Source organism: Liolophura sinensis, chromosome 4, assembly GCF_032854445.1.
Source record: "Liolophura sinensis isolate JHLJ2023 chromosome 4, CUHK_Ljap_v2, whole genome shotgun sequence".
NCBI lineage: Eukaryota > Metazoa > Mollusca > Polyplacophora > Chitonida > Chitonidae > Liolophura > Liolophura sinensis.
The window spans coordinates 19,542,616-19,614,704 of record NC_088298.1 but is presented as its reverse complement, the minus strand read 5'-3'; the positions used below and the strand labels follow the sequence as shown (position 1 = coordinate 19,614,704).

At 41.1% G+C, this 72,089-nt stretch overlaps 7 protein-coding genes across 8 annotated transcripts; 2 read left to right on the top strand and 5 right to left on the bottom strand.

The window, feature by feature from the left end:
* Positions 1–13,796: 13,796 nt before the first annotated feature.
* On the top strand, positions 13,797–14,852 carry LOC135464502 (zinc finger protein 862-like). Its single transcript, XM_064741927.1, has one exon. The coding sequence runs from the start codon at positions 13,797–13,799 to the stop codon at positions 14,850–14,852; it is 1,056 nt and encodes a 351-aa protein (XP_064597997.1).
* Positions 14,853–20,333: 5,481 nt separating this feature from the next.
* On the bottom strand, positions 20,334–22,324 carry LOC135464788 (histone H2A-like). The gene is made up of 2 exons (XM_064742334.1): positions 22,164–22,324; positions 20,334–20,715 (listed from the first exon to the last, which is right to left on the bottom strand). Exons 1-2 carry the CDS (start codon positions 22,322–22,324, stop codon positions 20,334–20,336), a joined length of 543 nt encoding a protein of 180 aa, XP_064598404.1.
* A 1,516-nt stretch (positions 22,325–23,840) lies between these two features.
* On the bottom strand, positions 23,841–24,152 carry LOC135464828 (histone H4). The gene has a single exon (XM_064742395.1). It carries the CDS (start codon positions 24,150–24,152, stop codon positions 23,841–23,843), a length of 312 nt encoding a protein of 103 aa, XP_064598465.1.
* Positions 24,153–28,483: 4,331 nt separating this feature from the next.
* LOC135464825 (histone H2A-like) lies at positions 28,484–30,466 on the bottom strand. Its single transcript, XM_064742392.1, has 2 exons — positions 30,306–30,466; positions 28,484–28,865 (listed from the first exon to the last, which is right to left on the bottom strand). Exons 1-2 carry the CDS (start codon positions 30,464–30,466, stop codon positions 28,484–28,486), a joined length of 543 nt encoding a protein of 180 aa, XP_064598462.1.
* Positions 30,467–31,982: 1,516 nt separating this feature from the next.
* Positions 31,983–32,294, bottom strand: LOC135464827 (histone H4). The gene has a single exon (XM_064742394.1). It carries the CDS (start codon positions 32,292–32,294, stop codon positions 31,983–31,985), a length of 312 nt encoding a protein of 103 aa, XP_064598464.1.
* A 13,920-nt stretch (positions 32,295–46,214) lies between these two features.
* Positions 46,215–50,545, top strand: LOC135464751 (toll-like receptor 2 type-2). 2 transcript variants are annotated; one of them, XM_064742289.1, is made up of 2 exons: positions 46,215–46,287; positions 47,643–50,545. In XM_064742289.1, the coding sequence occupies exon 2, from the start codon at positions 47,686–47,688 to the stop codon at positions 50,032–50,034; it is 2,349 nt and encodes a 782-aa protein (XP_064598359.1). In that variant the 5' UTR covers positions 46,215–46,287; positions 47,643–47,685; the 3' UTR covers positions 50,035–50,545. The 2 variants fall into 2 exon arrangements, with proteins under 2 accessions (XP_064598359.1, XP_064598358.1); XM_064742288.1 differs by having other exon boundaries at positions 46,219–46,287; positions 47,502–50,545.
* Positions 50,546–52,354: 1,809 nt separating this feature from the next.
* Positions 52,355–71,888, bottom strand: LOC135464800 (DBH-like monooxygenase protein 1). The gene is made up of 12 exons (XM_064742355.1): positions 71,027–71,888; positions 63,665–63,811; positions 62,660–62,839; positions 62,008–62,091; positions 61,365–61,544; positions 60,299–60,401; positions 58,958–59,124; positions 58,390–58,575; positions 57,583–57,642; positions 57,161–57,288; positions 56,017–56,182; positions 52,355–53,095 (listed from the first exon to the last, which is right to left on the bottom strand). Exons 1-12 carry the CDS (start codon positions 71,303–71,305, stop codon positions 52,955–52,957), a joined length of 1,821 nt encoding a protein of 606 aa, XP_064598425.1. The 5' UTR covers positions 71,306–71,888; the 3' UTR covers positions 52,355–52,954.
* Between the last annotated feature and the right edge of the window lie 201 nt (positions 71,889–72,089).

Sequence of the window (72,089 nt, the reverse complement as noted above, 5' to 3'; positions counted from 1 at the left end):
ACTGGTTTCTTGCCAAGGCGTTTAAGTACAAATGTTATATTCTGGGATTTATAATACCCTCTATAAAGGTTTATAATACCCTCTCTACTGGTTTCCTGCCAAGGCGTTTATGTACAAATGTTATATTCTGGGATTTATAATACCCTCTATACATGTTTATAATACCCTCTCTACTGGTTTCCTGCCAAGGCGTTTATGTACAAATGTTATATTCTGGGATTTATAATACCCTCTATAAAGGTTTATAATACCCTCTCTACTGGTTTCCTGCCAAGACGTTTATGTAGAAATGTTATATTCTGGGATTTATAATACCCTCTATACAGGTTTATAATACCCTCTCTACTGGTTTCCTGCCAAGGCGTTTATGTACAAATGTTATATTCTGGGATTTATAATACCTTCTATACAGGTTTCCTGCCAAGGCGTTTATGTACAAATGTTATATTCTGGGATTTATAATACCCTCTATACATGTTTATAATACCCTCTCTACTGGTTTCCTGCCAAGGCGTTTATGTACAAATGTTATATTCTGGGATTTATAATACCCTCTATAAAGGTTTATAATATCCTCTCTACTGGTTTCTTGCCAAGGCGTTTAAGTACAAATGTTATATTCTGGGATTTATAATACCCTCTATAAAGGTTTATAATACCCTCTCTACTGGTTTCCTGTCAAGGCGTTTATGTACAAATGTTATATTCTGGGATTTATAATACCTTCTATAAAGGTTTATAATACCCTCTCTACTGGTTTCCTGCCAAGGCGTTTATGTACAAATGTTATATTCTGGGATTTATAATACCTTCTATAAAAGTTTATAATATCCTCTCTACTGGTTTCCTGCCAAGGCGTTTATGTACAAATGTTATATTCTGGGATTTATAATACCCTCTATAAAGGTTTATAATATCCTCTCTACTGGTTTCCTGCCAAGGCGTTTATGTACAAATGTTATATTCTGGGATTTATAATACCCTCTATAAAGGTTTATAATATCCTCTCTACTGGTTTCCTGCCAAGGCGTTTATGTACAAATGTTATATTCTGGGATTTATAATACCCTCTATAAAGGTTTATAATACCCTCTCTACTGGTTTCCTGCCAAGGCGTTTATGTACAAATGTTATATTCTGGGATTTATAATACCCTCTATAAAGGTTTATAATACCCTCTCTACTGGTTTCTTGCCAAGGCGTTTATGTACAAATGTTATATTCTGGGATTTATAATACCCTCTATACAGGTTTATAATACCCTCTCTACTGGTTTCCTGCCAAGGCGTTTATGTACAAATGTTATATTCTGGGATTTATAATACCCTCTATAAAGGTTTATAATACCCTCTCTGCTGGTTTCCTGCCAAGGCGTTTATGTACAAATGTTATATTCTGGGATTTATAATACCTTCTATAAAGGTTTATAATATCGTCTCTACTGGTTTCCTGCCAAGGCGTTTATGTACAAATGTTATATTCTGGGATTTATAATACCTTCTATAAAGGTTTATAATATCCTCTCTACTGGTTTCCTGCCAAGGCGTTTATGTACAAATGTTATATTCTGGGATTTATAATACCTTCTATAAAGGTTTATAATATCCTCTCTACTGGTTTCCTGCCAAGGCGTTTATGTACAAATGTTATATTCTGGGATTTATAATACCTTCTATAAAGGTTTATAATACCCTCTCTACTGGTTTCCTGCCAAGGCGTTTATGTACAAATGTTATATTCTGGGATTTATAATACCCTCTACACAGGTTTATAATACCCTCTATACTGGTTTCCTGCCAAGACGTTTATGTACAAATGTTATATTCTGGGATTTATAATACCCTCTATAAAGGTTTATAATACCCTCTCTACTGGTTTCCTGCCAAGACGTTTATGTAGAAATGTTATATTCTGGGATTTATAATACCCTCTCTACTGGTTTCCTGCCAAGACGTTTATGTAGAAATGTTATATTCTGGGATTTATAATACCCTCTCTACTGGTTTCCTGCCGAGGAGTTTATGTACAAATGTTATGTTTTCGGTTCTGTAATACCCTCTATATTGGTTTCTTGTTTAGCTGTCACTTTTTTTGTAATCGTTTTCCCCAAAACCTCGGACTGACTTTTTTCAATAGATGACGTCTCCTTTTTTGATAACAGAGCATAAACAACAAATTTATTGATGTCTTCATTAGCGTACAGATGATGGCTTTTCTTTCCAAATTTTATTCCGTCATAAGTCTTTTCTATGGTTGCGACACCCTTTGTGATTTACAGGTGCAGTTTGAATATCAAACTATCTGACATAGATAAGATATTCAGTTCATATTTTATTCCGAGAATTATTTACTCATCACAAGTAAAAATTTGAGGCAAAACACGAGACGTGGGAAACTGTAAATCCTAATGAATAAGAAGCTTTTGCAAATTTCTCTTACGAGAAAAATTTCTAAAACCTGAAAAGATGTCGTATTCACGGTTCATAGGCTTACTGCAGTGCCATTTCAGATATAGTTTTAACAAATGTTATCTTTTCTTTTAATTTTGTTTCATTGCGAAATTTTTCACATTCTGACCCACTGTTTCCCTCAGCAACTTAAAAATCGTCGGTCGCTGTGAGTTCAAGTCCAGCTCATGCTGGCTTCCTCTCCGGTCGTACGTGGGAAGGTCTGCCAGCAACCTGCGGATGGCCGTGGGTTTCCCCCGGGCTTTACCCGGTTTCCACCTACCCCAATTCTGGCCGTCATCGTATTAGTGAAATATTCTTGAGTACGGCGTAAAACACCAATCAAATAAATAAAAAAAATATTCTGTAAAATATAACACACGTATTCTATTAATTCAACACCATTCTGTTCGACTAACATGATATTGTGCTGAACGTACGTGGGAAGGTCTGCCAACAACTTGCAGATGGTCGTGGGTTTTCCCCGGGCTCTGCCCGATTTTCTCCCACCATAGTACTGACCTCCGTCGTATAAGTGAAATATTCTTGAGTACGGCGTAAAACACCAATCAAATAAATAAATAAACAAATAAATAAAAATCGTAATTCACAACCAATCGTGAAACCCGGTTGAAACAGATGGTTGTTTAGGAAACCAATAGCTGCACGACCTGAATATTGTTTTTGTGTTTAATCAAAGGTTTCCGAATTGAAATATCAGAAAACAGAGCTCTTCTGTGATTGGAGGAAAGTGTTTGTAAAGAAAAGGGTTTATTATATGTACATGTACCATGGAAGGCAAACATCACCAAAAAGACGACATCCCCAAAACCAAGTAACTATCACCGTAAACAAATAATCATATTCCGAACTAAACAAGAAAGTCACAAACCATATGATCTTCTTCCCAATTAAACAAGCTTGTCGAAAATGGAATAATCCTCTTTCAAACCAAATAAGTATATCCAAAACCGAACAACCCTCTCTCAAACTAAATAAACATCCCCAAACCCAATGACCCTCTCTCGAAGCCAACAAACATTTCCAAGACCAAATAATCCTCTTCCAAACTAAACAATCATCTCAATTCCTGTCAGTCTATTGTCTATTTCTACCACTTCTGTTGTTTTTCCTGCCAGTCTGGTGTCTATTCCTGCCAGTCTATTGTCCATTCCTGCCAGTCTGGTGTCTATTCCTGCCAGTCTATTGTCCATTCCTGCCAGTCTTTTGTCCATTCCTGCCAGTCTATTGTCCATTCCTGCTAGTCTGTTGTACATTCCTGCCAGTCTATTGACTTAAGTCTAATATCCCTTGGTGATTGTAATTATCTGATAACGGATATAATAGGATACATGTATGCAAATGCAGATATTAGTGGAATACTTTTCATCCATACAGAATCCGTAACGGAGACAAATTAATTGTGAAACAAATCAGTTTTCATGAATTTAGTTATTCGGTTATTTTATTCTGAAATACATTTTACGTATGTGTTGATGTTGTTTACGTTTCTGGTTATACTAGGGACTAAGATCACATCCCATTGACTTTTTCCCCCTGCTCTGCCCGGTTTTCTCCCACTATATAGTTGACAATATAAGTGAAGTACTCTTGAGTACGGCGTAAAACACCAATCAAATAAATAAATAACCAAATAAATAAATATGACCTGCAATCTAACCTGTGTCTTACACGCACGTGTCCATAACTTTCTACTTTTTTAAATTTCTTGTATTGAGAAAACACAATTTCCTTCAGTCGAAATCAAATCGAAATTAAACTTACGTAATATATAGTCAATAAAATGCCAAAAATAGCTTTTCCTACAGATTATAACACCGTAAACGGGTTTAATTTTTGTAAATTTCAAGACATTAAACAAATTTTTGATATGAAAATATAAGAAATTATTCATTTAACCATCCACTTATATTGCATGAATTATTTTCTTTTTAAACGGATGACAATTTTTTTAAAAATTTAAAATCTACTTAGTATTTGATTCATATACGTGTACAAGATATTTAGCTCCATTCAAAGTGAATTCTGAACATTTTCATTCTTTGGGCTAGTTTTAACCTTTCTGGTGTACAATATTACAATTCGGCGACTTTTCTCGATTTTAAACTTTTTGACTTGACATACTGGTCTGCTGCTCAGATTGTGTTATGGTTAGAACAACTGACATGTTCGAAGTGTTTAGGTATATATGTAGTAATCGTACTGTTTTTTATTTCAGGTAACCGACATTTACTTACTATAACTAGCTTTAGTGTGTATCCTAAAGGACGGTAAACAATAGAAACATTTCCGTGAGGACCACCGTAACTATGGCAACAAACTTCAAGTGGTCAGATAATAAGTAAATACAGAAATAAACCACACAACCCATGCTGTCGTGGAAATGTCTCAAGCAAAAGTATTCATGTGTATTCCATCCACTGTCAGTCACATCCACTGATAATGCGCAAGTGAAGTTGTGGAACTTGTTTCCAATATTTTATAGTCTATTTCAGTAGCAAAGGCCAACTTGTTCGAAAGTACATTAACTAATAGTTAATTGAACTAATTCACCTCTGTATGGTAAAATGAATATTAACTTACACATGATGTCACATTTTCCGGCCAGCTTCAAACATAGACAGTAATCACTGGTGGTGTTAACCATATAACACAAAAAAGAGTATCAGTCAAAATGGTTTCAGACATGGGGTTATAGACACGGTGTGGATCTATAAGAGGCGGTATTAATTTCACATGGGTTCACAGCCTGCAAAAAGTCCTGATTTCGAATTATGATAGGACATATGTGCTCACAGGGCTTATTTCATTCATGTAGTACATGTACTAGAAATGTAACAACTCCTACTGACCAATAATTTGTTTTTATCCTCCCTTTTGTAGGAGGGCGTCCGACTGATGGAACAGCCAATTACAAGATTATACGGAGCCAGATATATAATGGAGAAATTCAACATTTGCAACAACTCAAATATGTATTTGAAAAATTATTTGTTTACTCTTTCAGCTTCCATGTAAATGGCCCAAACGTAGATAGGAGACAATATATTATATGTAGTAATTAATTTCCCTAATAAATGTACACTGTATATGTAAGCCTTTTATACTACGTTCGGGATTAGGCTTTGCCTATTTCATATTAATAGTTAAAAAATGTTTTGCACATTTTTATATACAGCGTCCATGCTATTGAGAGCCGCTGGATGCGTTTCCAGCTCACGTTGTAACCTGTCAGTATTGAGATTATTTTTTTTTTCAAATTTGTTATCATTTATGTATACCTATGGGATTATAGGAGGATAAGTGTGTTACGCACCCGTTCGATTAGAAACTTTGCCATAAGTTTTGTTGTAGTTGCTTGCCAAACTGGTGATTAGATGATAACTATATTATTAATGAACCGAGTACGCTGTACTCAGATCTGGTCAAAGGGACTGTACTGGCTGTCAAAACAAGAATAGTTGCCGTGCATGGACCCTTGTTACCTCCCCTGTTCGTATGCTTGTATGCCAATCGGGCCGAGCGTCTGGAGTAAAAGCAGGACAAAGGTGATTAAGCTATTACACTGTACTGAAAATTTTATAGTTTATTGTCTTGCATGCTACAGCAATATTACTGATGTATATCTCTGGTAAGACGCCCCAAACTGCATGTTTAATATTTCATTCTATTTCTTTATGGAGAAAGGGATTATAATCGGTTTTTGGAGTTATTTAAAAGGTCATAAAAACGCTTGCGCTCTTTCCTTTGATTTTTCCCCAGAAGTGCAAAGCCTTTATCTAGCCTTGTACAAAACGTTATTTTCTGTTACATAACAAACTGAGCCAGGATATTTTTTTATGCGAGCGACGCTCAAATGCAGTGCTATGTATTGTCATTGAGAGTGATCTCCCCTTGTAAAAGTCTTGCGTGAGAGGCAGTTTAATCGCCTCATGTCATACTTTGCGAAGTACTAAACTTTTGTGTACTAAACTTTTGTGTACTAAACTTTTGTTTTTGTTTTCTTTAATTTATATTTACTGCTGATTATTGTCAAAGCACACGAGTTCGTGCTATAGTAGAGTGCGTCCATTACTTTGTTGTTGGCGCTACAGAGATTTGTAAAACTTTCTTCACGGCGAAGTAGAGAGGTAAGGTCAGCGTTACTATGTGACGATAACTCAGCACTCTATGAGTATATAAAATATTCCCGCGTTTTTTTGAAAATTCAACTCTCGTCAATTCAGCGAAATATACATATTTCGGGTATATTTTATCAGCAGATTTAGTTGTACTGAAGCAGTTTCTGAATTAGTCGATATACCTCCACGAGTGAAACGCACACCTGGTTTGAAGTAGCAATGTTGCCCAAATATTAGTATCAGATATTTTTGCGTTATTACAGAATGACACGAGTATCGGTAATTTTTGTCAAGAAGTAAAAGTTACAAGCTTTTCGTTAATCCCACTCCCATCATTGTAAGTTAAATGAATATTTAAAAATAACAAAACTGAAAATTCGTCTAGAATATTTAAATGAGGCGCTGTCAATTCAGTGGAAATGGAGCGTGCGCACAGTGCTCGGTTTGCACAGTGCTTCATATGTAAACAAACAGAACTGATCAGTTACGTAATAGGACTTGCAGCTCACTCGTTACAGGATCCGCCTAAAAGAGCTTGATAGGTTGACTAACAAGCAATTGGTATCCAGTTTGAATGGTGGTGTACACTGAAAAAAGAAAAGGGTCTCAGAAAGCACGAAGACGTCACAAAGCTGCTACATGACAGGTGGGATCAAATGTTGTTGTTGTTGTGGGCTAGGGGTGTTAAACGTCAAACCGACACATGTTTCTGATTCTTAGTTTAATGAGACGGTTATTCGTAACTTTTTCTCACTGCTGTTTAAACTGCTAAACTCTGTACGTATCAGTGTGTATCAATATTCGAAATTATCCAAGTTCGTCGTCTGATCGAAAGTAGGTATCGTAGGAACCTTTCCGAACGCTGTGCATATGCTTTGGGCCTTTCCGGTTAATTATTAATGAAGCTAATTGGCCAGCCCTCTTTGTGTTGAATTCAAATGACGGCAAGACTTCTCTTAGCATGTTCAATCTTCATACTCAATGAATATTTTTTATTTCAACTTGAGAGATTCAGTTTATGAACGATCTTAAAACTTCGTTAAAATGTCGCAATTAGAATTTGTTAAAATCCACATTTTGAGTGACCATGTCACTTTAATAATGTACTACCGCACCACAACGCAATGACCCAGCAGCCTCCCACCAATGCGGTCGCTGTGAGTTCAAGTCCAGCCCATGCTGGCTTCCTCTCTGGTCGTACATAGGAAGTCTGCTGGAAAGCTGCGGATGGTCATGGGTTTCCCATCATAGAACCCCAATGAAACCAATAAATACTTACTTGGTTCTTGTCAGAAAGCTTCAGAAATGCATTATAACACCTTCCATATTTATATGTATATGATGAGATGAAAACTTTCTGAACATTTTTAGGTCTTCGTTTTGTAGGTTTCAGTCAATATGTGCAGTAATCCATGCTACTTATAGAGACCTACTTACTTATAGCCGGACAGCTGATGATGTATCTCCTGGAAAGGTGATATTAGCAGAAATTGATTTGTTTTCTTTCACATTAGCATACAGCGATAACTTTGGTGTATATATAGTCCAAGTACGCTGTCTAGAACTGCTAGACTGGCATATCACCTGACAGCTTGGGTAGTGAAATAGTTATAGTCAGAGTGCCTTGCATTTGAAATGTTAAGAGGTAGGTCATGATTGTCCTTACCGTTTGAAATCAACTTGTGGAACCTGTGTGTTTTAATTTAAGGAAAAAACAATTACCTAGATACATAGTTACATTCGCCTGGTTATTTCATTTAGAGCTGTATTTCTCTGAAACACCTCTTTGTATCACCAGTCTCGTCTTAACATTTTTAAATGCAAGGCATTTGAACTACAATGAGCCAGCCAAACCAAACCATCAGTTAAGTTGGTGTGGCATTTCTAGGCAGAATATTTGGACTAGTATTTGTCGTAAATTTGTTTTATGGAATTGTAGTTAGTAATGCTGAAAGTATAGATGCATTGTTGCCTGCAACATGTGATGATAGACACATTGTTGCCTGTAGCATGTGATAACAGACACATTATTGCCTTTAGCATATAATAACAGACACATTGTTGTATTGATAATGAAGTGATGTAAGTAGTGGATAAGGACTAATCAGTCAGGGTTGTGTTTGCCACAGATAGGGTTATCTCCCCTGGATTGTTGTGGACAGTTTATGTTGACTGTGTATGGGACCATTTGGCATCAGTCAAAAGAATGGGTCATCTCTTTGCTTACTCAGTGTACTGATTTACTGGTTCCAGTTTGGTCACTCTTGTATGTAACACATGAGCCACATTTATGATTTATTGAAATTTATGATTAAGGGTTGATAAAAAGTGGTAAGAACTAACAGGTTGTTACCAAGACGAAGGTGTTAAAGTCTATTCTACCCCAAAAATTGAAGCGAATGTGGCAAAAACTGCATATTTCATGCTGCCATTCTGTTCTACTTTCTCTGTTCTCCACAGAGGTCATGCATTTTAGACCTTAGGCCATGGCAGCTGACCTAGATACGTCAAAACTGTGTATGTATGACATTGTGTCTTATTGTCTTATTGTGACATTGAACTGTAACAGTTTACTGTACATGTGTTATGACGTCATATCACTGAGCTCAGATTGGAAGGTCTTGAAATGTTTGTTTTTCAACGTCATGGCATCTGGGTGTAGAATAGAAAAAAATGTAAAAACAAAAATGATATCTATAAACTGTGTGAAAGAACACTTTTATCACTAAAGGAAATTCCGAAGGTGATTTCTATAAACCAGGAATCAAAATTAACAAGTAAACAAAGGGAAATTCTTTTATTTATGAACATAAACAGTAAGAAATCATATTACTTGGTGAGGTAAACGTACCAGCCGGTGTGTTGCATGACACACTTGATGTTGTTTGAAAAGTCATCTCTGTGTAATTTGCATATTTGCACACTGCCCGTAACAATAGTGGGGTAGAATATCTCATAAATGTGACTCAGAACGTGGGATAAATGGGGGATGAATATCCTATATTCTCTTTCGTCGTCATTGTTCAGAGGCTGAAGTATTCAATTGGCTGATTTGGCTCACGGCAGTTCATTGATTAAAGTAAGCCAATGAAAAGTTGCTGTAAATCATCAACCTTTTCAAGCACTGAAGAAGTTTTTTCTGTGGTATTTATGCACAAAATTATTGTGAAAACAACAAAAATTATTTGTGTCATTAAAGATGATGGAAGCTTCATAAAACTGTGCAGATTGTTTCATAGTCGGGTCAGGTCAGAGCATACACTTCAAAAATGGTACTTATTGCTGCCTCGCTTGGCACTCAGCACTGAGAGGTTAGACTAAGGAAACAGAACTGGTTGGCCCGGTGTCATTATAATGTGACTGGGCGGGGTGTCATGTCTGGTGGCTTTGTCATGATAGTGTCATGTCTGGTGTCTTCACCATGTTACTTCAGTGGCAGCATCCTTTTGGCGGCATGGACTCGCCCTGCCACAAAAAGACATTACATCTACACACACCTAATGACTCCTCCTTGTCATATGACTGAAAACTTGTATAACGTTAAAAAAAATGCCCAGGCATACATACATGCGTGTTGTTGTTGTTGCTGGTGTTCCCTGTGATTCCTCAAGGTCTTCCTCTGTGCGACAGACATGTTCATAAGCTGTTTGAGTGAGTGAGTTAGTGCTTGGGGTTTAATGTCATGCTTAACAATTTTTCAGGCGTATGACGATGAATGAATCCTTAGAGTGCTTTTATTGTGCCTCCTTGTTGGATGGATTTCCACAGCTCTTTTATCTAGTCCTCCTTCACTGAGACACCTTACCAAAGGCAAGTAAGCCACCCCCGCCTTTGAAGGTCTTATGTGTCTACTGCTCCTGAAGTGGACACTGTACCAACTGTGCTATCGGGGCCAGTCATAAGCTGTTTGAAACCATTTATCTACTACTCAGTTTTAATTGTACAGTTGATATCAGAAATCCAGCCAGGCGTTTCTGAAGTTGAGCTCCACAACTTATTATTTACTAGTATCTTCTCCTACATGCACCGTTGGCTCGGTAACCCAGTGAAAGCTGCTCCTTGAGTTATTCCCCTTTTAGTGAGTTATGGACACAGACCCCCATTACAACTTCCGTTTTTTGGTAGAGACGAATGTAATTCTGTGTATTTTAGGGTGTAAAGTCTTTTTTCTCTTCCAACCTGCAATTTTTTGTGTACAGGTGCATGCTTGGTATCAAAATGATGGAAATTGTCTAAGCTTTGGGCAGGAATGAGTTTTAATGATGACAGTTTGAAATTCTGGGCAAGAGGGCACAGAGATGGGTGATGATGAGGCTGCTAGTGACGTCCCCTTGGCGATGCTAGGCACCCCTCCCAGCTGCCTTCATAGAAAAGTCCAGATTTCAACAGTCAGCCTATGTCAAGATTTTTATGGTTTCTTTGTCACAGGCTGGGCCAGGTATGCACCAAAGCTTATTGGCCACAGAATGTTTGGGACTGAGCTACAGCGCTGAATGTTAACATTGTCGCTTGTGGAAAACTAATGAGGGTCTGTGGCCTTATTCCTGTCATTAAAGTAACACCACATCTACTGCATGCTTACATGTATGTGTCTACAGCAAATGAGAATGGGCTTGTACAGGGTCACATCATCGTGATGTCACCCAAACATGCAAATGCACTTGATTGTGATTGTATGGTAACATTTCATCATTGATGCTGTTTCAGGACGTGACATTGGCCTGGGTGGAGACATTGCTGACTTATGGCCATTTTAAGGGGTAACATTTCAGACGTAATCAAGTCGGCTCCAACCTGTAATTCTTCAAACTTTTCACATGTTTGCAAGGTTTTCATTCAAGGATATTCTGAAGGCATTATTCTGTGTTGACTGGGAAGATTATACTCTTTGTGAGGCCCTAGTTCAATACCTTTTGAGCTTTCTTCTTGGTTTCCCTCTTTAGACCTTGTCTCTCAAACATGGCTTCAGTGCACTTTGCCGGGGATCTACCTAGATGAGTGGGGTCCGCTAACCGTTCAGCTGCCTCAAAGGCCTGACCAATCGGATGCAGTCCTCCAATCCCTTGGCCGACCTAGATTCGCCGTCATTGGTTTGGTACTATGCCATGATACCCCCCGCCCCCCGGGAAACTTCACAGGTTTCTCATACATGTACGGGCAGTTTAAGTGTCCATTCCTCATGCACACCCAGGAACACCCAACGTGGAACCTGATTACGTATGTAATTGCTCACTAATTATTTGAGGATTTCTGCGTTGTTACAGGTTAAAAAGTATAACGTTTTTCCCCTTTTTGGGTCCCTTCAGGATTTCAGCCCTGAAATTGGCCAATCCATCCAGTGTGGTTTTGTGTCCAAAATCAAATTAGAATTATGCATAAATTGCACTAAATGTTTGTCTTTCTTATGAAAAAAGGTTGAGGAACAAGGGTATGGGCTGTGATGCATGTGAACTGCCACCTTGCTTCAGGCACATGAATGTACAGAAGCAGTGATATAGGACAGAAGACTACCTGGCATGGACGGACTTGTTTTGGGAGAGTCCCGAGCAAAGAGAGTTACGGACGAGATTGAGTGAGTGAGTGAGTGAGTGCTTGGGGTTTAACGTCGTCGGACGAGATTGAGGGTGCAGGACTACAACAACAGCTCTGTATGTGTGCATGTGTGTGTTTGAGTGTGTGCAGACCCTGAGGCTTAATCAACCAAAGCCTCCATTGACAGCGAATGATGAACATCATTGAGAAGTGCACCAGTTGTGGTAGGTCTGTCAGCAACCTGCGAATGATCGTGGGTTTCCTCCAGGCTCTGCCTGGTTTCCTCCCACCATGATGCTGGCCGCCGTCGTATAAGTGAAATATTCTTGAGTACGGCGTAAAACACCAATCAGATAAAATAAATAAATAAATAGAAAGTGTTGAAAGGGTTCAACGCTGTGTAAAAAGAATTTGTTAGTATAAAGCCAACAGATTGTTGTGACACTAAAGCAGGGATTTACCGGACGCAAAAAACACGCGTCTCTGACGCGTGTTTTTTGACTTGGACGCAAAAAATGCATCGGCAGGGGTCCCATGGGACGCAACAAAAAAACCCCCCAAAATTTACTACCACATCCAAGTGCCCATGGAAGCTGATTTAGTCACTAAAATAATTCATGTATCCAGTTATTTTCATAAACCAGCATCCACGTGTTCTATGGTAGCAACATGGCACATCCAGCGCTAAAAATAGCACGCGTGGCCTACAATTGTGACGTATGCTGCTAGAGGGGGATCAATGAATTGACGCACTGCTTCAATGCACACAGCACACAGTAAAGTGTAACCGGTCCGCTGAGCAAATGTGCTATCATTCAAAGCAAATCATGAGCAAACAGTCCAAGTTGTCAAGGTTTTTCGGCGGTGGATCCGAGTCTAGCCACACTGTTGTCATGCGTGATTCTGAATCACCTGAGCCGGCTGAAGCTGAAAAAACATCACACACTGACACAGACGCGGTATCGGCACCTAAACGGGCTCGCACTCGATTGTTTCAAACCGAATGGCAAATGAAATTTCCATGGTTGAGTAGGGCCAACTCCGAATCCCAGGCCTCGGGTATGATATGTAACACTTGTAAAAGTGCAAATTTTAACAATTCCTTCACAACAAACCAGGGCTGTTGTAACTTTCAACTCAGCGCGTTGTCCCGCCATCAAGATTCTAAACAACACATCGAGGCTGTAAAGATTTTACATATGCGCTCTCACACAGATGCGGCCATGAAAAAAGTTCGCGAAGTCAGCCAAAATACGTACGACGAAAAAATGAACAGCGAAATGATTCAGCTAAGAACTGTTTTTGTGATGGCCAAAAATAACATTGCCGCTGATAATTTTCGAGACCTAATGGACTTGCAAGTTTTGAATGGTGTAAAAGTGAAGCAGTACTACAAACGGCCGCAAATTGTCTCCGAAATGGAGGAGTGTATAGAACAAGTCGCGGAGGAAAGCATTCTTGACAAATTACAGGCAAGTGACTTCATTGGCATAATGTTGGACGAGACTTGTGATGTATCAGTGGAAAAAAAATTGCCATTTATGTTAGGTACATTGACAATGGAGAAGTGCATGTGTCGTTTATAGGCAATGAACGTATAACAGACGGTACCGCTGCTGGTACTAAAACTGCCATTATCTCAGTTTTAGAAAAGAAAAACATTTGCCAGGATGACATGCAGAAAGTCCTTGGTCTGGGAACTGACGGAGCGGCTGTAATGACTGGTCGTCACAATGGCCTCGGCGCAAAACTGGTCCGTCGAAATAAGAATATTGTCCATATCCGCTGCGTGGCTCACCGTTTGAATTTAGCTGTATCCCAGGCAGGAAAGTCGATTGAGTATTGCAAGAACTATCACGCCATGATACACTCACTCTATCAGTTTTACAGGGATTCTTCTGTCAGATACGATGAGCTAAGACAACTACAAACTGTTCTTAACGGCAAGGCAAAACAAATCGTGGAACCCACATCTGTTCGTTGGCTTTCTATTGAGTCTGCTGTGAAAATGGTTCTAGACAGCTATTGTGCCATTATGCTCTCCCTTGATGCGGAGAAATCACCGAAAGCAGTAGGACTATCGAAATTTATTGGCAATTCATTGTTCCTGTTGTTCACAGCCCTCCTCATTGACATTTTAACAGCCATTGGAATTCTAAGCCTTACGTTCCAGAAAGATGCCGTCAACCTTTCTCATATCAAACACAGTGTTACTTCTGCCAAGAACACATTGACTGACATGAGAAAAGGGTCCAGCAAGGTAACGGAAGTTCTCCATGCTTTGGGTGAGATGCCAACAGGAGAGGCAGCCAAGTACCATGATGTGAATGTTTCAGATAATAACATTCTCAGACAAAGGTTTAACGATATCAGAAATACCTACCTGGATAAGCTCAGCAGTAACCTTGATGACAGGTTTCCCAGTGACATGGTAGACAAGCTTGAATGTTTTGATGTCCTGTTCAACCCAGGGCGATACCCTAGTGACCTTAACCTCTTAGATTATGGCGTGCAACAGTTTGGTGTGTTAGTAGAGTTTTACCAAGAGCTTGTTAACAAAGACAGAATGGAAGCTAGCTTTCTACAGTTCAAACACTTAGCTAAGTCATTCCAAGTGCTTTCATTTGAAGCTTTTGTGAAAGTGTTGATCACAGAGTTTAATGAAGAGTTTCCTGACTTTGTGTTACTTGGCAAAATTGCTGGTGCTTCCAGTTTCCTCTGCCCCATGTGAGAGGGGATTTTCCATCCAAAATGCAATCAAGAACAAATCCAGGAACCGGATAACCCCAGAACGTCTAAACAGGCTGATGTTTATCAAACTGAATGGTGGCAGTGTGGAGCACTTTGACTTTGCCAGAGCAGCCAAAATTTTCACTGACATGAAAAAAAGACTTCCTCATTAATAAGTTCTCTCAGTGTACAGTTAGTCAGACTGTCACTCAAGGCCACTTAGTGACTATAAAAGTGAAAATCATAACATAAATTGAGAGTTTGACTTTAATGATAGAGAAAAAAAAACTATTTGTAACATTGAATAAAATAAACAGAGCACAGAGGTCATTAATATATATATGTGTTTTTACAGGTCATTTATATATTAAAAATTCATTGGACCCCCATTATGGTATGTGGGACCCCACTTTTTTTTTTAATGGGGTCCATTGGACCCCACAAAAATTACAGCCAGGTAAAACCCTGGCCTTATCACGTAGGCCAGTGTTACAGAGGTATGCGAGGCAATCATGAGGAATGTGAGGAAAATGTGTTAGTGACTTCATGTAGTACTGCTACTGCAAAGTGAAATTGGGGGAAAAAAACCCCAAAAAACAAAATCATGGTCTGATCTAATTACCCTCAGTGTACCAAATTGTTGGATTACCATCCTTGTTTGCTCATTGCATCAGCTGGTTCGGGTATTTTTAGTCCGTTATTTAGTTTGATAGCCAAATCGGGGTGGACAAGAATCTGCTATTAAAAGTTGTTTTTGGTTTTTTTTAAAAAATATAATCATTTTTGTATATGGGGCTTTGGTCAGGTTAATGGGTGCAGGAAACCAAAGGAAACCACAGTCCTTGGTCTGGCATCTGACAAACGTCCTAGCTTAAGGTCGCAGTAGAAGTAGTGAGAACTGGATTTAAACTTGTGACCTCATTGTTCCAGGGTCTGACAGTTTGAGCCATGGAGAAGGTCTCTGTGTAGAATAATTAAGGTGTCATTACTATAATTTCATGGAAAAATAAGAGCTGTCTTAAATTTTGCTATTGGTCGCAGGTCAAACAGCTATTGTAATGTGGGAAAAATCTTTAAAAGAGGCGCAAATGTGAGAGGCCTATGCATATGTCTAATTACACAACTGATCGATGTAAACTTTAACGTGTTTATTTATTTGCTTATCTGACTGTTGCATAACTTAATACATTTAGTGAAAAGTTGAAAGAAAAATGCTCCCAAAATTTACCATGTTTTCAAAATGAATGTTTCTAATCTATTAAACGTAATGTTTGTAAAGCAACATCCAGTGTGGCGTTAGACAGCCTTCAATTCAATTCAATCAGTCAGTCAGTTCTAACGCTCTGATCATGGCACAAGTTGACTGAGGGCACTAGCACACCTTGTTTTTCGCTTGAGTGGAAACTAGTAAGGCAAAGGCAATTTTACTTCTCTTTACTGCGCACTGGTGAAACATATTAGATTAGGCGAACTTAAGTGGACTCCAGATCTATGCCACAACATGGTCCATTTACTGTTTCATGAGGGCCTGATCATTTGGGACCAGACCTTGTGTTCATGGACAGTAACTATCTCTGGAGGAAGTCATTTCAGCCGCCCCAGCTGTGCACACAGACCTCTACATGCCCATCTCCGTGGAAGCAATGCTGCATGCTTGTGCATATGACGCGGGCCTGCATGCAAGCTTGCACTAAATGTAATCCCTGTGAAAGCTTGACCTTAACGCACAGTGATAGAGTCATTGTGATCCACACAAGCGTGGAGGGATGGGGGGGGGGGGGGGGTTGTGTGTGTGGGGGGGGATATTTGGGGAAGTTGTGTCGTTTGCTTCTGTGTTATTCTCCTTATTGCTGATGACAGCGGCAAGGTGAATGGGGTTAGGTTAGTGGGTACATGAGTGGAAATTAACATGTGTAGCCCACATGCATACGTGCGTGCAGTTATATTTATTTATTTATTTATTTATTTATTTATTTATTTCGTTGGTGTTTTACGCCGTACGCAAGGACATTTTCACTTATACGACGGCGGCCAGCATTACAGTGGAAGGAAACCCCACGACTTCTCTAAATATTCCAGAAATCCAACAAATATATATATATATATATATATATATATATATATATATATATATATATATGGCATATACAGGGGCATACACACACACACACACACACACACACACACACATCTCTCGTATTGTAAACAAAGCCCGAAGTGTAGCTGGACGAGGTCAGGTCGTGCTGCGGTGGTATCGATGAGCATCCTGAAGCCTGTGGAGGCGAGCCCGCGGGAATTGCGTGCCCTCTACCTTTGCCGCCACAGCACGAGAAGCAAGCGTTGAGAATATGTGGAAAAGTTTTGATTTTGGCCCAGTAAAAGTTGAGCCCAATGGGATGGGCGTTCGGCTTGGAAGGGGCGTGGGTAAATTTCGGGCGAAAAGTTTGACCCCCGTTCGGACTTTGTTTATAGTAATAATAAGACGAAGAAGGAGAAGAATGTGGTGGCGTGCGGGCGAGTCCACGCGGAAATTTTGTGGCGATTACCCAGAATGCACTGGGCGACAGAGACGAGAGGGACGGTGCGTGTATATTATGGGTTTAAATACACTGGTGACAGGGGCATGGAGGAGAGAGCACTTGGATGACACACACCCAGGCAGAGTTTTAGTTCATATTTGTACCGCTTTGGCGCATCATTTTTTACGCAAAACCCGTTGCCCGCAGTGAGGGACTTCGTTTGCAGCTCGATGGGCGGTGGGTGTCAATTATAGTCGCTTCATTTGTGAAGCGATTATAAAGTGTGGGATGGCAAGACGGACGTGTGAAGACTGCACTGCTCATGTTGCTGTTTGTAACAGTTTGACTGAAGTTGTCGATGTCACCGCGTGAGTATGAACTGCGACGCAGGCGACACATGAATGCACGGGGATAATATCATATGAGTATTATATTCTGTATACTACGGATTATTAAAAACGACGACATCTGCTGAGAAAATTGGCCAGGGCCTGGAAAGTCTTATTTCGGTTCGTTTTTGGGTTTAAAACAGATGCTAAGGTAAACTGCCGAAGGCCAATGGAGCGTAAGTCCGGGTAAAGAACACGGCGAGCGTTAGAGTGCCGGGTACACGTAAATAAGAGATGAGCGATATCATCGTTAACTAGGCATCTATCACATAACCCAGATGGGTGCAGATTCATTCTAAATAAATAGGTATTTGTAGGCACATGTCCAGAAATAAGGCGAAAAACTAGCGTTTCATCTCGTCGGGAACGTAATGATAGTGGCGAATTTAACAAAACAGAACGAGTATACTCGTGAAAAAACCTCCCCTTATTAGATTCATCCCACTGCCGCTGCCAAATATCCACAAACTTAGGTGTAACATAACTCATAATTTCATTGATGTTTAAGGGCACGTGAAAGGATATATCAGAAAAGGATAAAGCTCTCTTCGCCAGGGAGTCTGCCATTTCGCTCCCAACAATGCCGACATGAGCTGGCACCCAGTCAAAGCTCACAGAGACGCCCTGGTAACGAAGAGTGGTGCATAAATGTAGTATTTTAAACACAAGTGATGAAGAATTATACCAGACATAATTTGACATGGCCTGCAAGGAAGATAAAGAATCGGTAAGTATACCAGCCCTGGAAGGGTTTTAGGTCGAGGAGAAACTGAAGAGCACAGATGATAGCTGTAAGTTCTGCTGTAAATACTGAGACAAAATTGGATAATCTAAAGGATTTGGAATATTTTAACTCTGGAACACAAAAAGCTGCACCAACTCTGTTGCTGTCTGGACACTTGGAGGCATCAGTGTATACCTGCAAGTACTGGGATAGGTTTGTAGGTATATATTCCGTAGCACATAGTAAGGAAACATTCGGATTATCAGATTTTTTTTCTATCATCGTTCAGAGTAGTCGAAATATAGGGAGGTTCTAGATTCCATGTGGGGAAATCAGGAACACGGGAGGACTGCAAAGCAACATCATCGCAATCTAAAGACGAAGATATGTTCTTTGATCTCAAACTAAATGGTAACCCAGCATAACTATTTAAGTCATGCAAGTTCTCATAAAAGGAAGGTTCGAGCAAACGAGACGAAGCGTTATTAACCGAACATTTGAGCCTGAAAAAGAACTTGAGGGTGCGCAGACGCCGGCGGATAGACAATAGCCACTCGTTACAGAATACCTGTAGAACGTTAAGTGGTGTGGTGCGCATGCCTCCTGTACATATCCCCAGCGCTGCGCACTGAACAGAATCTAATATTTCTTTAAGCGTAATGCAAGCAGAATCATAGGCTTCACAACAATAATCAAGTTTGGTACGGATGAGAGAGCGATATAGCAGTAGTAATGATTTTTTCTCAGCCCCCCAACATTTGCCCGAAACACACCTCATTAAATTTAGAACTTTATCACATCTTGCTATCAAATAATCAATATGTCTACCCCAAGTAAGCCTATTATCGAATATAACCCCGAGATACTTAAAAGAAGAGGAGATTTTGATGGTCGAGTTATTAAGGGTTAGACAAACATTACCAGTATGGCGCCGTGTAAACACAACAGCTTCTGTTTTAACAGAAGAAAACTTAAACCCCCAGTCCCGGCTCCATTTCATTATATCATCTAGACCTTGCTGAATATGCTTGACACAAGAGGCAAGGGACCTAGAGCAAAACCACATGGATTTATCATCAGCGAAAAGCGTGCAATTTAATTTAGGGGATGTGGCATTGGGTAAGTCATTTATGGCTACATTAAATAAAGTGGGAGATAAGACACTTCCCTGGGGAACCCCACTCCACTGGAACCATGCGAGAATAAATCTGTCGCACTCGAACTTTAATGAAACGTCCGGACAGGAAATCTTTTAAAAAGCCCAGCATTTTCCCACCAATACCAATATTACGTAGCTTAATTAACACCCCAGTCCTCCAAACCATATCGTACGCTTTTTCTATATCTATTTACTTCAGAGGGGCAGTGAGGCAGCATTTGTTTATGTTATATACAATGCATGCCTGGACGCAGGGTTACCGAGACATCCGAGTCTAGGCCTGTATGCTATATGTACTTTAATTCCATTGCATTACTTTAAGCGTGCAGAGTTTACCACTGCATTGTGCGGTATGTAAAGAAGAGATATAGGCCTACGTACATAAATAGATATGACGTGCATTACTTGAAAGACAAAGGTGACGATGAATAATGTTTATGTACATGTAGAGAACCTGCATGCAGGCACGCAGGCATCATCAACCTTGCGTGCATGTGTTATTGATGGGCCTGTGCTCAAACACAATAATACACAGTATGTGCGTGCCAGTTGGTAGGACACAGTATACACGTGTACATGTACACGTTAGAGGAACTGGTCGGCAAGTGCTTAGATAGAAAGTGCTCTCTCGGGAAAAAATGGTTGGCCCTGAAAAGGGCCGTTGGATTGTCAAGTTTTGAGGTGGTGACGCTTATTTGCCGGCCTTCTGGGTCTTCTTGGGCAGGAGGACAGCCTGGATGTTGGGCAAGACACCTCCCTGAGCGATGGTGACGCCGGACAGGAGTCTGTTCAATTCCTCGTCGTTGCGAACAGCCAGCTGGAGATGTCGGGGAATGATTCTTGACTTCTTGTTGTCACGGGCGGCGTTTCCTGCCAACTCGAGAACTTCAGCAGCCAGGTATTCGAGCACGGCAGCCAAGTAGACTGGAGCTCCGGCTCCAACTCGCTCGGCGTAGTTGCCTTTCCTTAACAGACGGTGGATGCGTCCAACCGGGAACTGGAGTCCAGCGCGGGATGAGCGAGTCTTGCTCTTTCCCTTGACTTTTCCACCTTTACCACGTCCAGACATGATGCTTGTTGTGTAGATTTAGTGCGTACGGAGACAGATCTCTGCAATGACGAACCTTAGCGTGTAGTCAGCGCTTTTATACTGCGGGGAAGGATTCTGCTATTTTTAGACCTGTGTTGGTGGGCGACCAATCGCTGAGCTGTGCATGGTGACGGCCATTGCTCTCTGAAAGGTCCGCGCTTTTTGGCGCAAAACTGGCTGAACAAAGCCTGGTCGGTGCAGAAAAAAAAAAAAAAAAAAACTACCGTTTTATCCAACTGCATGCCGTGCCTGTCGAGAGACTGCTGCATGTGTGTGTGTGTGTGTGTGTGTGTGTGTGTGTGTGTGTGTGTGTGTGTGTGTGCGTATACATATGTTGCATGCAGTAAACTTATTACAACGTACATCGCGCATTTTTGCGCATTATATGCAATAAACTTTTTACACAGCACATCGTTGTCTGTTTGTGCATATACACGGAACAAATTGTCGCAGTGTGTTAACGGCTGTTACATATATGGCACAGGTATGCGAAGATTGGCTTGTTTTGCTTTCAGCTAAATAGAGAGGTGCCGGGCTGCAAGGATATAGAATTAATTCAGCTGCATGGGCTGCACCGCGTATGCATGTATGACAAATAAATTAGGTAATACCCATTACACTTGTGCAAGTGTGTCATTATAACTCAAGTCTGTTTGTAGGGAGAAGGTTGGAAAGGTGGGGACCTGGTGAAGGCATCAACGCCGTAAGGGCGAACTATATAGTGGCTGCCGTTCGCTTATACTTGTGTTATGTGTGGGAGTAGACGCTAGGAAACTGTACTATATGTCTTTAGTATTTGCCCACATGTGTGAGTGAACATCTCACATAAACACATCTCACATAAACACGTCTTTATTAACACATGTTAAAAGTGCGCAGTCGGGGCTTATGGTTTGACTCGGTGTAATAATGGGGGTGCGCATGTGCAGGTGTTGCATGGGGGCTTGGGAACTGGTTACATATTTACATATACATTTGCTCATAAACTAAACGCGGTCGGTTCACCAAGCTGCGGTTTGCATTTGAGTGTCAAACGGACAAACACGACCGGGCGGAAGTGGGAAAACCCAATTACATACCCAGTACGGTAAGCATAGAGAGAATATATAGAAGCCATATAAACCAGTGCTCAGATATAGAAAGTACTCTTCCGGGAGGAATTGGTTGGCCCTGAAAAGGGCCGTTGGAAGTAGAAGTTTTCGGGACGACAAGGGAGTTTACTTGCTGCTGGTGTACTTGGTCACAGCCTTGGTACCCTCGCTAACGGCGTGCTTGGCCAGCTCACCGGGCAGGAGAAGACGGACGGCGGTCTGGATTTCCCGACTGGTGATGGTGGAGCGCTTGTTGTAGTGAGCCAGGCGAGAGGCCTCGGCGGCAATTCGCTCGAAGATGTCGTTGACAAAGCTGTTCATGATGGACATGGCCTTGGACGAGATGCCGGTGTCAGGGTGAACCTGTTTCATGACTTTGTAAATGTAGATGCCGTAGCTTTCCTTCCTCCTCCTTCGCTTCTTCTTGTCCCCGGACTTGGGGGCAGACTTCTTGATAGCCTTCTTTGCTCCCTTGGAGCCGGTTGGTGTCTTAGGTGCCATGACTGGTGGACGTACAGGTGCTGCTCGGTCAGAGATAGCGCTGTTGAATGACGGGCCGCTCAGGCGGGCGGCCTTTTATACGGCCAGCCCGGCTTGTAAAGTTGGAGGGAAAAGCAGAGCGCGGACCTGGCAGAGAGCAGCACAAGACGTCCTGCTCTAGCGGACTCTCTCCCTCCTTCTCCATGTGTGTAAGCTCCAGCAGAGAGAGTGAGCGAGCGGACTGAGTGTGGTGCAAAATTACTCCACAAGTATGTATTAGGCTGTTGCAGGGAGGAGAAAAGTGAAAATGGCCCCTTTCCCCCTTTATCACTCCCCCCCCCCCCCCCGCACATACGATGTATGATGTCCACTGCATAAAGGCTAATATACACATGCACGCCACTGCAGGCACAACTAAAACGGCTCGTGAGTAAATTCTGTGTATATATGTGGTTTTACATGCGCAGACTGTACATTGGCCTGCACTTATACATGTAGGTGTACATAATTTGTGTGTGCATGTGTCCACCTGCATACCTGTAATTATGTGAAACATTCTTGAGTACGGCGTAAAACACCGATCAAATAAATAAATAAATAAAATTATGGTCTTCGCTTACAGTTCCACACGACCGCGGTGGACATAAATGGGACAGGCGCTAGAAAGCTGCCTGTGAAAATGCATGTGGTGATGCAATGCACCATCCGCAGAGGGATTTATTTCACTGGCAGTACATTTATGTCAGTGCACGATCCGAATTTTGTTGGGTACAGTGCGTGTGCGCTGGGGCTGGCCAGATCCACCCATGGGCGATTTTACTTAAGTGTATTTACACACGTACGGCATGTGTGGATGTTCATGAATGAAGGGGAATGATGAGAATAAAAAAAATAAAAGTAAATAAATAAAAGTAAATAAGTAAATAAATAATCACTGTTACTGTGTGCTGGGGCTGGCCAGATCCACCCATGGGCTATTTTACTTAAGTGCATTTACACACGTACGGCATGTGTGGATGTTCATGAAATGAAGGGGAATGATGAGAATAAAAAAAAAAAGGAAATAAATAAAAGTAAATAAGTAAATAAATAATCACTGTTACTGTGCGCTGGGGCTGGCCAGATCCACCCATGGGCTATTTTACTTAAGTGTATTTACACACGTACGGCATGTGTGGATGTTCATGAATGAAGGGGAATGATGAGAATAAAAAAAAATAAAAGTAAATAAATAAAAGTAACTAGGTAAATAAATAAATAATCACTGTAAATGGGAATAGCTGTTGCGTGGGGTCTGTTGCAGGAGGAATCACGTACATGTACAGGCACGGTGCACGCTAAACAAGCTTATCTACTCACGTTTGGAAACTAAAACTGACACTGCATGCTTGCGTAGAGGGTAACAGTGAATGCATTTGAAATTTGAAGACAAGTGCTTAGATTGAAAAACCTCTTCCGGGAAGATTTGGTTGGCCCTGAAAAGGGCCGTTGGGTTAGTGGTGGTGGTTGTTGTTGCTGCTGGTCCGTTAGGAGCTGTCTAACCGCCGAATCCGTACAGGGTGCGGCCTTGGCGTTTCAGAGCGTAGACCACGTCCATGGCTGTGACGGTCTTTCTCTTGGCGTGCTCTGTGTAGGTAACCGCATCACGGATAACGTTCTCGAGGAAGACCTTGAGGACACCGCGGGTCTCTTCGTAGATCAGACCGGAGATACGCTTCACACCACCTCGTCGGGCAAGACGACGGATAGCTGGCTTGGTGATACCCTGGATGTTATCACGAAGAACTTTCCTGTGGCGCTTGGCGCCCCCCTTTCCTAGACCTTTGCCTCCTTTGCCACGTCCAGACATGCTTGATGGATTCTATCGAGCTGAGCGAGTAGAAATGTGCTCAGTGATGAACGGCTGCGCTATATATACCGTTAGCGCCGACCTGTACGAAGGCATCGCAGTCAGACTTATCTCCACACCGATTGGCTGGAAAGCGCGGGCGGCTGGCTTTGGGCTAGGCCAGCTGCCTGTGGCCATGCCAAGTGTTAGCTGTATGTCGGAGAATAACTCGACCCATGCTGTCAATGCAAAGCTTGTCGACGAAGTCTGCCCCCACCCCACTCCCTTAATTATAGCTCCCAGTTACATTAAAGAGTCGTCCACCCACGCTGCGCTACATCGGTGTGTACGTATGTGTGGGGGAGGCCTACATACGGCCCGTATGCATGTAGACAACAAATAGTACCAGTAAACGAGTATGCAACAAAAACAGTTCGAAAAGATAAGGCGACATAACAAGCGAACAAGTAAACAATCGAGGATTCAGCCGTCTCAACAAAGGATGCACGACACACGTGAGCTCAGCCACACGTTCAGACGAGCCACACACCTTTATACGCTTTCCTGCATGTGAGCAGGCGAGAAGGATTCCCGTTAGAGTTATTCCCCCCTGAACCGTCACTCGGGGAAGTTGTGTCGTTTGCTTCTGTGTTATTCTCCTTATTGCTGATGACAGCGGCAAGGTGAATGGGGTTAGGTTAGTGGGTACATGAGTGGAAATTAACATGTGTAGCCCACATGCATACGTGCGTGCAGCTATATTTATTTATTTATTTACTTATTTATTTCGTTGGTGTTTTACGCCGTACGCAAGGACATTTTCACTTATACTACGACGGCCAGCATTACAGTGGAAGGAAACCCCACGACTTCTCTAAATATTCCAGAAATCCAACATATATATATATATATATATATATATATATATATATATATATATATATATATATATATATATATATATATATATGGCATATACAGGGGCATACACACACACACACACACACACACACACACACACACACACACACACACACACACACACACACACACACATCTCTCGTATTGTAAACAAAGCCCGAAGTGTAGCTGGACGAGGTCAGGTCGTGCTGCGGTGGTATCGATGAGCATCCTGAAGCCTGTGGAGGCGAGCCCGCGGGAATTGCGTGCCCTCTACCTTTGCCGCCACAGCACGAGAAGCAAGCGTTGAGAATATGTGGAAAAGTTTTGATTTTGGCCCAGTAAAAGTTGAGCCCAATGGGATGGGCGTTCGGCTTGGAAGGGGCGTGGGTAAATTTCGGGCGAAAAGTTTGACCCCCGTTCGGACTTTGTTTATAGTAATAATAAGACGAAGAAGGAGAAGAATGTGGTGGCGTGCGGGCGAGTCCACGCGGAAATTTTGTGGCGATTACCCAGAATGCACTGGGCGACAGAGACGAGAGGGACGGTGCGTGTATATTATGGGTTTAAATACACTGGTGACAGGGGCATGGAGGAGAGAGCACTTGGATGACACACACCCAGGCAGAGTTTTAGTTCATATTTGTACCGCTTTGGCGCATCATTTTTTACGCAAAACCCGTTGCCCGCAGTGAGGGACTTCGTTTGCAGCTCGATGGGCGGTGGGTGTCAATTATAGTCGCTTCATTTGTGAAGCGATTATAAAGTGTGGGATGGCAAGACGGACGTGTGAAGACTGCACTGCTCATGTTGCTGTTTGTAACAGTTTGACTGAAGTTGTCGATGTCACCGCGTGAGTATGAACTGCGACGCAGGCGACACATGAATGCACGGGGATAATATCATATGAGTATTATATTCTGTATACTACGGATTATTAAAAACGACGACATCTGCTGAGAAAATTGGCCAGGGCCTGGAAAGTCTTATTTCGGTTCGTTTTTGGGTTTAAAACAGATGCTAAGGTAAACTGCCGAAGGCCAATGGAGCGTAAGTCCGGGTAAAGAACACGGCGAGCGTTAGAGTGCCGGGTACACGTAAATAAGAGATGAGCGATATCATCGTTAACTAGGCATCTATCACATAACCCAGATGGGTGCAGATTCATTCTAAATAAATAGGTATTTGTAGGCACATGTCCAGAAATAAGGCGAAAAACTAGCGTTTCATCTCGTCGGGAACGTAATGATAGTGGCGAATTTAACAAAACAGAACGAGTATACTCGTGAAAAAACCTCCCCTTATTAGATTCATCCCACTGCCGCTGCCAAATATCCACAAACTTAGGTGTAACATAACTCATAATTTCATTGATGTTTAAGGGCACGTGAAAGGATATATCAGAAAAGGATAAAGCTCTCTTCGCCAGGGAGTCTGCCATTTCGCTCCCAACAATGCCGACATGAGCTGGCACCCAGTCAAAGCTCACAGAGACGCCCTGGTAACGAAGAGTGGTGCATAAATGTAGTATTTTAAACACAAGTGATGAAGAATTATACCAGACATAATTTGACATGGCCTGCAAGGAAGATAAAGAATCGGTAAGTATACCAGCCCTGGAAGGGTTTTAGGTCGAGGAGAAACTGAAGAGCACAGATGATAGCTGTAAGTTCTGCTGTAAATACTGAGACAAAATTGGATAATCTAAAGGATTTGGAATATTTTAACTCTGGAACACAAAAAGCTGCACCAACTCTGTTGCTGTCTGGACACTTGGAGGCATCAGTGTATACCTGCAAGTACTGGGATAGGTTTGTAGGTATATATTCCGTAGCACATAGTAAGGAAACATTCGGATTATCAGATTTTTTTTCTATCATCGTTCAGAGTAGTCGAAATATAGGGAGGTTCTAGATTCCATGTGGGGAAATCAGGAACACGGGAGGACTGCAAAGCAACATCATCGCAATCTAAAGACGAAGATATGTTCTTTGATCTCAAACTAAATGGTAACCCAGCATAACTATTTAAGTCATGCAAGTTCTCATAAAAGGAAGGTTCGAGCAAACGAGACGAAGCGTTATTAACCGAACATTTGAGCCTGAAAAAGAACTTGAGGGTGCGCAGACGCCGGCGGATAGACAATAGCCACTCGTTACAGAATACCTGTAGAACGTTAAGTGGTGTGGTGCGCATGCCTCCTGTACATATCCCCAGCGCTGCGCACTGAACAGAATCTAATATTTCTTTAAGCGTAATGCAAGCAGAATCATAGGCTTCACAACAATAATCAAGTTTGGTACACGGATGAGAGAGCGATATAGCAGTAGTAATGATTTTTTCTCAGCCCCCCAACATTTGCCCGAAACACACCTCATTAAATTTAGAACTTTATCACATCTTGCTATCAAATAATCAATATGTCTACCCCAAGTAAGCCTATTATCGAATATAACCCCGAGATACTTAAAAGAAGAGGAGATTTTGATGGTCGAGTTATTAAGGGTTAGACAAACATTACCAGTATGGCGCCGTGTAAACACAACAGCTTCTGTTTTAACAGAAGAAAACTTAAACCCCCAGTCCCGGCTCCATTTCATTATATCATCTAGACCTTGCTGAATATGCTTGACACAAGAGGCAAGGGACCTAGAGCAAAACCACATGGATTTATCATCAGCGAAAAGCGTGCAATTTAATTTAGGGGATGTGGCATTGGGTAAGTCATTTATGGCTACATTAAATAAAGTGGGAGATAAGACACTTCCCTGGGGAACCCCATTCTCCACTGGAACCATGCGAGAATAAATCTGTCGCACTCGAACTTTAATGAAACGTCCGGACAGGAAATCTTTTAAAAAGCCCAGCATTTTCCCACCAATACCAATATTACGTAGCTTAATTAACACCCCAGTCCTCCAAACCATATCGTACGCTTTTTCTATATCTATTTACTTCAGAGGGGCAGTGAGGCAGCATTTGTTTATGTTATATACAATGCATGCCTGGACGCAGGGTTACCGAGACATCCGAGTCTAGGCCTGTATGCTATATGTACTTTAATTCCATTGCATTACTTTAAGCGTGCAGAGTTTACCACTGCATTGTGCGGTATGTAAAGAAGAGATATAGGCCTACGTACATAAATAGATATGACGTGCATTACTTGAAAGACAAAGGTGACGATGAATAATGTTTATGTACATGTAGAGAACCTGCATGCAGGCACGCAGGCATCATCAACCTTGCGTGCATGTGTTATTGATGGGCCTGTGCTCAAACACAATAATACACAGTATGTGCGTGCCAGTTGGTAGGACACAGTATACACGTGTACATGTACACGTTAGAGGAACTGGTCGGCAAGTGCTTAGATAGAAAGTGCTCTCTCGGGAAAAAATGGTTGGCCCTGAAAAGGGCCGTTGGATTGTCAAGTTTTGAGGTGGTGACGCTTATTTGCCGGCCTTCTGGGTCTTCTTGGGCAGGAGGACAGCCTGGATGTTGGGCAAGACACCTCCCTGAGCGATGGTGACGCCGGACAGGAGTCTGTTCAATTCCTCGTCGTTGCGAACAGCCAGCTGGAGATGTCGGGGAATGATTCTTGACTTCTTGTTGTCACGGGCGGCGTTTCCTGCCAACTCGAGAACTTCAGCAGCCAGGTATTCGAGCACGGCAGCCAAGTAGACTGGAGCTCCGGCTCCAACTCGCTCGGCGTAGTTGCCTTTCCTTAACAGACGGTGGATGCGTCCAACCGGGAACTGGAGTCCAGCGCGGGATGAGCGAGTCTTGCTCTTTCCCTTGACTTTTCCACCTTTACCACGTCCAGACATGATGCTTGTTGTGTAGATTTAGTGCGTACGGAGACAGATCTCTGCAATGACGAACCTTAGCGTGTAGTCAGCGCTTTTATACTGCGGGGAAGGATTCTGCTATTTTTAGACCTGTGTTGGTGGGCGACCAATCGCTGAGCTGTGCATGGTGACGGCCATTGCTCTCTGAAAGGTCCGCGCTTTTTGGCGCAAAACTGGCTGAACAAAGCCTGGTCGGTGCAGAAAAAAAAAAAAAAAAAAACTACCGTTTTATCCAACTGCATGCCGTGCCTGTCGAGAGACTGCTGCATGTGTGTGTGTGTGTGTGTGTGTGTGTGTGTGTGTGTGTGTGTGTGCGTATACATATGTTGCATGCAGTAAACTTATTACAACGTACATCGCGCATTTTTGCGCATTATATGCAATAAACTTTTTACACAGCACATCGTTGTCTGTTTGTGCATATACACGGAACAAATTGTCGCAGTGTGTTAACGGCTGTTACATATATGGCACAGGTATGCGAAGATTGGCTTGTTTTGCTTTCAGCTAAATAGAGAGGTGCCGGGCTGCAAGGATATAGAATTAATTCAGCTGCATGGGCTGCACCGCGTATGCATGTATGACAAATAAATTAGGTAATACCCATTACACTTGTGCAAGTGTGTCATTATAACTCAAGTCTGTTTGTAGGGAGAAGGTTGGAAAGGTGGGGACCTGGTGAAGGCATCAACGCCGTAAGGGCGAACTATATAGTGGCTGCCGTTCGCTTATACTTGTGTTATGTGTGGGAGTAGACGCTAGGAAACTGTACTATATGTCTTTAGTATTTGCCCACATGTGTGAGTGAACATCTCACATAAACACATCTCACATAAACACGTCTTTATTAACACATGTTAAAAGTGCGCAGTCGGGGCTTATGGTTTGACTCGGTGTAATAATGGGGGTGCGCATGTGCAGGTGTTGCATGGGGGCTTGGGAACTGGTTACATATTTACATATACATTTGCTCATAAACTAAACGCGGTCGGTTCACCAAGCTGCGGTTTGCATTTGAGTGTCAAACGGACAAACACGACCGGGCGGAAGTGGGAAAACCCAATTACATACCCAGTACGGTAAGCATAGAGAGAATATATAGAAGCCATATAAACCAGTGCTCAGATATAGAAAGTACTCTTCCGGGAGGAATTGGTTGGCCCTGAAAAGGGCCGTTGGAAGTAGAAGTTTTCGGGACGACAAGGGAGTTTACTTGCTGCTGGTGTACTTGGTCACAGCCTTGGTACCCTCGCTAACGGCGTGCTTGGCCAGCTCACCGGGCAGGAGAAGACGGACGGCGGTCTGGATTTCCCGACTGGTGATGGTGGAGCGCTTGTTGTAGTGAGCCAGGCGAGAGGCCTCGGCGGCAATTCGCTCGAAGATGTCGTTGACAAAGCTGTTCATGATGGACATGGCCTTGGACGAGATGCCGGTGTCAGGGTGAACCTGTTTCATGACTTTGTAAATGTAGATGCCGTAGCTTTCCTTCCTCCTCCTTCGCTTCTTCTTGTCCCCGGACTTGGGGGCAGACTTCTTGATAGCCTTCTTTGCTCCCTTGGAGCCGGTTGGTGTCTTAGGTGCCATGACTGGTGGACGTACAGGTGCTGCTCGGTCAGAGATAGCGCTGTTGAATGACGGGCCGCTCAGGCGGGCGGCCTTTTATACGGCCAGCCCGGCTTGTAAAGTTGGAGGGAAAAGCAGAGCGCGGACCTGGCAGAGAGCAGCACAAGACGTCCTGCTCTAGCGGACTCTCTCCCTCCTTCTCCATGTGTGTAAGCTCCAGCAGAGAGAGTGAGCGAGCGGACTGAGTGTGGTGCAAAATTACTCCACAAGTATGTATTAGGCTGTTGCAGGGAGGAGAAAAGTGAAAATGGCCCCTTTCCCCCTTTATCACTCCCCCCCCCCCCCCCGCACATACGATGTATGATGTCCACTGCATAAAGGCTAATATACACATGCACGCCACTGCAGGCACAACTAAAACGGCTCGTGAGTAAATTCTGTGTATATATGTGGTTTTACATGCGCAGGCTGTACATTGGCCTGCACTTATACATGTAGGTGTACATAATTTGTGTGTGCATGTGTCCACCTGCATACCTGTAATTATGTGAAACATTCTTGAGTACGGCGTAAAACACCGATCAAATAAATAAATAAATAAAATTATGGTCTTCGCTTACAGTTCCACACGACCGCGGTGGACATAAATGGGACAGGCGCTAGAAAGCTGCCTGTGAAAATGCATGTGGTGATGCAATGCACCATCCGCAGAGGGATTTATTTCACTGGCAGTACATTTATGTCAGTGCACGATCCGAATTTTGTTGGGTACAGTGCGTGTGCGCTGGGGCTGGCCAGATCCACCCATGGGCGATTTTACTTAAGTGTATTTACACACGTACGGCATGTGTGGATGTTCATGAATGAAGGGGAATGATGAGAATAAAAAAAATAAAAGTAAATAAATAAAAGTAAATAAGTAAATAAATAATCACTGTTACTGTGTGCTGGGGCTGGCCAGATCCACCCATGGGCTATTTTACTTAAGTGCATTTACACACGTACGGCATGTGTGGATGTTCATGAAATGAAGGGGAATGATGAGAATAAAAAAAAAAAGGAAATAAATAAAAGTAAATAAGTAAATAAATAATCACTGTTACTGTGCGCTGGGGCTGGCCAGATCCACCCATGGGCTATTTTACTTAAGTGTATTTACACACGTACGGCATGTGTGGATGTTCATGAATGAAGGGGAATGATGAGAATAAAAAAAAATAAAAGTAAATAAATAAAAGTAACTAGGTAAATAAATAAATAATCACTGTAAATGGGAATAGCTGTTGCGTGGGGTCTGTTGCAGGAGGAATCACGTACATGTACAGGCACGGTGCACGCTAAACAAGCTTATCTACTCACGTTTGGAAACTAAAACTGACACTGCATGCTTGCGTAGAGGGTAACAGTGAATGCATTTGAAATTTGAAGACAAGTGCTTAGATTGAAAAACCTCTTCCGGGAAGATTTGGTTGGCCCTGAAAAGGGCCGTTGGGTTAGTGGTGGTGGTTGTTGTTGCTGCTGGTCCGTTAGGAGCTGTCTAACCGCCGAATCCGTACAGGGTGCGGCCTTGGCGTTTCAGAGCGTAGACCACGTCCATGGCTGTGACGGTCTTTCTCTTGGCGTGCTCTGTGTAGGTAACCGCATCACGGATAACGTTCTCGAGGAAGACCTTGAGGACACCGCGGGTCTCTTCGTAGATCAGACCGGAGATACGCTTCACACCACCTCGTCGGGCAAGACGACGGATAGCTGGCTTGGTGATACCCTGGATGTTATCACGAAGAACTTTCCTGTGGCGCTTGGCACCCCCCTTTCCTAGACCTTTGCCTCCTTTGCCACGTCCAGACATGCTTGATGGATTCTATCGAGCTGAGCGAGTAGAAATGTGCTCAGTGATGAACGGCTGCGCTATATATACCGTTAGCGCCGACCTGTACGAAGGCATCGCAGTCAGACTTATCTCCACACCGATTGGCTGGAAAGCGCGGGCGGCTGGCTTTGGGCTAGGCCAGCTGCCTGTGGCCATGCCAAGTGTTAGCTGTATGTCGGAGAATAACTCGACCCATGCTGTCAATGCAAAGCTTGTCGACGAAGTCTGCCCCCACCCCACTCCCTTAATTATAGCTCCCAGTTACATTAAAGAGTCGTCCACCCACGCTGCGCTACATCGGTGTGTACGTATGTGTGGGGGAGGCCTACATACGGCCCGTATGCATGTAGACAACAAATAGTACCAGTAAACGAGTATGCAACAAAAACAGTTCGAAAAGATAAGGCGACATAACAAGCGAACAAGTAAACAATCGAGGATTCAGCCGTCTCAACAAAGGATGCACGACACACGTGAGCTCAGCCACACGTTCAGACGAGCCACACACCTTTATACGCTTTCCTGCATGTGAGCAGGCGAGAAGGATTCCCGTTAGAGTTATTCCCCCCTGAACCGTCACTCGGGGAAGTTGTGTCGTTTGCTTCTGTGTTATTCTCCTTATTGCTGATGACAGCGGCAAGGTGAATGGGGTTAGGTTAGTGGGTACATGAGTGGAAATTAACATGTGTAGCCCACATGCATACGTGCGTGCAGCTATATTTATTTATTTATTTACTTATTTATTTCGTTGGTGTTTTACGCCGTACGCAAGGACATTTTCACTTATACTACGACGGCCAGCATTACAGTGGAAGGAAACCCCACGACTTCTCTAAATATTCCAGAAATCCAACATATATATATATATATATATATATATATATATATATATATATATATATATATATATATATATATATATATATATATATATGGCATATACAGGGGCATACACACACACACACACACACACACACACACACACACACACACACACACACACACATCTCTCGTATTGTAAACAAAGCCCGAAGTGTAGCTGGACGAGGTCAGGTCGTGCTGCGGTGGTATCGATGAGCATCCTGAAGCCTGTGGAGGCGAGCCCGCGGGAATTGCGTGCCCTCTACCTTTGCCGCCACAGCACGAGAAGCAAGCGTTGAGAATATGTGGAAAAGTTTTGATTTTGGCCCAGTAAAAGTTGAGCCCAATGGGATGGGCGTTCGGCTTGGAAGGGGCGTGGGTAAATTTCGGGCGAAAAGTTTGACCCCCGTTCGGACTTTGTTTATAGTAATAATAAGACGAAGAAGGAGAAGAATGTGGTGGCGTGCGGGCGAGTCCACGCGGAAATTTTGTGGCGATTACCCAGAATGCACTGGGCGACAGAGACGAGAGGGACGGTGCGTGTATATTATGGGTTTAAATACACTGGTGACAGGGGCATGGAGGAGAGAGCACTTGGATGACACACACCCAGGCAGAGTTTTAGTTCATATTTGTACCGCTTTGGCGCATCATTTTTTACGCAAAACCCGTTGCCCGCAGTGAGGGACTTCGTTTGCAGCTCGATCGGCGGTGGGTGTCAATTATAGTCGCTTCATTTGTGAAGCGATTATAAAGTGTGGGAAGGCAAGACGGACGTGTGAAGACTGCACTGCTCATGTTGCTGTTTGTAACAGTTTGACTGAAGTTGTCGATGTCACCGCGTGAGTATGAACTGCGACGCAGGCGACACATGAATGCACGGGGATGCGGCCTTAATTGTTTGCGACCCGTCCAAAAAGTATAGGAAGAGCTGAACAGTATACATAGATAATACCTGGACAAAAACAGTAGAAGCGTCAGCTCGTATCAGTTCTGTATGGGTAAAAAACGACAACAACCACTATAAAAGCGACAGATAGGCCGATCCAACCATGTTAACACTAAAAAATATACCTTCATATAATTAATAATACCGGTACTCAGGCAAATTATATTTATACAATCATATGAGTATTATATTCTGTATACTACGGATTATTAAAAACGACGACATCTGCTGAGAAAATTGGCCAGGGCCTGGAAAGTCTTATTTCGGTTCGTTTTTGGGTTTAAAACAGATGCTAAGGTAAAATGCCGAAGGCCAATGGAGCGTAAGTCCCGGTAAAGAACACGGCGAGCGTTAGAGTGCCGGGTACACGTAAATAAGAGATGAGCGATATCATCGTTAACTAGGCATCTATCACATAACCCAGATGGGTGCAGATTCATTCTAAATAAATAGGTATTTGTAGGCACATGTCCAGAAATAAGGCGAAAAACTAGCGTTTCATCTCGTCGGGAACGTAATGATAGTGGCGAATTTAACAAAACAGAACGAGTATACTCGTGAAAAAACCTCCCCTTATTAGATTCATCCCACTGCCGCTGCCAAATATCCACAAACTTAGGTGTAACATAACTCGTAATTTCATTACTGTTTAAGGGCACGTGAAAGGATATATCAGAAAAGGATAAAGCTCTCTTCGCCAGGGAGTCTGCCATTTCGTTTCCATCAATGCCGACATGAGCTGGCACCCAGTCAAAACTCACAGAGACGCCCTGGTAATGAAGAGTGGTGCATAAATGTAGTATTTCAAACACAAGTGATGAAGAATTATACCAGACATAATTTGACATGGCCTGCAAGGAAGATAAAGAATCGGTAAGTATAACAGCCCTGGAAGGGTTTTAGGTCGAGGAGAAACTGAAGAGCACAGATGATAGCTGTAAGTTCTGCTGTAAATACTGAGACAAAATTGGATAATCTAAAGGATTTGGAATATTTTAACTCTGGAACACAAAAAGCTGCACCAACTCTGTTGCTGTCTGGACACTTGGAGGCATCAGTGTATACCTGCAGGTACTGGGAAAAGTTTGTATGTATATATTCTGTAGCACATAGTAAGGAAACATTCGGATTATCAGATTTTTTTCTATCATCATTCAGAGTAGTCGAAATATAGGGAGGTTCTAGATTCCATGTTGGGAAATCAGGAACACGGGAGGACTGCAAAGCAACATTATCACAATCTAAAGACGAAGATATGTTCTTTGATCTCAAACTAAATGGTAACCCAGCATAACTATTTAAGTCATGCAAGTTCTCATAAAAGGAAGGTTCGAGCAAACGAGACGAAGCGTTATTAACCGAACATTTGAGCCTGAAAAAGAACTTGAGGGTGCGCAGACGCCGGCGGATAGACAATGGCCACTCGTTACAGAATACCTGTAGAACGTTAAGTGGTGTGGTGCGCATGCCTCCTGTACATATCCGCAGCGCTGCGCACTGAACAGAATCTAATATTTCTTTAAGTGTAATGCAAGCAGAGTCATAGGCTTCACAACAATAATCAAGTTTGGTACGGATGAGAGAGCGATATAGCAGTAGTAATGATTTTTTCTCAGCCCCCCAACATTTGCCCGATACACACCTCATTACATTTAGAACTTTATCACATCTTGCTATCAAATAATCAATATGTCTACCCCAAGCAAGACATTATCGAATATAACCCCGAGATACTTTAAAGAAGAGGAGATTTTGATCGTCGAGTTATTAAGGGTCAGACAAACATTACCAGTATGGCGCCGTGTAAACACAACAGCTTCTGTTTTAACAGAAGAAAACTTAAACCCCCAGTCCCGGCTCCATTTCATTATATCATCTAGACCTTGCTGAATATGCTTGACACAAGAGGCAAGGGACCTAGAGCAAAACCACATGGATTTATCATTAGCGAAAAGCGTGCAATTTAATTTAGGGGATGTGGCATTGGGTAAGTCATTTATGGCTACATTAAATAAAGTGGGAGATAAGACACTTCCCTGGGGAACCCCATTCTCCACCCGAACCATGCGAGAATAACTCTGTCGCACTCGAACTTTAATAAAACGTCCGGACAGGAAATCTTTTAGAAAGCCCAACATTTTCCCACCAATACCAATATTACGTAGCTTAATTAACACCCCAGTCCTCCAAACCATATCGTATGCTTTTTCTATATCGAGAAACACGGCAAGTAGACAATCTTTATATTTAAAAGAGTGTCTGATGGAGGTTTCTAAATTAACCACATGGTTAGTAGTACAACGTTTGTTTCTAAAACCGCTCTGTACTGGACTAAGTATGTTGTGTTTCTCCAAAAACCACATCAATCTAGAATTTATCATACGCTCCATGACCTTGCAGAGACAGGACGTGAGGGCTATAGGCCTGTACGAAGATGTGAACGAGGGATCCTTACCTGGTTTAGCAACGGGCACAACAATTGCTGTATTCAATTTAACAGGGAGTTTCATATTAGACCAAACGGTATTGTAGAGCAATAGTAATATAATCATACAGTGATATGGCAAATTGTACAACATGGAGTACGTAATAGTATCCTCACCCGGTGACGAATCCGAACATGAGGATAAGGCCTGCTTTAATTCTAGTAAAGAAAAATCATTGTTAATTGGCATGTCATCAAAAAAGAATATTATTAAAAGGATGCATTTCTTCAATATTTTCCTTATGGGATATAAACTCAGGAGAATAATTGTTTGAATTGGAAACGAAAGAGAAACTGTCTGCCAAAATATTGGCTTTGTCAATATTAGTAACATAATTACTATTATTATGAACAATAGTTGGGGTGTTATTTGATTTTCTTTTACCTTTAATCGAGTTTATTTTATTCCAGACTTCTTTGGTATTTGTATTTTCAGATAAAGTCGAACAGTATTGTCGCCAGTGATCTCTCTGAGCTGTTTTAATCACCCGCTGTGCTACAGCTTTAGCTCGTTTAAATAAAACAATGTCTTGGTATAGGCGAGTGCGTTTTGCACAATTTGTTAAACGTTTCCGATTTTTTATAGCATTAGAACAATCGTCGTTCCACCAAGGAACAGGTATTTTACTAGACACCTTACCTGAGGATTTTGGGATACATTTTTGTGCAGCCAAATCAATAGCATTAAGTACATTATCTGCAAAAATATCAACATCATTATTATACACATCCTGAGAAAAAGACCTCATGTATTCTTCTTTGTATACATCCCAGTTTGCCCTTTTCACACACCATCTGGGAGGCTGGCCTACAGGATTCACATGATGGTCTATATTACAGGTGACTAGAACTGGTAAATGGTCGCTGGGACAAGGTCTTATGGTATCCACGAACCAATTAAAAGACAGACCTATATATGCTGAGCAAAGAGTAAGGTCTAAATGAGACAGATTACCAGAATGAGGATCTACACGAGTGCCCGTCCCATCATTTAAAACACACATTTCATAATCATTAACTAGAGCAGTCATTACCCTTCCATTGAAATTCGTTGTAATGCTACCCCATAAGGGTCCGTAAGCGTTAAAATCCCCACACAATATATAAGTGCTATTAATATAAGACATAAGAGTATCAAAATCTTTTCGATCAATACGACTAGAAGGATTGTATATATTAACCACACTTGTGGGTGCACCAGAGCTCGTAGCAATAATAAAACATTGTGCCGCAATACTGTTAAAGGGAGGTAACTTTAGTTCTGAAACGGATAGGCCGTCTTTTAGAAACATGACCAGGCCCCCTCTCCCGTCTGTTTTCCTATCCATTCTACCTATAAAATACCAAGGGTAAGTAAAATCCATATGTGGCTTTAAAAAAGTCTCTTGAAGACATATAACGCGAGGAGCGGGCTTAAGATTTTGAATATAACACTTGAATTCCTCTCCATCAGCGCCAAGACCGCAAATATTCTGATGTAACATGTTAAAAGTCATTGATAAAAAAGGTAAAACAAGATAGGAATATATATTTATATTATATAAAGGATACATTATGAATGTTCATCATCCGAGGACACAGTAAACAGAATATTGCTCAGTCTTTTAAAATCAACAGCCTCAGAGCCAAGACGACTCTGAGCGATGCTAAACACTACTTGTACCAAACTCTTAGGGTCTTCGATTTCGAAGACTTTTATTAGTATTTCCGAAAAGATGGCGATAAGCCTTGTGGCCATTGTGAAAGACATACCGTCTGTCTGAGTGGATTCACCACGTGGGGTTTGAGTGGCTATGGACCTAAGGATTGGCTTGTCCGGTGTAAACGTAATAGAATGGGGCTGTTCAGGCGGGGGTGGGGGGGGGGGGGTATCAACTACCGGTCCTTCTGTTAGAGCTCGCTCATTTGGCCCTTCTGGGTAAATTCTATGGGGGTTATCTTCTTCACGTACTGATTTTAACGCATCAGCAAAAGAAATTTTCTTGGTAACCTTTATGAACTGCGCTTTACATACTTGCTTTCTATATGGGCAACCCATATAGGTCGAGCTGTGACTCAGGGACCCGCAGTTGACACATTTAGAGCGATCCAGGTCACGGCATTCATCAAATGTATTTGGGCCACCAGATCTTGGGCATCGCTGGCGCCCCCTACATTCCCCTGAAATATGCCCAAAGGACTGACATTTGAAGCAACGTATGGCGGGTGGTACATATTGCTTGACAGGAAATATTTCGTAATCGAGAGAAACTTCTTCCGGTAGAGCATCCAAATTAAAATATAACAACATACATCTGGTTTTAGTTTTTTCCTTCCCTTTAGTCAGACGCTGTGCTTTCGTTACTTTGTATTTTTTCAGTGCTTGTTGTACTTCTTCTTCAGTGATGTCTTCGCCGAACCCATAAATCACCCCACGTGACAGGGTGATATTCGAGTGCAGCCTGCAGGAGACATCTCTCCCCATCAGCGTTGTTTTGCTGAGTGCTTTTTTGACTTGAGTGGCACTATTACAAACAATCATTAGATCTTTACCATTAATTTTCTTTACTTGCTTTACATTGCCAATTGCTTGTTGTTAACTCTGACCAAATTTAATTGGGTTCCACCCAGTGACGGGTAAGCCCCCCCCCCCATAGATGAAATTACAACATTGTTATTGTTATTTCCCTGCTTCTGACCCACCTGCTTTGCTTTCTTCCCTTCCTGGGAGCTCCTATCTGCTGAAAAATCGCGCGTTCGCTTTGTAGTGGATCGCGTTTCCACGACTTCCATGTCGTCTCCTTCTGCGTCATCCATGGCTGTAACTAATGACTACAGTAGTGTATGCACAGGGGAGTTATTACAAGACGACAGTTAAAAATAGCAGAAGTTGCTCGGGAGCTGCTCCGAGCTAGGGAGAAAAGACGAAAGGCGCTCTGTTAGGTGTGGAAGAGACAGTGTAAGTACAGGATCTCCTATCCCACAATTGTACACTATACCTAAAGTATAGCAACTTACAGCCCTATGCTACTATGTAATACCAATGATATTACTGTTAATATATTATATTATATTTCTATATAATAAAAAATTTATAAAAAATGTTGTCAAAAAGCCCAATATACTAAGCAACAAACGTGTATTATTAATTTGGTATTTACAAGACCGAAAGCTATTACAAATAAATCCAAAAAATATCAAATATACAACACTATGAAAACCACTCTCAATATACGCCTGTACAAGAAACGGGTTTAAGTTGACCTTTGCCTCCTTTGCCACGTCCAGATATTTCTATTACATACCTACTTTCTATATGGGCAAGCCATATAGGCCGAGCTGTGACTCAGGGACCCGCAGTTGACACATTTAGGGCGATCCAGGTCACTGCATTCATCAAATGTATGGGGGCCACCACATCTTGGGCACCACTGGCGCCCCCTACATTCCCCTGAAATATGCCCAAAGGACTGACATTTAAAGCAACGGATCGTGGAAGGTACATATTGCTTGATAAGAAAAATTTCATAACCCAGAGAAGCTTCTTCTGATAGAGCTTCCAAATTAAAATATAACAACATTCATCTGGTATTAAGTGGGCAGAATGGGTGGCTGTTGTCACCGACCTTCAAGGCTACACGGGTGTACTTCGTAGTATATTTGCGGATGGTATTGTCAATCAGGGACGTCTGCAAGTCGTGCGAGCGTACACTGAAGACGTCTGCCGACGTGTCAAGGATCCCCGGCACATTCAGCAGTATTATTTAGAGATTGTTCGCCCCACGTTGATGTACATGGTACGACTACCCTCCAACCACGCTGAGTCACTACTCTATAGACGCTCCCTGTTAAATGCTTGTACATTGCTGTAAAAAAAAAAAAGAAGAAAGAAAATACAAAACAGGTGGTTTTTATGTTCACGGTAAACTGTGGTGTTTGGTTTTATATATATGCTTTTCAGGGGAGACGATACCGTCTCCCAGCCCCCAGGTTACCCTAACAGAAGAAAGATCCAGTACTTCCTGACCACATCACACATGCTTAGATCCTAGAGATACTCCATAATTCATGAAGTCAAACTGACTCATTTCTACAGAGGACATCTTACCACTCTCTGAATATTGGGCTTAGATTAACCATACAGCGCCAAATATTTCATATGTGTGTACATATATACATGTAAGTCTACCTGTATTTAATGTAAAAAATGCATGAAACTACATGTTCATTCGAGTTACTTCGTCCGTACACCGTAAACTCGAATGAACATGTAGTTCCATGCATTTTTTACATTAAATACAGGTAGACTTACATGTATATATGTACACACATATGAAATATATATATATGGACAAATGTGTCATGTTTTCACTACAGAGAGGCACTGATTATGTGCAAAAATATGAGCAATTTAACACAGTTTAATTAACAATTAAACAAACGATCATCATAACCCTTTTACACCAAAGACACTTGTACTGTGATCAGGTTACTTAAACACCGTGGAAATGGTGCAGGAAACATAAAAATACGTATACAACATTTTAACTACTTGTCTCTAAAATACTTCTTGGACTAGGTCTATGCCTGGGACATGGCTCACCGAGGGGGAAAAGTGACGTGTGCTGAAAGTTTCCTAACCCTTCATCAATGAGACCTATCGTGGGTTCGAATCCAGACCTGAATAATGAGTAAGGAGTTACACACCAACTAAACAAACAAAGAAATGACATCACTTTACCTTATAAATTAGCCAGTATCCACAAATAAATAAAACTCCTTTGACCGTTAAACACCCTCTTCAAATTCCACTTTACTTCACATGATATGTTGTAAAATAATAAACAAGAACTCCTTCTGGCACGACACAAATAAACCAACGCTACATACATATAGCGTGGTGGATTAAAATACTGAAGTGATCAAGTGTAAAATGAGATCGGCTCCACTCAGTGAGCAAGCTTCAAAAGTATACATAAGCTAGGTTATTTGCCCCTGTCCGTCTGTTTTCGGTCCGTCTGTTTTTGGTCCGCCCGGGCTGCACGTTGGACACCCGGAAAGATGGGCAGTGACGGTCCTTAAAGGCCTCGATGGCTCTGGCTCGTTGCTTCCGTAATAGTAAGTAAATAAATAAATAAATAAATAAATAAATAAATCATAAAACATAAACAGAAATGACAATACAAAGCACTGCTTTATTAACCCAGGATTTTACAGTTGTATAGTGACGCCTAATTAAATTAAAGCTATGACATTCATATGTTTCGTTCAATAAAATTCAGGGGAAGTAACTCATTATGCAATGATAATACACCCCCAGATTTATTCCCCTTGTTAAAACTGTCCTAAAATGTTTCGCTCCATACCAAATATGTTTGAGCCTTGTCATCAATGCGTTAAGATTCAAACCAAACAGCAAAGCAATTGCGGACCATGAGGATGGATAAAGTATTATATCCAAATCATTTTGAGACGCCTGGATTTCAGGAGATAGAAGAAATCTGGTGAAACATGACTCTCCGTGCCGGGTGAACTAAACCCATGTGAAAAATCATGCTTACCTGTCAAGCCCATGTACACCACTGTCAGTTACACACAGTAGTTCTGACAACCACGGATCACAAGGTGAAATCGACCAAACACAACTATTCTGTACATACCTGGACAAAGTGATAACTTTTCCGTGTGTTGGAGACACAACAGCTTCATTCCGATCAAGTCGACCCGAATCATTTCGCGATTAGCTCTAGCCCTCACGCGCCTCGCCATATGATGTCCAAAAATTATTATTTTATTCACTTTTACATAAAAAGGACACCAAAATCCAGGGAATATGACCACAGAAATGTGTTAGGCAACATACAGGTAAAAATAAGCTTACAACTTGGAAGCTTACGGTTATGTAACACTCGCTGCGCCCCTTCGAAAGCATTTCACCAGTAAATTTCAAGTATCGAAAATTGGACGATTTATAGTACAGAATACGGCATGTGTTTATACTGCGGCGAGTGTTCGGGTATACCAACCGAGAAAGAAAAGTCTTTTTTGAGGTGATGTGTCCGCACTAGCCGGGAGCATCGCCGTGTAGACACTAAGTAAAATAATGACATTCTCATTAACATGATCCAAATTCCAGGAGTTCAAAAGAAAGCGCAGCAATCGTCCGTGGGTGGAGAGGGGGTGGGGGGTGGGGGGGGGGAGGGGGGGCTTACCGATGACGTTATTGATTTCTTTCTAACAGGCCAGGCAGCTTGTATGGCTGATCTAAGCCCACTTGTCATAATGCTCGTTAGGTCATCGCCCGCCGCTATTCGCTTCTGCACATACACGAAAAGGTATGACTGCCGACACCAACAGATAATTGTGTGACATGACAAGCTATTCTATTAGACAATCCAGAAGCTAGGGACCACGTGATTTCTCTGGTTGCAAACAGGGTGGTGAAGAAATTCGTCCCGCAAAAAGAATATTACATAGGAAAATGCCTGTTGAATTTTTGGCGCAAAAGGAGCTGAAGGAGCTGCTCTAGCTCGTGACGTCATACATACCCATTAGTCAGTTTTGGCGCGAAATGGAGCTCATCCATTGGTTTTTGGCGCAGAGCGCGGAATCAACGACACACTCCCTCCACCCCAATACGACACGTTCGCAACATACTATACTACTTATCAGTTTGTGTATATCTGTATTTCCGGGTACCAGAAGTAATACGTATCTGTCAACATTAAATGCACGTGATTACCTACGCTGTATATTATTAAATTACGGGAAACAGGAAGAACTGGCACTGATGGTTTAATGATGTTCAAAATATGATCGGATCATGCAAATCATCTATCAGTAGCCGCTATATATATATATATATATATATATATATATATATATATATATATATATATATATATATGCGCATCATATTGTGTACCGTCATTCTTCTAAAATTTCGAACAGAATTTTTGGGAATTGGACCGGAATAAAAACATTTCTCACTTGTCTAAAAATCCTGATAATAGGTCGCATTTGTTTTGACTCACGAAAAGAGAAATAAAAGAATCATAATTTTTAAAAATACCTATTCGGTCTTTAGTCACGATTTTAACGAGAAATGTCGCCTAAAACACAGCTGGTTACACGTGGGGAGAACTTTGTAAGAGGGTGACAGGGTGGTAAGGAGTGAAGAAGTGAGAGGAGGGGGCGTCTTTAGGCGATCATTAAAAAGTTGTTTTATGCGAGTAACCTAACCGACCGGTATAGCAAAATGGAAAGGTGAATTTTTATAGTTACCAGATGGACTCTAGGCGATTTCGTGATATTTCGGTCCCCGATTTATTTATTTATTTGATTAAAGTTTTACACCGTGCTGAAGAACATTTCACTTATACGACGGCGGCCAGCATTAAGGTGGGAGAGCTCGGGGGAAACCCTGGTCCATCCGCAGGTTGGTGCAACACCTTTCGACTTCCGACTGGAGAGGAAAGCAGCATGAGCTGGACTTACACATTAAGAACTTGCATAAACAATCACAAGAAATATGTACAAATTTACACCACATTATAAATAAACGAAATATCACTGATCAATAAACAATTGTTATATTTTAACAATCCTAAATATTATAAATATCACAATAACACTAAATGGTTGCTAAATCTCATGTTCACTTTAAAATACAAGTGCATGCACTTTGATCGAACACTTTTTACGGTTTTTCTAATATAAATATAACAAATAATAAAATTGCGAACAAGTTTGTCACTCCAGGAATCACATTAAAATCACAGGGTAATCATCATTGAATTTCAGCTCATCATGTGAAATTGCCTCAGTCATTGAAAGCTGAAGAATATGAAAATGTATGTATTACTACTATTGTCAAAGTGACGTCGAGAACATTACTGCATTCAAGTAATGTGCTGAATGACAATCGCTTCAGAATTATAAACAATGCATACGTATGTATGTATGTATGTATGTATGTATGTATGTATGTATGTATGTATCTATATATGTATGTATGTGTATGTATGTATGTATGTATGTATGTATGTATGTACATGTGTGTACATATTGTAATGGATTTCAGTATTGATCGTTTGTTGCTCGTGTAAGGTTACAGTTTGCAGATCAGTGAAATATCTGATAATCCCTCGATATCTGTAATCCTTGGTAGCTTAATGAAATACTAAAACTTAGATAACAAAATAGCCACACACGCAAATTAGACGCACTTATACAACAGCCCATGCTGGCTTCCTCTCCGGCCTTAAGTGGGAAGGTCTGACAGCAGCCTGAAGATGGTCGTGGGTTTCCCATGGGCTCTGTCCGGTTTCCTCCCAGCATGATACTGGCTGCCGTTGTATAAGTGAAATATTCTTGAGTACGGCGTAAAGCACCAATTAAATAAATGAAAAAATACAAATTGTGAACACCACAATGGAACATTCCAGAGTTTTCTGGCATGCACAAAACCTGTGGTTAAATCTCAAATGACTTGTAAATGACCAGGCTCAGAGATGATTTTCATACACTAATTATTCGTTCTGTATTTAGACTTTCATTAAATTCCGTGCGCTGTGCAGAACCGGTTTTTTTTCCTATTACACAAATTCAGTACCAATAATGGAATGACTCAGCGTGAAGTTGAAAACTGATGCGAGTAAATGTGACTGAAACTTACATATTTCAACTTTGTCAGACGCTAATTATGTGGTATAAGCTAAATATGAACAATACCCGAAGAGTAGAGTTCTGTGCAGTTGTCCCACAGCTTGAAAATTCTACAGAAGATATTGCATGTCGTCTCTTCCACAGGCCTACAAACGAACACCCTAAACAGACATGCCAAGAATGCGTAGACTGGGCAAGTCAGGGAGAATTCAATGTAACTTAAGATTACACGAGCGCATTGATTTTCCTTACTGTTTATGTATTACATTTTTCGGCTTCCACCTCAAAAATATATCTACCCAAACTTTCGCGTCGTACCATGCCATACCACCACATACAGCGGTACAATGACCCAGGATTCCCTCACGATTGCGGTCGCCGTGAGTTCAAGTTCAGCTCAAGCTGGCTAATCTCACTAGTCGTCCGTTGGAAGGTCTGCCGGTAACCAAATTGTTAAAGCCAAAATGGAGTGAAATTTATATGATATATACAAGTGGTGTGGGATCTTGGGTAACCATAACCCATTTAACTACCAACCAAACACTAGTCAGTTCAACGGAAACAACATGTTTCAATATGTGGCATTTCATGCTTGTCAAAGATATAAAAAGACTTTCTTGCACAGCCTGTATAGCAGCTTATTTCTCACTTTCAACTGTAGAAACTAATCTATTTGTTTAAATTTACATAGTAAAACAAAAAAAGAACACATGCAACAGCAATGTATGGCTGGCCATCGCCAAGCTAACCTTTTGATGTAATTGTTATAAACGAACAAAACTTCATTTAAAGACAATAAAGTCATTTAATAAATTAATTTCTCACGTGTTTTATGTTTGTCAATTATCTGAAATTAAAGTCTTAATTGCCCATTATTAAAAAATACTTCCTCATGGTCGAGTATAAAATGTGGGTGAAATTGCAGGATGGATATAATATAACTGATGAATCAATCGTAATGTATTTAATTTGAAAGTACTTGTTTAGTCTGTGCGTTTGTATGCTTTGTTGAATATACATGCAAAGTCAGGGTGAGTATTTTAATGGTTTATTCATTTATTCATTAATGTATTTATTTGTTCATATTTTATTTTGTTTTCTAACCTTGTTTTCAAACATATTCACTTATGTAACTTATTCAACGGCGGTAAACCAAGAAAGTGTGGGCTCAAAGCCAGCATAGCCTAGACTGGAAGTTTGAAAGGATTCCTCCCTCTGACTTTTCGTGGGGTCCTGGTCCCGGGTTCACGAAGCGATCTTAGACTTAAGTCAAAATTTTAATCATTAAAATATTCCTTTCCGGAATTTTAGGTGAAATTTGTTGCACAATAATATTCCCAAAATTTACGTTATCGAGTAATATTTTGACCTTGTTACAAGAGAAGTAACAGATTTAAAGTGGTTTAAAATTTTGACTTAAGTCTAAGATCGCTTCATGATCCCGGAACCTGGTGATAAAAAGCGCTTGACGACACTCGTGTGCCCCTTTCCGCAGCCTGATGTTTCTTGACGGTCACTTGTCTTTAAAACACCAATATGGAGTGCTTATCTGTATGTCATTCGTTGGAGAGTTCGTCAGTAACTTGCCAGGGATTCATGGTTTATCCCTGGCACTACGGTTACCTAAACCCATAAAAATGACCGCAAATTGTTTGTTAAAATAATCAAGTAAATAAAAAAATATATAGGCGTACAACGTCGGTTAGTTTTATACGTGCTGAAGAAAATTTGAGTAATCGCAACAAACAAGCGGTAATTGCCAGGAGACAGCCTTTCCCATATATGAAATAAAGTGTATGTGGAGTTATTTATTTGACTGGAGTTTTACACTGTACACAGTTTAGAATATTTGACCTTTTACGACAGCGACCAGCATTATGATGGGAGAAAGAAGGGGCTGGGGGAATCCCTCGACTATCCGTAGGTTGCTAGCAGGCCTTCCCACATACGGTGGGAGAAGAAGCCAGCATGAGCTGGACTCGAACTCACAGCGATCGCCTTGGTGAGAGATGTCATTGTTTTGGGCTAGTGCGCTAATCACTTGACCAAGGAGGGCCTTTCGGGCGCTTAATCCCTACTACTGTACGCCATAGATGTAGCGCTGAAATAGATCACCAATACATACTGTGTTAGCGACCCTCCGAGCCCTCTTGGCCGCTTGTTTTCAAAAACGCACCCCCAAAAAGTGGAGCAGATGAGGCATGATAACTATGAAGATGTTTTCGTTTTGTTCTACTCCATGCAGGTATAAAACTGGGTAGGCGCATTTGAGAAAACAAAGTCAGCTGTCCATCATCATGTTAAAGTGTGTGACCGCCATTTTCTTTGTTCTTTTGGTGCTCTCCTGTGTCTGGGTTGTCTGGTGTGCCAAATGTCATCTTAACAGGCACAGACATTTCCTAAACTGTTGGAGTAGCCGTTTGTATACCATGCCTACTGAGAAGTTTACCGCTGACCTTCTTGGAATTGACTTAAGTTACAACCAAATTCCATTGATTGAAGATTACACCTTCTCAATGTTGTCCAATCTACGAACACTTGACCTGTCCGCGAACTTGATTGTGCACATTGAGTCAAAGGCGTTTGCGGGACTTGAAAATCTTGTATCTTTGAATTTATCACAAAGTATACAGAATTTCACCACAGACTACTTATCAGTGAAGCTGTTCGAGCCTCTTCTGAGTCTGGAAGTGATACGTATTCAACGATGTAAAATCAGCAAAGAGTGGATAAACCAAGCACTTTGCAGACTGAACAACTTAACGACGCTGTTCATAGATTTCCCTCAGAACTTCACATTTGATTTAGAGTTCGAATCCGTGACCAGAATGAGGAGAATATCCACACAAGAAGCTGTAAGATTAACTGATGTAATGGCTAGAGCTTGCGAGTGGTCATCTATCAAAAATGAAACATTTGTGGCCTTCCGGGACATTGCTGTAAGAGAACTAACCCTGGTCCGGTGTGAAATCGAAAACATTGAGAGTGGCGCCTTTGATCCTTTGATCTCTCTGGAAGTTCTCGATCTGAGTTTTAACCAGAACCTTGGGCTAAGAGTCGCATTTCAATCTCTGGCAGGTCTACCATCCAACATGTCGACCATCAACATGGCCATGGTGAACAGCTACATGATTGGTTACAAATTGGGGGACCGGGATTTTATGTACTTAAGAAAAATATGTGTGCGGTCGGTGGACCTTTCCCAGAATTACATCTACTACGATGACGACACCAGCAATCCTGTAAAGTTTCGGCTGGATTGTCTAGAAAAGCTGAACATGTCATACCACGCGATCAACTTCTGGCCGTCAAAGCTGATGTCGTACCTCATCTCCAGTGAACGCCTGACCCAGATTGACTTCTACCGAATCGGGTATAGCAGCTCAAAATCCAGCGATGACCTGGTCACATCTCGAGACTGTTCAGGACCTTTTATTCTGCCACCAAATCTGAAATGGCTAAGTGTTAGTGGATGTCAACAATGGTTCATACCTTGTTCAACGGTGGATTTCAGCCCCAATTTGCCTTCTCTGCAATATTTGAGGTTAGACTATGCTGTTTCGGATATCTGCGCGTTTCCACTGGTCTCTGGAGTCCCAAACTTGACCCACCTCGACATTACTGGCATCAAGTGTCTTATAATGGGAGACAACATTTTTCCTCAGAGTATAACTACCCTCGATATGTCTAACTGTCCATACGCGCAAGGGGCGTTAATATTATCTCGCCCATTTGATCTGCTGAAGAACCTACGCGAGATAAATCTGTCCGGCAACGGCCTGATGGATTTACAAATACCAATTTTCAAATCACCACAGGAATTAAGGACCGTCATCTTGGCGTACAATGGCTTCCAGCGACTGCCTGGAATCGTGTCACATATTCCTCATCTCCGAAAGTTGGACTTGACAGCTAACGCCATTACCCATTTTCAACCAAAGGAAATCAGCCTATTGGACAGCCTGATGTCAAGAGAGGATGAAGGGCATCGCTTCCAAATCATATTGGGCGGAAATCCATTGCAGTGCACTTGTGAGACAGTCGTATTTATCCGGTGGCTTTTTTGGAGAGAGTCAAACGTTGCCGGTGTAGACCATTACAGATGTTTCCTGTCAAACGGAACGAAAGTTTATCTGAAAGACTTTCGCAAACAGTTAACTGACTTTGAAGTGAAATGCGTCAGTCATACTTACCTGATAATATCAGTTGTCGGTATTCTAACATTACTTGTCTTGGTCCTTCTGTTTGTTGTGGTATACCGTTACCGATTAAACCTCAGATACTGGCTGTATACTAAACTGATGCCTCCCCAGGACATGTTTGTTGACCAGGAGTACATCTACGACGCCTTTGTGGCCTATACGTCTGACGAGTACGAATGGGTTGTTCGACAGTTACGTCCAAAACTTGAACTGGTGGACGATCCGGTCACTCTATGTGTTCACGACAGGGATTTCACTCCTGGGAAACCAATTCATGAAAACATCGTGGACAAAATGAAGGAGAGCCGCAAAATTCTTTTGATCATCAGTCCGGGTTTTCTCGAATCACGATACGGTCCACTAGAAATCGAGTACGCCGGTATGAAGTGTCTGGAAGAAGGCAGAGACGATGCCATATTGTGTGTACTGATGGAAGACATTCCTGTTCGTCTAATGCCGAGGGCGCTGAGAAACCTCTGGCACAAGATCACCTTCCTCAAGTGGAGCGCTGATCCGGAGGCACAGGTCATTTTCTGGCGGAACCTCAAGGCTGCTGTCAGCCCAACACCACCATGAACGATGGAAGACAAACTATTTGTCGAATTGCCGTGTGCATTCATGTGTTGTGCTTTGAATGTGACCCATTTAAATAGCTTCTATATAAATTTTTAGTTTCGTGTGGTTGTACGTCTTCCTACATTCTGACATTTCTTTCTCGTTTTTTTTTCTCGCAGTTAAGCCCTGTCAGGCATTGCCATACCCATATATATGTAGATTTATTATATAAATTATGGCGGTAAGCATCAATCAAATCTATCAATCAATCAATCCATAAATTTATAAAATAAACTTGCGTTTGTCCTGTTTTTAAATATTGGTTGACATATTTGCGTGAAATCTAGGTGTAAATAAATAAATAGATGTCTATTATGTTTAGCCGATGCCCTGTTTTTGTTGTATTGATGACATCCTAGCGTGAAGTCTAGATGTAAATAAATAAAAAAAATCTCTTATGTTTGTCCGATGACCTCTTTTTTGTTATATTGATGACATATTAGTCTGAGGTCTAGATGTAAATAAACAAATAGATAAACAAACAAATAAACAATGTTTTTTGATATATTTGTGACATACTAGCGTGGTGTCTAGATGTAAACAGAAAGTTCGATGTGTTATTCTTGATATATTGATGGCATACCAGCGTGAAGTCAAGACTTAAATAGATACGTAGATGTCTCTTATGTTTAGCCGATGTCCTGTTTTTCATATAATGATGACGGCGTGAAGTCTGAGGAAGCAGAAAATTCATCGCCTGATAACCCAGAACCTGAAGTCTGCTCAGTGCTATCAGTGTCATTAGCTGGAACCTCAGCGTAGTCCATTATTGGTTCAAATTGATACGGCAAGATATTTGCTCCTGTATTTGGGAGATTCCGTCTTGAAACTGACATCGTTTTGATGCGAATCACTGGGCTAAAGGACTCATAAAACGCTTTTTTTTTCTTAATGTGGAGTTTAGAACGTAGCTCAACATGTTAAGGTACGAAAAAGCTCCTCGGTCTCCTTCTTGGGAAATAAAGGTGGCTTTAAACTGCTGTTTTCCTAAGGTGCCAGCAGTCAGTCCGGAAATTAAGTAGCCTGATGATGTGACGTCAACGGTTATTTATTTATTTATTTGATTGGTGTTTTACGCCGTACTCAAGAATATTTCACTTATACGACGGCGGCCAGCATTAAGGTGGGTGGAAACCGGGCAGAGCCAGGGGAAAACCCACTACCATCCACAGGTTGCTGACAGACCTTCCCTTGTGCGGCTGGAGAGGAAGCCTCTCCTTGAACTGGACTTGAACTCACAACGACCGCATTGGTGAGAGACTCCTGGGTCATTACGCTCCGCTAGCGCGCTAACCAACTGAGCCACGGAGGCCCCTGACGTCAACGGTGATAGCTCTCAAAACAATTTTGAGTGCAAATTGGGGGCGGTAAGGTGGTCCCGCGGTCCCAGTATGTTCATCGATGAAAATTCAAGACCACGGGAAAATATGAATGAATTAGAGGGATTACGAAAATATATCAAACATACAGCAGCAATGACATTTTTTGATCTCTGTCTTTTTTTTGGGGGGGGGGGGGGGCAGGAATTTCTTTATTTTCCTTAAAACTATTATCTTCGTTTTATAGGATCTCTTCATGTTTCCTTTAAATTCGTGAACGGGCGCTGTCCTTCAGACGCACGTAAAGCGTTGTACTGATGAATAGGACAGCGTGGCCGTAGGTATCCAAGCGCAGGCACATGCTTAACACTTCACGGCGGTACCGCACATATTGGTAAGTGTGCGTGCATAAATGCAGGTCAAAAACCCAAAACACACTCCAGAATAAATCCCTTACACAACGTGAGAGGTAAACCGCCGACCTTTGGCAAGTTTCTGACTTGCGTATGTACCCACACGCGTAGCATACTGGTTGAGGTCAAGTGATATTCAGAGAACGTGAGGCCATCCAAACAGTCATAGAAGTGTTGTTGATTGCTCATTTTCACCAATTAAGGCCTCACAAACTAGGAATATACGAACTAAGGACCACGTTTGAACTCTACACCTCGCCTGTACTATCGTTTGAAGAAGCACCTTAACCTCTGGACCACACCCCGACCCCTATAATAATGACGTATATTTCTCGCACCGGGATCACTAACCTGTCTTTAGGTAGACATTGTCTTAAATCCAAAACAGTTTACAGCCCTAAAATTGTTAACTACCTTGGAAATATTTGTATCCTTGGAGTTGTCATAAACTTTTATTATTAAATTGAAAAATACATATTCAAAGCTAAGTTCAGGAATAATATCACAATTTAAGACTGACTCTTAATTCTGACTTAAGTCTACGACAGATTCGTGATTTTGGAGTTAGGTGTCTTCCATATAGCTTTCAAGTAAGGGGTTATAGTAACGTTATTACATGTCAGAATGGAAACCCGCATGCTACTGTATATAATATATACCGCCGCGAAGACGGGCATATTGTTGAAAGCGACATTAAAACCAAGCACAGAAACAACAATAAGTACTAGCACAGGCGCTGGGTATAACCCTACGACTCTGAGACGATTTTTCTTTCTTTCCTTAATTTATTTTCTTATTCATTGGAGAAAATACATTTATTCCTCTTCAGCGGTATAACAGTATCGGTAATCAAACAGTGGAGATATATGAGAGCAGGAAATTCTGATAATGAATAAAATATGAAACAAACATATCAATAAAATACTTGTAATGGACAAAACATTTCTGATTACATGGGTGTTTGTATAGATTTATGATTTACATAGATTCAAAAATACGAAGCATAAAAAAGTGTTGTATAATAACAGATACTGCGTGTGCCGTTAAACACTTTTGTCAGTTACATTAACTCTACATTTGAGTTAAACACTGTGCCGCCACATTATGTAGAACAGTCCATGAAAAAATCTAAATATTTCTGGACTTTCATTAATGGAACAACAGAACCATTGCTGTCATGAGGTAGACAAATCCTGCGAGCACCGATGACGTCACAGCCCCAGATAGACAGACACGAGGTTCCAGGTAAGGTTCCGTCACTGCGGGGAGCTTGACAGTCTTGGTGTGGACCTGATGAAGTAGTTTAAGTCATTTGAGTCATGCATTCCTTTATGTATCTATTTCATTATTGTTTAACGCCGATCACATACTGAAAATTTTCAACTTTTCCGACCTCCAAAGCACTTTTTTGGTGGAATTTATGCAGACAATTACAATGAAAAAGACTTCAAAATAAATTTTTTGTGTCACTTAAAATGCAAGCTTCATAAAACTGTACAAATGCACTACACCCTAATGTTCTCCTGGAATATTTCGAAATGTTGGTGGGAGAGATGGTTTGAAAGGTTGAAGTCAGTTTTATGAGTTGAGAAGTTACTGACGAACTTTCCATATATGACATGCAGATATGCACACCAGATTGGTGGAAGACGAGTGATCCTCATCTAATTAAGCAAATGGCCACACAAGGGTTGTCTATCGTTCATTGCCATTAAGTCCTCGGAAACAGTGACGGCGGGGGAATGTGGAAATCCTAATGGTCGGATTTGAACCCGTGTCCTTGCGACACTAAACCACTAAACTATGACGCGAGAAAAAATAGAATAAGCACATATGTACAATAAATAAGGACGAGGGAACGTATACACTGAAAGAAAGGAATGTCGCTTTCACACAAGACTGGAAGGTAAGTTAAGGAATTAAGTAGGTGATATTTTGAAGAGACTCACACGACAAAGCAAGATTCCGACGGATTCATTCGAGATTTAGAGTATAACGCGAGATTTATTCGAGATTCTCTCGAGATTTGGTTCCAGAACGCGCCATTCCTCTAAATCTCCCATTGTCAACTAAATGCCTCGCTAATCTCGTCAGAATGTCGTCCTGTTTTCCGAATCTCGTTCTGATCTCGAGTTGTCGTCCGAATGTCGCTCTTCTCGGGTTTATTGGGGATTTAAGCTTGGACAAACAAATCCAGTATACCGCAACATTTTGACGAGACTAGGAATATAGGCGACTTTATGACGAGATTAAGTCGAGGATCAATGCATTGTGCGAGATTTGGTCTACATTCAGACGAGATTTGGTCGATAAATGAAAAAGCAGACGAAAACTTAACAGGAGTGCAAATTTTAGTCGCCAACGCGAGATTCAGACGCAGGATCGAGATTTACATGAAGTTCTCGACTGAATGTCGTTGGAGTCTCGTTTCAATGTTGCGTTATCTTCCTAATCTCGACCTAATCTCGAAGTGCTGATCGAATATTCTTGTTATTGGTTTAGGGTAGGTATTTGAAAGAGTGCATGGCCGCATCTGGCTTAGTTTTCACTTGTCTGTCTGATGAACCTTACTTCACATTTTAGCTTTCTTTTACTTTAAAGGTGGGGAGTAAATATAAAAATAGCCTAAAGTTCAGATGGAAGAGCATCAATAGTTAGTCGTAAATGTGGTCTTCAGTATCTTTTATTTCCATTTTTCTTTAAAGAGAAAAAGACAGTTGACTTCTGCTGGTATCGCATTAGGGTTATGTTGTTGTTGTAACAAACAAGGCGCAAGAGCAGCTGGAGGGTTTGTCCAATGAGTTGATCGAGAAAGCCGAGGTGAATTTGAGGAAAAACGAGGAAATCACCACGCTGCTGGCACAAATTGTGGACCAACAGAAGAAGAGCAAAATGGTAAATATCAGCACTTCAGCTTCTCATCCTTATCCCAGAGAAAACTTCATAAAACTCCTCCCGTAATATATGCAGTGATCCAATATTGGTTGTACGACTGACAGGCAAAGGGAGACAACCTTTGGTGGAAATGATTTTCTTGCGATTGTTTAACACTGTATTTGGAATTTCACTTTCTGTATAATAATGGAAAGATTATGTGCTATGTCCCGAAATCTTAAACGATGGAGAAAACATAAGAATTATACAAATTTCAGATGAATGAGTGCGAAAAGTTAGTTGTCAGTATGGTTTTCTATATGTTTTTCGATTTTTCTGTAAAGAGAAAAAGGTGTATGAAAAAATTTTTTGCATGGTGGATATTTGGGTCTTGCGGCAAATATAGTCTTTGTGTAATAATGCTATAAATGAGGATATGACACATGTTTAATAAATATATTTGCACTAGAATTTGGTCTTTTCAGCTAACAAATGTGTTCAACTTGCGTTTTGATCATATTTGTATTTTAATATGTTCATAAATATTGTCACTCTTCAGATTAAATGCATATGTTTGGATATCAACAACAAATTTACATTCAAATAAATTTATTAGACGCGCACCCCATCATTATTATGCTACGACGATAAATACCAAATTACCCACCATACATAAATATTTTCAAATAGCCTTTTCTGCTGAAAAAAAATGAGAAAATATTAATAAAGATCATGTTTGCAAATAAGTTTGGACGCTTTTTCATCGGATTTCAGCATCATTTTAATGTGTCCTACTCCTTTAAGCAAATTTAACGCATAGCATTTCTTTTAAAACTTTGTCACCGAATTACGTGACCACTACAGTGTTGTGTACTGATCCAGAAGTCATTGTCACTGAAGCACGTGACCACTACAGTGTTGTGTACTCACTGGGAAGACTATGTTACTGAAAATACATTGCCACTACAGTGTTGTGTACCCACCGAGAACACTTTGTCACTGAAACACGTAATCACTACATTGTTTTGTACTCACCGGGAAGACTTTGTCACTGAAGCACATTGCCACCACAGTGTTGTGTACCCACCGAGAACACTTTGTCACTGAAACACGTTATCACTGTTGTGTACTCACCGGGAAGACTTTGTCACTGAAGCACATTGCCACTACAGTGTTGTGTACCCACCGAGAACACTTTGTCACTGAAACACGTAATCACTACAGTGTAGTGTACTCACCGGGAAGACTTTGTCACTGAAGAACATTGCCACTACAGTGTTGTGTACCCACCGAGAACACTTTGTCACTGAAACACGTTATCACTGTTGTGTACTCACCGGGAAGACTTTGTCACTGAAGCACATTGCCACTACAGTGTTGTTGTTCGCCAATTCCTGTGCCCGATCTGTCATAGCTTTGTCTTTCCAGTCTAAATCATTGGCCAAGACATCAAATACTCCACGACCTCGCTTAGACAACGGTAGATTAACCGTGTAGTTTGGGCTTAAAGAAAAGCAAAATATAAACATATCACGACATTAATATTTACCGAAATATCGTGGTATTAAGTAATTCAGAAATTTGATCTCACGGTTTCTTTCTTTACATAATACTGACTGTGTACTCCTAACTCTGGATAATTTAGAACGCTCGATCATGTGGGCTTTTCTTGTAACCACCCAACAAATCACTTCCGACACCCACCCACCCACACTCACATTTCTTTCCTTCGACAGACTGGTTGAAAGCACTTTTGGTTTTTAAAAACTACTAGTGCTTCATAAATTACGAACCTGTTTTGGCATGATATATTTTACCAGTTTTATTGACAGGCACATTTTATAATCTCACAGAGCCAGTAAAAGAATGAACTCAGTTTTAAATCTAACACTATGGGCAATGATTTTTGACTGAAAGGCACATTTTATAATCTCACAGAGCCAGTAAAAGAATGAACTCAGTTTTAAATCTAACACTATGGGCAATGATTTTTGACTGGGGTGAGCCAAAATTTCCTTATAGTGGCTGAGCTACACTCTATCTGTCTATATCCTTTTTTATATGCATAAATATGTGCAGCCTGAAAAAAAAAATTGAAAAATCACTGAGCAGGGCGTCAAACTCCAGTGAAATAAATAAATTAGTAGCTTAAACCTTTGGACAGCTTTATCATAAGACGGTACGTCTTCAAAATTAAACTGTCTGGGTCCAAAAAATTAGCGTTTAAATCGCATCCTGAATTCAAAGTCAAAATCGGAACTAAATGAAATCCTAAAAGCTCCCCTTAATGCCGACTCTAGGGATCAATTCCACAAAGCCATGCAGTCTTGACTTGAAGTCTAAACGTAAAATTCCAAGATTTAAAATTGGGAACAATCTTTAGAGGAATTTTAACAAGTACTTTGAACATTTTTGGACCATTTTAAATTAACTGAGGTGAAAAATTGCTTTCTCGCATGGGATCCATGCACACAGACTTACAAAATGGTGAGGTTGGCGAAGTTGATCAGACTCTCTGGATTTACCAGGCTATGACAGTTCACGAGCCCCGTTCTGGGGTAGTACATAGCGAACGTGAGACACATCTCCTCATTGGTGCTCTCCCCTCCCTGGTAGCAATTATGAAAGGACAGATTGGATGGGCATATGGATTGGGTATTTGTATCATACTACAAGGCTATTCATTGGTTAACGATTTTAACATGCAAGAAAGTATACATCTGCGTTCGTGTCTTTTTCTTTATAAATTCATCCCTGTATTGGTTGATGCGTTTTATGAAGATGGAAGCCAGTTGTTATTTAATTAAATTTAACAGCATTTATTCATGAAGGGAGCGCCTACTTCTTGTTTTTCTTTTATACAAGAGAGGTCTTATATTTGACCTTTGTCCATTCATACTCACGAAGGTCACATTGGTTTTCTTCATCGTGTTGTACGTACATTCCGTCACCAGATGGTCGCCCTGAAAAAAAAACTCTCCAGTAAAAATACACAGCATTCTCCGGTCTCAGTTGGTTCAGAAATCTGGTTCCTTAGGATTAGTTCAACTTCAAAAAAATCATCGCGCTTTGAACAAATTCAAATCTTTAGGTTCAAGCGTTCATTTCGTTTGTTGTATTCCGAATTGTGACATGGACTTTACTTTTGAAATTGAACCGAAACTGCTTTAAAATATCAATAAATTAATACACCCCTTGTACACATAACATATATCACTTTTCTAATATAGTAAAACTAGTATCCTTTCTTCTTCACTTTATTGCCCTGTTATTTTTTGCCAGACGACAGAACGGCCTACTCGCTGAACTTTAGCATTCTTATTGATCGCCAGGCTACCCGTTGAACCTTGATCTACCGGTTGAGTATTGGCCTTCCGAAACTTAATTTGACCAGTAGGTCGGTATGAACTGTAATGCAAACTGGCAAGAGTCACAACAGCTGAGACTTCAATCTATTTACTAGGAACTATAACACCTACAAGCAATGTCGGGTCTGATCGTTTGGGACATGGAATTCTGTATAAAGGATAGTCATTCACAGTTCAACTAAAACATTTTTGTTGATCGCCAGACTACCCGTTGAACCTTGATGTACCGGTTGGGTGTTGACCTTCCGATTGAAATTTGACGTATCAGCTGATCTTTTGCTCTACCAGTTGAATTTTGAACTACTGGTTGAACTTCGACCTACTGGTTGAACTTTGACCTACCGGTAGAACTTTGACCTCTTCTTCCAAAAGCCTGGTTTCCTGGTAGTTGAAATCGTAATTGTCGTCCACGGTTATCGGTCTTAGTTCTTTACCTCCCCGGAAGTGACGAAAGCGCACACCGGTACCGATGAGATGCGCATGCGGGAAGGATGCGAACAAATTGATTTCGGACACATTCCCCATGCTCTGCGTACACACAAGTGAAAATCGTCAGGGCATTTCTTTTTCTGTTCAAAATCAGCTTACATTTAATCAACAAAAATCCTAAACCAAGAAATGTTGATATTTAACGCTGTGCTCAAAATTGCCCCATTCTTAAAGGCAGTAAGTTTCATGGATCTATCAAACCGAGCAGGGTAAACCATACACCGCCTTCCACGAGGTACCTGACAAAGAACCCGACAAAGGGACAGCTGGATACGAACCTGCGACCTAGTTGTTGGAGGCATATTGGCTGCGGGGAGAGCATAATGACGACGTAATGTGCGCCATCATTACCTGTGTAACGTATGTCATGATAACCTTGTGTTGTATGTCATCATTGCCTGTGTACGTGTGTCATTATTACCTGTGTAATGCAGTCGGGCACGCAGTGACCAGCTGTCGTGAAGTGCTCGGCGTGGGGTGGGATTATGTGTGTCTTCCAAACGGTGACCCCGACGGACACGGAGCCGGCATCGTACTGCCGGAGCTGCTGGGTGAGGGTAAGTCGTAATCCCGAGGAATCCACCCAATCTGGACAACAACAACAACACTATTCATTTGCTAGAACTATTATCATATTCATCAACATGGGAAATGGCCGAACGAGACCTCAATAACCAAGGGCAAGGTCTGCACATGCCATCTCACTAACCAATGGCAATGTCTGCACATGCCACCTCACTGACCAAGGGCAACGTCTGCACATGTCACCTCACTGACCAAGGGCAATGTCTGCATATGACACCTCACTGACCAATGGCAGTGTTTGCATATGATACCTCACTGACCAAGGGCAATGTCTGCACTACCTCACTGAGCAAGAACAATGTCCGCACATGCCACTTCACTGATCAAGGGCAATGTCTGCACAGGTTACCTCACTGACCAATGGCAATGTCTGCATATGATACCTCACTGACCAAGGGCAATGCTTACACGCACTACCTTACTGTACATTGGCAGTGTCTGCATATGATACCTCACTGACCAAAGGCAATGTCTGCACTACCTCACTGAGCAAGGACAATGTCCGCACATGCCACTTCACTGACCAAGGACAATGTCTGCACATGTCACCTCACGGACCAATGGCAACGTCTGCATATGATACCTCACTGACCAAGGGCAATGTCTGCACATGTCACCTCACTGACCAAGGGCAATATCTGCACAAACCACTTCACTGACCAAGGACATTGTCTGCACATGCTACCTCACTGACCATGGGCAATGTCCGCACATAGGCCTACCACTTCACTGACCAAAGCAATATATGCACATACTACTTCATTGACCAAGGACAATGTCTGCACATGCTGCCTCACTGACCAAGGACAGTGTCTGCACATGTCACCTCACTGACCAAGGCAATATCTGCACATACTACTTCATTGACCAAGGACAATGTCTGCACATGCCACTTCACTGACCAAGGACAATGTCTGCACGTGCTACCTCACTGAAGAAGGACCAAGCGGTTGTTGATGAAGATGGATATACTGTCAGAAGAGCATCCTTAAGAATTCTTAATTTTAATAGTATCTAATTTTGTGTCTGAAAAATAAAATTAAAAAAATTCTGTAATTTTATGGAGTTTTTTTTCATTTTTGTTGAGTTTTGTTTTTTGTCTCCCTGTTTTCTTCAAATTGTATGAGTCCCAAATAGAACTCTGAAACAGTGCGTGCAAGATACATATTTCTCTTACCATTGCGTTTTCCTGGGTTATCAAAATGCGTCTGCAATAAAATAAGTTTGGGGTCGTCTTCGTAACCCCAGGGGTAACCCACGTGCTCTGGGAGGTATAATGGCTGTCAGGGGATGAGATAAAGTTACAGTTTATTAACAATTGTATAGAAATGATGGAAACGTTCAATGACGAAGTGGTACTAAGCCGTAATCGTTGAATCATACCATGTAAGCCACACGTCGGCCATACTCAAGACTGTTGGCAAAACGTGGTTTTCACATAATGTTGTCGTGACCCATGAACCAGTTGCATCTAAATTTTTGCATCAAAAAATTTCCCTTTATTACAGGAAGTGCATAACTTTATAAATCCGAGTTATTTTGAGATGCGTACTAATAAACTCGGATTCTTGGAACAGAAAACACGTTTTTGTCATGTATTGATGAACAATAACAAATGTTTGTTCAAAGTTAACTGAGCTAAAGTGATATCGTCACATTTGCACGGTGCGTTGAAATGGTATAATCACGTTACATCCAATTTAGATGTACAGGAATAAAAGTCCACGTAATCTGCAACACTTTGATGTTTACAAACTCAACAGGTCGTGGTTATGACATTACCATGCCAACATTCTCATTTCAAGTAAAAACGTTTGATTCAAGCAATGACAATATCAGACTTCAAATGAAAAGTACTGCAGACTTGGTTAAAACAAATCAGACGAACCAGAGATAAACCATTACATTTTGAAATGACGTGATGCGAATGATAAATATAAAATCGTATTAATATTTTCTGGGATATTTACCAACTTTCTGGTCGTTGGAAACTTTTTTTTGTGGTCAAGATAAAAAAAATAACTCGCCTGTGCAAGTCTATATAATATATTTTTGAATCATTAAATCATAAGCAAACACCAGAAATTAGGAAACTGCTTGTGAAATAATTTTGTTACATCGTTCTTAGGAATGGAGCCAAAAACGCAAACCATTATATATATATATATATATATATATATATATATATATATATATATATATATATATATATATATATATATATATATATATGCTCATCTTACCCCAGCCCCGACTGCCCACGCGAAGATAGTGGAGACACAGCCTCTCCATGCCGGGGGCATGAAGTTCGCCCAGCATGGACCCCCTTGTCCGGCCGTTTCATTGGCTGTTCCTATGGGACATGCGTACAGCACTATGTGATGCACCAGCTGCTCGTTTCCGGGCTGAATGATTGGCTCGACCTGGAAAAAATCAAGCTTTATTGGCGGATTGACTGTATACATGCATAGTTGTTTGATTGGTTGATTGGTTGTAGGATTTTAAACGATCAGATGACATGTAAGTTACCTAAAAAGTCATTCTGAACCTTTCCTAAGCGAGATGACAGTTGTTTCTTTGTTTGTTTTGGTTTTTTAAGCTTTAAATTTAAATGAAAGATCTATGGTGACATTTTGGACCGAATTAAACGTATGTGATTTTCATCGTAAATGGAGAACTAACGTATTTTTGCCAGGTCATCTAGAACGAATGAATTTGTGGCCGTTTTATACAATGATAAACAAAAGGCGGGTGCTCCAGCGCCATTTGCTTAAGTGAGACAGATGCTTCAGCGCCTCAAGCTTAAAGCAGGTGAATACCGTAACAATAACTCCCCCCCCCCCTACCAAAGAGAAATGGGCCTGCCCGTAGATGAATCAGACGTACCTTGATCACGTGGTGTTTCTCGCGGTACATGTGCATGGAGTACGCCTGACACCAGTAAACCGTGTCCTCGGCGGGAACTTTTACCTTCGTGGTAGAGGTAGAGGTAAAGAGCAGAACGATCGATCATGTCATGTTTTAAGGTGAACCTTTATCGGCCACGTTCATATGTTATGGTATCCATGACTCCAGAGGTAATGTCCATGACGTCACATGGAATGGCTCTGACGTCACATGGAATGTCTATGACGTAACGTGGAATTTTATTACCTTTTTCTGATTATTGACAAAACGTGTTGAGCACGTTACGTAAATTATCTTAAATAAATACGTACTTTGGTATATAGAAAAGAAAAACTGCTGACGTTTCAACACTGTCAGAATGGTACATAATGCTCACCTAAGTATTCAAATATTTGAATGTCTTTAATTAATTCTCTTTAAGAAAAATAAGACTACTTCTACTTCCAGGTAATTATCGTCCTGTAAAAATTATATATGTTTATAAAATTGTTCAAGTATTTGTTAGAGATAATGATGCTCATTTTATTATTGAAACTATTATTTGGAAATTTGACCGTGGATATTGTTTTACCGGTTGACAGCCAAAACTGTGATTTGGTTACATCGCTTACTATTTAAACCATTCTTTTACCTTGTCGTTGATGAAATCTACGGTGACGACATCATTGGGCATCTTCGGTAGAACTTTTTGCGGGTTCAGAAGAAGGACACTTTTTGAGCCTCTTCTACTCCCATGATACCTCACACTTCCGGTGACGTCAGAGCCCCAGTCGTTGTCATGGTAAGCCCAAATCACGCGCGCAGTGTCGGTCTAGATGAGAGAAGGGATGAAATATTGGATAAATCCCTAGGCACCCATGAAATTTATTAATTTATTTGATTGATTGAAGTTTTACGCGGTCGTCAAGATACTTCCCACGTATTGGCACCGATTAAAAACAAATGTGATGCCGCAATGACGTGGTTTCAATCAAATTTGACACCGCTAGTCTACAATTACTGTATAGGCCATATATAGATTAGACAACACACATTAGCTTTGGTCATTTTAATCAGATGGCAACGTAATCAATAGCTAATATTAATATCCTGACAATGGAAATGTTTCTATAGCGCATAAGAGCATTTCTGCGATACTGGACAGACAAACCCATGTGACTCTCTATCCTTGTTAAAACATTGCAACCATGATAAGTCACGCACAAGTCAGCAAATTTCGCACATTTATGTGAGACTTTGCAGCATCTGAGGCTTACCGTGACGGGCCTGTCGTCGTCTTGTGACTCACAGGTGATTACTTACCTTGGCGGATCTGTCGTCATCATGCGACTCACAGGTGATTACTTACCTTGGCGGATCTGTCGTCATCATGTGACTCACAGGTGATTACTCACCGTGACGGGTCTGTCGTTGTCGTCATGTGACGCACAGGTGATTACTTACTGTGATGAATCGGTTGTTTTCGTCACGTGACTCAGTGGTGATTACTTACCGTGACGGGTCTATCGTCATGACGTGACTCGAAGGTGATTACTTATCGTGAAGGGTCTGTCGTTGTCATCACGGGACTCACAGGTGATTACTTATCGTGATGGGTCTGTCGTTGTCATCACGCGACTCACTGGTGATCACTTACCGTGATGCGTCTGTCGTTGTCGTCGCAGGTGTCTAGCTTCCGCCAGAAGCGGAGTATAGTGTGGGTGTCGTTCTGACTTCCGCTCTCTGGCTGCCAGTCCTGGCTCTTGTCGAGTAACGGTTCCTTCATGCCCACAGCATGACGGTCCTGGAAAAGAAGAACTGAGAGGGTAAAAGTAATTTAACGTGTATTCTTAGCAAAGTGCATTTTATTGTACGAAAGTGTTATTTTGATAAACGCGTTTTTGTGTTTGTGTGCGTGTGTGCGTGTGTTGAAGGACCTATATGTGTCGGACACTGGCACCACGAAAGGAACAGGTAGAATTGGTATGGCGTTAGCAGACTGCAACGTTGTAACATGCATTCAAGACTGACCCATCGGCACATAGCAATTTGTACCTGTGAGATAAGACTTCGGAGAAATTTGTTGTTTTTGTCATGTTGCCTGATAATGCATTTATCTTCAGGTGAGACATAACCGTACTACTGTACGAAATTCTTGGACATTTTCTCATGTTTTAAGGTGTTTAATCAAGCATATTCAGAAGGCATTAATCTTAGTAGACTGATAAAATTACACTTTTTGAAACCCTGAAATTGACCAATCCAACCAATGTGCATAAATTGCATTGTTGGGTTGCTCTTTCATATGCGAAAAGGTTGGGGAATTAGAATATATACACTGATTCATGGTTATTAAACGCTAATTTGATCACTGATACGATGGATATCAGTGTTACGGGGGGAAGGAGGGGGGGGGGGGGGTGCAGAGTGGCTGGGCAAACACCGAATCACGTGTTGTAGGTTGTAGCGATACAAGATCTAAGACCGTTCCCAAAACGCTGGGTATTTTCCTATCCGCACTTAGAACCTCCGTGTCGTTTAGGATGATCGACAGCTCGGGATTTTAACACTCAGGTGTTTTGGGTCGCTAAGCATTGTAAAGGAGTAACTGGACAAGCCGGGGAGGTTAGTAATCGACTGTTTTCCGAAATTTTATGATGCTTCTTTTAGAAGTCAGTGCAAGCAATCCATGACTATACGAGTCCCAGCGAAGAATGGTCATCCAGGGCCAACGTCAGAGCAGTCTCGGGCTAGTTAGCATACAACGTATAATTCATTAGGTTAACCATTACCGACCTTTGACACGTTACTGACGACCTTTTCTTCGTGCCACGTAAGCTTATGGGTATGCTCGCCTTAGTCCTGGAGGGCAAAAGGTGGTCAGCGGACGTCAGAGTGCGCAAAAGGTCCCACGAACAGCAAGAGCAGGGGAATGTCAACCAAACTCCTTACAGCACATGAGTCGCTCTCTGCCTTTCGCTTTACCTCACAGCCCCCAAATAGACAAGCTGGACCATTGGAGTGTGTGTGAGACGCATGTATAGACTTGTTTAAGCTTAGCCTCATCGCTTGTTTCCTCCCATGGAACTATTTAATCAGTATTCATTAATAATATTGTTTCAGGTTGTGGATAAAATCATATTGCACATACTCTAGATAAAGAAGATGCATATGTATAAAGTATTGTTAGAGACAAAGATTAAGAAGGATTGCTTCTTTCTGACATCACTTCATGCCTCATCAACGTGACACTAGTCACTTCGGCTTTGTTCAAGATTTGGGTGCAAAATTTACTAGTGGTGGCAGTGATGTAAAGTGAAAAGTATAGATTGTTGCATGCGCTGTAAGGAGTATGAATGTCAACCTTTTCAAGCTAATTAAGGTGCTTTAAATTTTATGGCTATCTTAATGGAGTTATGCTGGTATAACGCACCTTTTCGCAGAGATTGTAATCAAACATGGGGCGGAGTCTGTGTTTATGTTGCCAACCATTTGGCCGCAACTCGACGCACTGATCTTGACTGTGACCTACTAGAAATAGTATGGGTTGAAATCAATGATGAACTCAATACCCTTCTTTGTGTCATATACCGTCCTCTTAATTCCCCAGCCCAGAAGTAGTGGGAAGTCTTAGAAGAACGCGTTTTAAACCATAATCCAAACAAAAATGTCATCATCGTAGGAGACCTTAACGAGAACCTTCTAGGCCTTTCAAAATTTAAAAGTTGGGAGATATTATTTCTCATTTGAGATTGAGTCAAATAATTCACACAGCTACAAGACCTCAGTCAAACAATCTTCTGGGCCCTATAATTTGTAATAAACCCGACTAAATTATTGGCTCCGGTGTGCTTTCAAATTTCTGTAGCGACCACTGTCAAACTTACGTTCGTTTTCATTCCAGTACAATCTTCGAAAAGAGTTACAGTAAAGCAATCTGGAAATATAATCTGGCTGACTGGAGTGAATATCGCGATGTTTTAAAGTCCTCTGCCTGGGACAGTATTCTTGAAAGCCACTGTATTGAGAGTATTGCCGAAAAAGTTGAGACTATCAACCTTGATAGTGACACCCACGGATGGTCGTGGGTGTCACTAGTTTTTGCATTTAGACCTTAATATTTGACATAAATTAGATTATATACGGAGACTAAACAAAACTATTTCACATTATTAATGTTTTCTTATCCATCAGTTTTATTTTACTATGTTCCCAGTGACAATGACGACACCCTACACCATTTTATCTTCAACCAAACTGTGTCAGTATTCACCGAAACATTATTTGTGCCAGAGCACAGGCATTTTTTTTAACAGCATACAACATGCAGAGATCGATATTTTACACAACAAAGTAAATTTTAAAGACAGTGCGTTTCTAAATCGATATTTGCTCTACTTGACTATTTCTTATTACTTAACCATTTATGTATTTCAGCATCAGTGTAATCGATGAAAGGTTTGTTTTTAAAGACTCTTTGTGGTCATACCTTTATGTATTTCTTCTCTTTACATCTCGTTTATCTTTAAAGTAGAAGAAAACATTAAAATGATGCCAAATCAGATGAAAGAGCGTCAAAAATTATTTGCCAGTATGATCTTTAACATTGTTTTGGATTTTTTTTCTTTCAAGAGAAAAAGGCATTTGAAAATATTTTTGTATGGTGGGTATTCGGGCCCAACTTTTGGTATTTATTGTTTTTGCATAATAATGTTTTAAACAAGAATGTGATGCTTGTGTAATAAATTTATTTGAATGTAAATTTCTTGTTTATATGAAAACATATGCCTAAATTATGATAATATTTATAAACATAAAAAGTATAAATGTCATCCAAACCTCATACATTTGTTACCTGAAATGAACAAATTCTAGTGCAAAAATATTTATTAAACCTGTGTTACATCCTCTTTTATGACATAATTAAACAAAGACTAGAAATACTAAAATGTGGTCCGAAATACCCACATTATAAAAAGTCTCTTTTTCTCCTTAAGGAAAAATCGGAAAAAAAATATTGAAGACCACATTTAGAGATAACTTTTCGCACTCTTTCGTCTTAACTTTATGTCATTTTTATGTCTTCTCCACCTTTAACACTGCGCATATTTATTATATATCTGTTGCTGTCATCAACTCTGCCCATGTACAGCCTCTTGAGATTGAAAATAAAAAAAAACAACTAATAATTATAAAGTGAAAAGTTTTTTTGTATTTCTTGCAGTGAATATCCCGTAGTCCTATCGCCATGACTTGAAAGCTGCTGCTTCTTCTCTTCCAGATTTAACTGTAACCTAATGCTGTAACCACTGTATTCTTGTACATTCGTTTGGAAATAAGCTTTTATTGTGTGGTCAAATTCCTAACATTGTCAAGCCTGGATTTGAACTCTCGCCCCTTAACTCCAGGATGATGGTGCAATCGCTGCGTTATAATTGTCTTCTGAAAATGAGCTGATATAGGGTAAGAAAACTTCCCATGCTTACTTAAGTACACAAAGGCTATAGATCACATCAAAGACGGCCGATGTCACAAGACACAGAATGCAAATATTGATATAGGCCTGCCAAAAATGAAATGGTCATGTTGGCCTATATACATTTTTATAAGGAGGATAGCTTACTTCGAATTGCACAAATATTGTGCGAGAGACTGGTGCAAAGATAACATAGACATACGCGATTCGATGAAGTGGAGTCATTAATTTATGCATTAACCTGGGCCTATTTGGCCCAGCGGCACTTCACTGCTTGACAAATGAGGCGCCGCCTTGAAATCTAGTTCCAACCAAATCTTCTGTGGCGCACGTTTTATAGGGCCCGGTTCCCGACCACATGCTATAAATACTCTATAAATACACGACTTTACTTACAGATGTAAAATATACTTGACTACGCAGGTAAAGCATCATCGAAATGAATACAAAAAATGAAATATTATATATAAAATTTTGCCACACTATTTCAGCGGTAATTATAAAAAATATCGAGAAATATTGCCTTTATTCATTTGATTAATACTTAAAGGAGAACAAAATGTAAATATCAATCAAATATCACTGAAAAGAGTATGCATTTCCTCGCAGGTGCATGCCATAACAAATTCTAATATGTACCTGAAGTTGATAATTTATAAATGAAGTCAGCGCCAACATACGCTGTGGGGCGATTCCATTTTGCCTAAGAACTAGTCCTGAAGTCTTCTGTGTTAGGAAAATTGCCGCCGGAAACCTCTGAAGTGCAGTTCGTACATTTCCGGTAGAACTCTTCTTCTCAGAAGGCAGCGAACAGTTCAGTTCGTTACCTGCTCGGGAAACCGGAATGTTGGAAGTAGGTTCTGAGTTTACACGAACAAGCCGGCGATTTTAACGACTCTCACTGGCTGAGAGGCAAGACATCCTCAGCATAAAATACAGGGTGTTAAGGATGGAGGACGTGATGAACTCAGCGATTTACGCCAGCTATGCCGTTTTCAGGCTTTACGTGTATGGCGAGGAAAAATCGCAAAATTATGCAGCAGGCACCACCAGATAGAAAAAAAATGTGCTCTTTTCAGCCTACAGTGTCATGTTTTTAAGTTTTCTTCTCCTTTAACGCCAAGCTCGAAACAACGGCCGGTTTTATGGGCCTTACTTTGTATGTATGCATGCTGTGGGGATTTACGACGTTCTTAGCAATGTATTAGCCATATGACGACAAGGAGTCATTAGGTGCGTGTACATAGACTGTGTCTTCTTTTGGGAGGGCAAGTCCATGCCTCAAAGTCCTACTGCCACTGAAGTATCATGTCGAAGGCATCAGGTGTGATGCCCCACGCAGTCACATTATGCTGACACCGGCGCTGCCATCGAAGCGATAGGGCCCTATTTTAAAGTTTAATTCTTAAGATGTATATATATATATATATATATATATATATATATATATATATATATATATATATATATATATATATATATATTGGTTTAGGGTGTGCCACGTTGGATAGGAGGGTAAGGTCTTGTGTGTTTTGCTCGGGGGTCGCCGACCTAAGGGTTTAGAGCAAGAAACTTCAGTTTTGGAAATTAGCTCTGGATCAGCGCAATGGCTGGTGCTTGTCGGAAGAACTTTTGCATTGAAAGTTCGATGAAAATTCAAAGGTGAGGAAGCGTTTTAAGTATCATAACATAGAAAGTCTATTGAAAACTTATGGTATATAAGATCATTTTCATCTATGCCATCAATGACAATTGACATATCATAATATATTGTTTTCTTCAGATTATTTCCTAATTTTACGTCAGCGGTCCCTCCTATAAAATTGTCGGTGGGTCATCAATCTATTAATGGTCCTGGATTTCTGCCCGGTTTTCTCCGATAAAATATTCTGGCCGCCGTCGTATAAGCGAAATATTCTTTAGCCCGGTTTCTTAAACTCCGATTAAATAAAGACATAAAGACGTAAATAAATAAATATAAAATTGTCCTCGATTCTTTATGTGCGTTTATACCAATACTCGATGTGTAAATGCGACATTGTACACTAAGCACGTCTTCAAGTTCGTTTGGGGGCCCCATTATGGACTACATAATGCAAACACAAACATGTGAGTTAAGAGCTGCAAATACCTCACCCCCACCGCCTTACCAACACCCCCCCCCCCCCCCTCCTCCGTACCTCCCTTACCCCCACCGAGAAAACATTCCAGATACATCCGACACGACCTAACCGTCTTAGTCTCAGGGGACTTCGTTTTCCTTTGTATTCATAAAAAAAAAATGCAAAGCTGCGTCCAGGACTTGGGACTGGCGACGTGCCAGTTACTAAAATGACATGTTTTGGTATAATAAATATAACGGTAAATATCTCCAAGGTCAGAGAGGGCCACTATATATTATACCTGTAGAATGACCAGTGTAATCAAACAAATTGTCACGCGGTGATATGAATATAGAACTGACCCAGTTTCTTCAATACCAAGCATTTTGTGTGTACAGTACCTGGTATTCGAACACAGAGGTACAGATTTGGTCTAATTGGTTCGTATTAGGTATTTTTCAGTATTTTTGCTAGTTCGTTTGCACGTATAACGGGTCATACTCGAAGAAGGCGATTGGCCCCCTTTCCTCACTAATGGTGTCAAATGTTCAAATCCAACTCTCGCTGGCTCGACTGCGATTGAGAATGACGTTAAACACCAAATAAATCAAATAAAAATATATATAAAACGATTTTTCTATACGCCAGTTAGATACAAGTAGGCTGTAGACCGCTGCTGATCAACAAGCACTCCAGTTTACTCCAACCATAAATTAAATTGGCCGTTATAGTATTAGTTAAAAATTCATGAGTATGCCTTTCAACAGAAAATAAGCAAACAGCTTCATCTTGTTTTCTCATATATGGAAATACGCTCATATTATATATATGCTCATTTATCTCAAATTCGAACCACATGATCGTAAATTTGATTGGTCACATCGCACCGTTTTGTACACAGCTGTCTAATAAGATGGACGCTATACTTTTTTTTTCTATTGTCGCTGAATTTTCTCTTTGTAGTGTATGCCAGAACAAAGCGTTTTACCAGAAACATAGGTAATTACCTGTAGCCTATAGGTGTATGACCATGTAGGCTCCTACGACCAAAAACAGAACACGTAGCAAATGTTTCATTACATTTTTGGAACTTTTCTTGAACAGAATTTAATGCAACCAGATATTTAAATTCTAAGGTGGGTTTTATGAACTATTCCGGCAATGTAGGGTATCGATTACGTCACATTTTTGCTCTTTTATTATGTGTTATTGCATATTATTTATTTATTTATTTATTTATTTATTTATTCATTTATAAGATAGCGACCAGCAGTGTGGTGGGACGAAACCCGGCACAGCCCGAGAGGAAACCACCACCATCCGCAGGTTTCTGTTACACCTAGTGTATAATAAGCCTACACAATGAGCTTCACCAGGATATTGTCAACAGCCGACAGCAACAAATGCCCTTATTCAGATTTTGTTCAGAACAAAAACTTACCTCGAAGTAGACTGTGCCGTCAACATCATTGACGCCGCCGATGATGACGTCAGCGCCGGCCATTCCTCCGTTTGGAGACAGTCCCAGGCCCACGTACCCCAGCGTCTTCACGCGGACCTCAAAGACGATTATGTCCTTATCGAAGTCCCATGAGAGATGAAAATTCCCATCTGGGTCCAGAACCACGCTGTGGTGCAGCATGGACGTTACCCTCATGGAGAACGCTGTCCCGATGCATAGGGACAGAACAATCAGGAAAGATTTCAGATGAGGGACCATTTTTGAAGTTTTCCCTCTGTAATGGCTGTTTGCGTTGTGTCCCGTCTCAACCTTTCCAGCTCTCCTTTTATATACAATAGGCAATGTGTAAGCACTTGGAGGAGTTTTGCAATATTTAACCACGCGGACGAGGTTTTACAGGACAAGGTTGTATATATGTGTCTTCTCATATGACATGGATTTTTAGGTCAGTCTTTAATATCAGAGAAAGGAGTGACTTCTGAAGTATTTACTTAGCAACCAGCATGTGACAGTGAGGGTATTGAACAAACAGTCCAATTCAGAGCAACCTATTCGCCACACAGTTATAGATAGAATGTCGTTAATTTTCACCATACATTCAGCCCAATATTGGTATTTTTTATGGGTTTCAGTACACTGCTCATGACAGAACACAAAACAGTGACAATGAATACAAATAAAACGCAAAAAAAAAACATGGGCAAGGTTTTCACAAACGCATTATTTTTTCCTTATTGTAGTCATTATTTGTTCATTTCATTGTTGTTCTAACCAAGGTTAACAAGCCATGGTGTTTTGAGCTGTATGCAAACGGTACATACTTGCTCGGTTCATTTCTGGCCAAAAATAAACTATACACAAATACACAATTATAGAAAACTGTACCGGTAGACAAACTCCCATCACTATGTATTTACTTGATAACTTTCATTTTCAGGCCAAAAACACTGTTTCCTCTCACCGTAATGCTGGCCGCCGTCGTATAAGTGAAATATTCTTGAAAACGGTATAAAACACCAATCAAATAAATAAATAAATCAAA

Excerpts from the sequence above, each read along its gene's own strand:
- LOC135464502 (XM_064741927.1), top strand. The coding sequence starts at position 13,797 with ATGCAGAAAGTCCTTGGTCTGGGAACTGACGGAGCGGCTGTAATGACT.
- LOC135464788 (XM_064742334.1), bottom strand. The coding sequence starts at position 22,324 with ATGGCACCTAAGACACCAACCGGCTCCAAGGGAGCAAAGAAGGCTATC. Across the intron at positions 20,716-22,163 it reads CACCCTGACACCGGCATCTC|CATCATGTCTGGACGTGGTA; the intron begins GTCCAAGGCCAT and ends CTACACAACAAG.
- LOC135464828 (XM_064742395.1), bottom strand. The coding sequence starts at position 24,152 with ATGTCTGGACGTGGCAAAGGAGGCAAAGGTCTAGGAAAGGGGGGCGCC.
- LOC135464825 (XM_064742392.1), bottom strand. The coding sequence starts at position 30,466 with ATGGCACCTAAGACACCAACCGGCTCCAAGGGAGCAAAGAAGGCTATC. Across the intron at positions 28,866-30,305 it reads CACCCTGACACCGGCATCTC|CATCATGTCTGGACGTGGTA; the intron begins GTCCAAGGCCAT and ends CTACACAACAAG.
- LOC135464827 (XM_064742394.1), bottom strand. The coding sequence starts at position 32,294 with ATGTCTGGACGTGGCAAAGGAGGCAAAGGTCTAGGAAAGGGGGGTGCC.
- LOC135464751 (XM_064742288.1), top strand. The coding sequence starts at position 47,554 with ATGTTAAAGTGTGTGACCGCCATTTTCTTTGTTCTTTTGGTGCTCTCC.
- LOC135464800 (XM_064742355.1), bottom strand. The coding sequence starts at position 71,305 with ATGGTCCCTCATCTGAAATCTTTCCTGATTGTTCTGTCCCTATGCATC. Across the intron at positions 62,092-62,659 it reads TAGATTTCATCAACGACAAG|GTAAAAGTTCCCGCCGAGGA; the intron begins GTAAAAGAATGG and ends TCTACCACGAAG. Across the intron at positions 56,183-57,160 it reads TTCGCCAACCTCACCATTTT|CCCAAACTACACGGTTAATC; the intron begins GTAAGTCTGTGT and ends CTTTTCTTTAAG.